The sequence below is a fragment of the Silene latifolia genome, chromosome Y (genome assembly GCF_048544455.1).
Source record: "Silene latifolia isolate original U9 population chromosome Y, ASM4854445v1, whole genome shotgun sequence".
Taxonomy (NCBI): Eukaryota; Viridiplantae; Streptophyta; class Magnoliopsida; order Caryophyllales; family Caryophyllaceae; genus Silene; species Silene latifolia.
In genome coordinates, this window is record NC_133538.1 from 112932067 (window position 1) to 113004155 (window position 72089).

Sequence of the window (72089 nt, forward strand, 5' to 3'; positions counted from 1 at the left end):
TGATTAAGAAACCTTTCGAAAGGATACATCCACCTAAATTGGACGGGTCCACCAACTTTAGCTTCATATGGCAAATGGATAGGTAGATGCTCCATCGAATTGAAAAAGAAGGCGGAAATATCATCTCAAGTTTACACAAAATTTCTGGTATTTGTTCTTCTAAACGACTCATGTCCTCAACCGATATCGTGGAGGAACATAAATCTCTAAAAAATTGACTTATTTACAGAATCGCATTCCAAATCGTAGTCGGGAGTAAATTTTTAAAAGCCACGGGTAATAAGCGCTCCATGAAAACATGACAATCATGACTTTTCAACCCTTTCAACTTCAGTTCCTTCAAATCAACACAACGGCTCAAATCGGATGCATATCCATCTGGAAACTTCAAGTTTCCTATCCAATCGCACAATACCTTTCTTTGAGCTTTGTCAAGAGTAAATATGGCTTTTGGTTTAGCCCCATCCTTACGAATATGAAGTTTAGGACGATCACAAAATTTCTTCAATTCTATTCTTGAATTAATATCATCACGTGTCTTTCCTTTTACATCCATAATCGTATGAATAAGTAACTCAAAGAAGTTCTTCTCTATGTGCATCACATCCAAATTGTGTCGATCAACATTGTTTTCCAAAGGGAAGCTCCCAAAAATACTTCTTTTAAACCAACCATTTTTTTCTTTTTCAACTCTTTAAACTCTTCTTCAGTCCCATCGACAGTTGTTGGCAAATCACGTACAACCTCCCATATCTCATCCCCTTGGAGTCGAACCGGAGCATTGTCACGCACCTCCTTACCTTTTAAGAAAGATTTCTTGTTCTCTCTATGAATATGTCCATCCGGTAAGAAACATCTATGACAATCAAACCAACTAATTTTTTTGGAATTAGGAAGATAAAATGCTTTTCTCCTATCCATGCAATAAGGACATGCCTTTCGCCCAGCGGTTGCCCATCCTGATAGCATACCATATGCGGGAAAATCATTTATAGTCCATAACAATGAAGCTCTTAGTTGGAAATTTTGCTTCTTCGACACATCAAATGTTTCTACACTAACTTCCCACAAATACTTCGGTTCCTCCACCAACGGTTGTAAATAAACATCCGGATGGTTTTTTGGGTTATCGGGGCCAGGAATAAGTAAAGAGAGGAAAATAAATTGTCTTTTCAGACAAAGCCAAGGAGGTAAGTTGTACGGCGTGGTCATTACGGGCCAACACGAGTAGTTTCTACCAAACTGACCAAAAGGGTCAAACCCATCCGTACACAAGCCAAGTCTCACATTGCGAGGTTCCTCGGCAAAATCGGGATATAACCTATCAAAACGCTTCCACTCCTCCCCGTCACTCGGATGACACATCTTTCCTGGTGTACGAGGATTTTCTTTGTGCCATCTCATTTGGTTGACAAGATTTTTCGTGGCATACATTCTTTGAAGTCTAGGAGCTAATGGAAAATAAATTAATGTGTTTTCTGATATTGGTTTCTTTCTCTTTCCACTCCTTTTATTACCCTTCTTCCCCTTCAAAACAATATTTCCTTCACTTGTCTCATATCTATCCCTTTGACATTTCTTACATTTGTCAAGCAAAGCATCATCTTTCCAAAAAAGCATACATCCTTTAGGACATGCATCAATCTTTTCATGTGGAAGTTGAAGACCTTTGACCACTTTCTTGGTATTATAGAAATTTCGGGTCATAACATTATTATCGGGTATAACATCCTCAACCAACGTAGCAATACTATCAACGACTTTAAATGGCATATTATACTCACATTTTAAAGAAACTATCCTGGATGCAACTTGTAACAATGTCATTCTACTCCCCTCATATAAGGTTTTTCGGAAGTACTTAGCATGTCCAAAAAGGCTTTTGCTCTTGGGTTTGGTTGTTCTTCATCAATCATTGGTACACGGTCGTCATTAATGAAATCATTAGACTGAAAGGCATCAAGTACCATTTCTCTATATGGGTTCTCATTTTGTTGGATTTGAGGCTCTTCGGGATAATATTTTTCTCCATGGGAGATCTAATTGTAGTAGTTTGGAAAAAAACCATTTGTAACAAGATGCTCTTCTACTTCAATGTCAAATAAATATTTTAAGTTTTTACATTTAGTACAAGGACACCTAAGTTTATGTTGTTCCAAATCATATGAATCTTAACATCTAGCAAATTCAATAAATTCACGAACTCCCTTTACAAATCTAGCGATAGGACGTTTCTTCTTATCTACTCTTTCTTCGTACATCCATTACGTTCGATCTCTTCATTTTAATCTATAAGCAATATATAGCAAACTAACCATTTTAAATAATAATATTTAATTTCAACAAAAAAAGCAATGGTTATCTCATCCTCCATTTTATGCTAATTTCAAGATTTCAATTGGGTCCTTATCACTCCAACCTAAACCCATCAATGTACGTTTCAAGTCACTAGCAAACACACATTTGTGAATTATTAATGAGAAAAAAATTCAAAGAATTCCCCTTAGTTCTCCAAATACACAATGTGGAAAAGATACATATTCCACATATGTATTCAGATAACATTGGAGAAATTTGCAACCAAATTCTTTTCTCATTAATAAAATCACAACTATGTGTTTACTACCTAAGTGACTTGAAACGCATTACAAGACAAATCCCAAAATGGGGACTATTCAAGAATTGCTTCTAATGAGTAATTCTTGAACGGGTACTAGGTCATTATATATTAAACAAGTTGTCAAAATTATAAGGCAAATTTATACAATCCCCTAATCAAATGACATTACTAATTTAACAAATTTATACATCATGCTCATTCTATCAAGAAAAATGCTAATTAATTAACAAAAATGCTAATTAAATCATTCTAACTTAATTAATTTGGTTAATTATACAAGTTGTCAAAAATGCTAATTTCTAACCCTAACTCAAATTAATTAACAAAAATGCTAATTAAATCATTCTAACTTAATTTGGTTAATTAAAAGGCAAATTTATACAATCCTAACATTATACTACCTTCATAAAACTATACTACCCTCAATAATACTACTTCAATATTACTAAAACTAAGCTACTACCTTCAATAATACTAATATTATCAAGATTACCTTCAATTACATCCCCTAATCAAATCACATTACTAATTTAACAAAAACCCCAATTTCTAACCCTAACTCAAATTAATTAACAAAAATGCTAATTAAATTACAACTACATACAATAATAAGCATCACTAATGTATAAATTACAACTAGATACTAAATAAGCATCACAACTTAAACAAAATATGAAGGATTGAAGTAATTAAATCGATTTGAGTCGAAAACAAACCTTTATTATAAACAAAGGGTCGGTAGGGATGTAGTGTGCGGATGGCGGCGGCGAGTGGTGGCGTCCGGTGGTCGTTGTAGTTGGTGGTGGCGTCGGGTCGTCGGATTTCTGGGCGCTTTTTTTTTTTTATGTTGATGATAGAGTGAATGAAGGAGACGGGGTGAAGAAATTGGTGAAAAAAAAATAAACAGAGGGTTGGCGACCGTTTGTGGTCGCCAAATTGGCGACGGGTTTTGGTCGCCAAATTTGGCGACTGATTTCGGTCGCCAATTTGGATAATATTGCGTCGCCCGTGGATTTCATACGGATTTTTGGATAAAAAGGTATAGTCGCCAAATTGGCGACGGCTAGTGGTCGCCCGTTTTTTTTTTCTGTCGCCAAATTGGCGACTGTAGCATGTCTGTCGCCTTTGTCGTGTTTTCTTGTAGTGACTGTAACACCCCCTCATACCAAGGTGCCTTACCAGGACCACCCTACCATGAAAGTGCGTTACCATCTCGGTTGCCCGAGGTTAGTACATACCAAAAGCGTCTGAATTGAGCACTATTATTAAAGTACTGTGAAATGTAAAGTTTACAATATCCAAAACCAAATCTTGTTTAACAAAATACAAATCAGTAAAGTCTTAACATTAAAGGAAACTCCACTAAGACTCAGACGGTGATGCTATGATTCGTGGTGACAAATCTCCCAAGACAATCCCCAAGCTCTCACTAGCAATACACTCAAGCTGCTCACCATCCCCGAATGGATCACCGCAGATTCCACAAATAACAACGGAGTCAGTATTACTCAACAAACAATACAAACAAATGCAATAATCGTCTGATCATCACCAATTCCCAAACATCCAAGCTCACATAGTAACCGACTACACACCAAAGTGTGTAGCCCCGCCGCCCATTACCCATCGCAACGGGTAATCCTCGCCGCCGATGGGTGACCGCAACCGATCCCACCTAGTCCGGCTCCTCCACGAGCGACATCGATCCCTGTCCCTTAATGTGCATATCCCCTCCCGTGGCGGGTTCCACGGAGGGCGAACTAGGGTGTGAAGCCACTCCCGCAAGTGACTCCACCACGATCACAATCACATGACATCACAGTCATCTCAATCCCCTCACACCAACACTGTCACAAAAACCTCCATTCTACGATGATCAACATACGACGATAATTACAACAACATGTCATGTAAAGCACGATGAAACGAGTAGGAAACCCTACCTTAGCAATCAACGACGGATGCAACACGAACAATCAAAAAGGCTCCTCTACGAAGTCTTCTCCTATACAACGATCATGCAACACGATTACACTTTGTACAATTCCCAAAATCTTCTTCTCATATAAATGTACAAAGAACTCACAAAAGTACAAATAATCACGAAGATAGAACTTACCAACGATTGCAACGAGAACTTATACGCAAGAACCACGACGATTATCCACACAATGACGCTACGAAATGCTTAAGAGGAGGATTAGGGAATGATTTGGGTGTGATTAGGTTAACGTAGAAATGATAAAGCTTTTGAAATGATATTAGAAACTGACACGGTTGTATAAAATACCCTAAACATTCCCTAATCAAACCGTCGAAATAACACTCCGCCAAACCGGACACTCGGTCGAGTAAGTGCATACTCGGCCGAGTGTCCAATACTCGGTCGAGTATTCACTATACTCGGCCGAGTATTCCTCGGCAGAACCAAAATAACACACAACCAGAGCACTACTCGGCCGAGTAGGCTCTACTCGGTCGAGTAGTCACCAAGGAAAATCCGTAGTGTTACAATCTTTCCCCCTAAAAAGAACTTCGTCCCGAAGTTCACACTCTACTACACAAGCAAGCACAACACTACGTCACAAGACTATAACAATTACATGAGACAACTCCAATGAAGTATACAAGCATCACAACAAGTTACCCCAAACTCATCTCCCGACTCGAACCAAACAAAGAAAAACAAAACAAAACACCATCGCGACCATCTCCTACCCCCCTAAAAAGACAACGGTTACGTCCCCGTAACCAAACATACCTGATCAAAAAGGTTAGGAAAACGTTCTCGCATAGCTTCCTCAGGTTCCCATGTGGCTTCCTCCACATTATGATTAGACCAAATGACCTTGAGTAAGACCGTCTCACCATTCCGGGTTTTACGAACCTTGCGATCAAGAATCTCCTTAGGAATCTCGGCATAGGACAAGGATTCATCAAGTTCGATGTTCTCCATCTCGAGGATATGCGACGGATCACTCACATACTTCCGGAGTTGAGATACATGAAAAACATTGTGCACTCTATCCAAAGCTGGTGGTAAAGCTAACCTGTAGGCTACCTCGCCAACACGGTCCAAAATTTCATAAGGACCTATAAACTTTTGGCTTAGCTTACCCTTTTTCCCAAACCTCATAACACCTCGCATAGGTGACACTTTCAAAAGAACCTTGTCACCTACGGCAAACTCAATGTCCCTGCGGTGTAAGTCGGCGTAGCTCTTCTGGCGATCTTGAGCTGCTCTCATCTTTTGGCGAATCAACTGAATTTGCTCAACCATATCTTGAACCAATTGTGGCCCTAAAACCACTGCCTCGGAACTATCATCCCAACAAACTGGACTTCGGCATTTTCGGACATACAAAGCTTCAAAAGGTGCCATCCCAATGCTTGTATGATAACTATTATTGTATGAAAACTCGATTAAATCAAGTCTGTCTTCCCAACTGCCCCCAAAGTCCATAACACATTCCCTTAACATGTCTTCTAAGGTCTTGATGGTCCGTTAAATCGACCATCCGTTCTTGGATGAAAAGTCAGTACTCATTTTCAACGTTGTACCCATCAACTCTTGCAGTTCTTGCCAAAACTTTGATATGAACCTCGCATCACGATCAGAAACGATATCTTTCGGGATACCATGTAACCGAACCACATGCTTTCTGTAACCCAATGCCAGCTGCATCTTAGACCAAGTATCCTTCATGGGAACGAAATGGGCTGACTTGGTTAACCGATCCACAATCACCCAAATCATGTTGTTACCTTGTTGTGACCTAGGTAGTCCCACAATGAAGTCCATGGAGATCGACTCCCACTTCCACTCGGGCACTGTCAAAGACTGAATCTTACCCTGGGGTCTCCTTTGTTCACCTTTGACCCTTTGGCAGGTCAAACATCTAGCCACAAACTCAGCTACATCCCTCTTTATGTTCGGCCACCAAAAAGTCTTCTTAAGGTCTCTGTAAAGCTTGTCACCACCCGGGTGAACTGAATAAGGAGTGCAATGAGCCTCGACAAGATCATTCTCCGTAACTCGCATCGTCGAGAACACACCATCTCCCATCAAAACGAACACTCCCATCCGGATGTATAGAGAACCTGGAAGCTGCTCCACTCTCTACCTTAGACTTCCACTCCTGAATCTTAGGATCAAGCTCTTGCTTACTTTTGATGTTTTCATACAACTCTAGCTCGATCGTCAAATCCCCGATGGTATCCCCCTCTCGAATCATAAAGATCCCCAATCTAGACATCTCATCTCTCAACTTCAGCAAGGACATAGCTGTACATAGCGAATGAACGCTCTTCCTACTCAATGCATCTGCAACAACATTAGCTTTACCCTCGTGATAGATGATCTCCATATCATAATCTCCAATCAGCTCCATCCACCGTCTCTGTCGCATGTTAAGCTCCTTCTGAGTGTAGATATACTTTAAACTCTTATGATCAGAGAACACCTTAAAAGTTGCGCCATAAAGGTAGTGCCTCCAAATCTTAAGAGCGAACACAACTGCACCCAGCTCCAGATCATGAGTAGGGTAGTTCTCCTCATATTGCTTTAGCTGCCTCGAAGCATAGGCTATCACTCTCCCTTCCTGCATCAAGACACAACCGAGACCGTTCTTCGAAGCGTCGGTATAGACCTCAAAGTTCTCACAACCCTCTGGCAAGGCTAGGATAGGAGCTGTGGTCAAGCGTTCCTTTAAGGTCTGAAACGCCGTTTCACAACTCTCATCCCAAACGAATCTAACTTCCTTCCTCATCAAGGATGTCATAGGCCGCGCTATGGTAGAGAAATCTTTCACAAATCTCCTGTAGTAGCCGGCAAGGCCTAAGAAACTCCGAATCTCAGCAACATTCTTCGGCGATTCCCACTTGGTAACGGCCTCAATCTTACTAGGATCCACAGATACCCCCTTCTTAGATATTACATGGCCCAGAAAAGCCACTTCCTCTAACCAGAACTCACACTTGGATAACTTGGCATAGAGCTGATTTTCTCTCAAAGTCTGCAGAACTATCCTCAAGTGCTCTTCATGCTCTTCCTTAGTCTTAGAATAAACTAAGATATCGTCGATGAAAACAACCACAAACCTATCCAAAAACGGTGTGAAGATCCGGTTCATCAAATCCATAAAAGCTGCTGGCGCATTGGTCAACCCAAAAAGCATCACCACGTACTCGTAGTGACCATAACGAGATCGGAATGCTTGTTTTAGGAATATCTTCATCTGCTATCCTCACCGATGATACCCCGACCTCGGATCAATCTTAGAGAACACACCGCTCCACTTAGCCGATCGAACAAATCATCAATCCTCGAAACGGATACTTATTCTTCACTTTGTGACCCGATTGAGCTCTCCGTAATCAATGCACAGTCTCATACTCCCATCTTTCTTCTTTACAAAAAGAACTGGAGCTCCCCACGGTGACACACTAGGCCCGATATAACCCTTGCCTAACAACTCATGTATCTCTTCTTCAACTCACCAACTCTTTAGGTGCCATACGATAAGGTGCTTTAGATATAGGACCGTCCCCGCTTAAGCTCCACGCTGAAATCGACATCCCTCTTGGGAGGCAACCTCGGTATTTCCTCAGGAAAGACATCTTCGAATTCTTTCACCACGGAAATCTCAGAAGCTGTCGGCGGCTCTACTCGGTGATCTCTCACATGACAAAGAATTAAGGGACACTTCTTCCTTAAACATGACTTTAAGGTCATAACTGCTATAAACCTACACTTAGGCTTTACCACAAACCCTCTATAGGACACCCTAACACCCTTGGGACCCTTTAAAGACACTCTCTTTTGTCTACAATCTATCATGGCATCATACTTACCTAGCCAATCCATCCCGACAATCACCTCAAACCCATCCTTAGGAAACTCTAACAGTCTCTTTGGTAAATCTACCCCTCCAATCACCATAGATATACCCTTATATAACTTGAGACACGACACGACTCCCAGAAGGTATGAACACATCATCTTTTACAACCTCAAACTTTCCCAAACCCATAGACACAGCATGACTTTTAGACACAAAAGAATGTGTAGCCTCGGAATCAAACAAAACAAAGGACGGTACATTATTAACAAGAAAGGTACCGGTAACTACATGAGCATCATCTTGTGCTTCCTGCATGTCCATCATGAAGAGTTTTCCACTGTTTTTCTGTCCTCCACCCTGAACTGACGCATTGGAGGTACTTGGCTTAGCTGCCGAATCCTGGGTGACGCTGTTATTCTGGCGCTGATAAGATCCACCACCACCGCGGTTGTAACCGCCCTGGTTACCCTGTCCACCTCTGTTGCCCCATGAACCTCCCGGTCGGTTGCTAGCAAAACTCTGAGTCGGCCCACCGAAAAATTTCTGATCGAGCTCTTGAACCATTGCGGGCTTGTAGCTCGTGCATTCCCGCCTTTTGTGGCCTATCCCACCACAGTTGAAACACGTAAGGTTGGTGTTGTCACTTACAGTCCGACCCCATTCTTTCCCCGCCCACGAGAACCTCCGGAGAAACCACTCCACTAGAAAAAGCCTTAGCATGGTTGAAATTCCCTTTCTTGTTGGTTGGGATTGTTGTTCCCACTATCGGCCTTCCTCTTTCTCAGTGCATCCTCTCCTCGATCTCCCTTGAGAGATCCACCATTCTCTCGGCTTGACCCGCTCTCGGATACACTTCTTTGAGGTCGTAGCAACCTCGGGCATACGACTCACGATCTTAGCAGACAAACCCCTCTCAAAACGGAGAGCCAAACCTCTTTGCCCGAGCTGCATATCTTCCACATAACGAGATAGCTCCAAAAACCGATGATAGTAATCAGTGACTGTCATCTCCTCAGACATGGTGAAAGAATCAAAGTCGGATCTCATCTTGTGTCGGATATGCTCCGGCACAAACTGCTCTCTCATAGCACTCTTCAACCTGGACACGGAATAGCCCCTTCCGCCTGGTAGTAAGCTCTAGCATCATCCTTGACATTCTGCCACCAAACTGCCGCTTCTCCTCTTAGGTAGTACACTACCTGCTCAACAATCATGTCCTCGGGGCACTTAACCATTTCCATGAGAGCTTCGATCTCACGGTGCCACTTCTCGAGCAGCTTTGGTTCACCTACCCCGTCATATGTGGGAGGGTGGAAACGAGCAATGTTGATGCTAAGCTGGGTTGCATCCATCGTCTTCTCGTTCCCTTTTCCCACATTTTTGAGAGCTTCAAGGAGAGCCTCTTGTTGCTCAATCATGCGAGCAACCTCATCAAGAGTCATCTCTGAAGCTTGGATCTGCGCGGGAGTTCTTTTGGGCGGCATTTTGAGCTGATAAGAATGAAAGAAACGTAAACACATGCTCAAAATTTAACACTCTTCCGCCATAAGAACACTCGGCCGAGTATACATCATACTCGGTCGAGTAAAGCTAACTCGGTCGAGTATCCTCCCAGATACTCGGTCGAGTATCGACTCCAGAGACAAACGTCAAAACACAAAAACAACACTCGGTCGAGTGTAACAACACTCGGCCGAGTGAACACTACTCGGTCGAGTATACATTCATACTCGGTCGAGTATACATTCATACTCGGTCGAGTTATCACAAACAGTAGCGACTGCTAATTTCCATCAAACAACACTCGGTCGAGTTCTTGGCTACTCGGCCGAGTACTCCATACTCGGTCGAGTACCTGCCCTGCTCGGCCGAGTTACGCTATAAACAGGTTTACAGATTACGATTCCCCTATCATGCTCACTATTCCCGCAGCAAATACGTAAGGACTTAAAAGCCATGTTATAATCACGTCAGCATGCAATGCATATATTAAAACTTTAATACCATATTGTAACCATATCAGCATCCAATTTGCACATATGCTAAATCCAACATTGAAATCACAACCCGTTTCATCTACCACTCCTCCCATCACAACAATTAAGAACTTCAACACACATATTTTCAACTATCGACTTTTACCAACATGCATCTTCACATACGTGCACATACAAAGCCTAGTTCTCATCACACTCCCCCATGTTACTGGCTCGAGTCAGTAAGGGCCAATGTGCGACTCCGGGACGTCTCCCGAGTCTCTGCGGTAGCTCCAAACAACTCTCCCCGGGTTCATTTTATTTAGACTCCCTAGGTTCATTACATTCATTTGTTTAGGTGCCGGAATCTTCGGCTCTGATACCACTTTGTAACACCCCCTCATACCAAGGTGCCTTACCAGGACCACCCTACCATGAAAGTGCGTTACCATATCGGTTGCCCGAGGTTAGTACATACCAAAAGCGTCTGAATTGAGCACTATTATTAAAGTACTGTGAAATGTAAAGTTTACAATATCCAAAACCAAATACTGTTTAACAAAATACAACTGTAAAGTCTTAACATTAAAGGAAACTCCACTAAGACTCAGACGGTGATGCTATGACTCGTGGTGACAAATCTCCCAAGACAATCCCCAAGCTCTCACTAGCAATACCTGTCAAGCCTGCTCACCATCCCCGAATGGATCACCGCAGATTCCACAAATAACAACGGGGTCGGTTACTCAATAAACAATACAAACAAATGCAATAATCGTCTGATCATCATCAATTCCCAAACATCCAAGCTCACATAGTAACCGACTACACACCAAATTGTGTAGCCCGCCAGATTACCCATCACAACGGGTAATCCTCGCCGCCGATGGGTGACCGCGGCCGATCCCACCTAGTCCAGCTCCTCCACGAGCGACATCGATCCTCGTCCTTTAATGTGCACATCCCCTCCCGTGGCGGGTTCCACGGAGGGCGAACTAGGGTGTGAAGCCACTCCCGCAAGTGACTCCACCACGATCACAATCACATGACATCACAGTCATCTCAATCCCCTCACACCAACACATCACAAAAACCTCCATTCTACGATGATCAAAAGACGACGATAATTACAACAACATGTCATGTAAAGCACGATGGCGAGTAGGAAACCCTACCTTAGCAATCAACAAAGAAGATGCAACACGAACAATAAAAAAGGCTCCTCTACGAAGTCTTCTCCTATACAACGATCATGCAACACGATTACACTTTGTACAATTCCCAAAATCTTCTTCTCATATAAATGTACAAAGAACTCACAAAAGTACAAATAATCACGAAGATAGAACTTACCAACGATTAACGAGAACTTATACGCAAGAACCACGACGATTATCCACACAATGACGCTACGAAATGCTTAAGAGGAGGATTAGGGAATGATTTGGGTGTGATTAGGTTAACGTAGAAATGATAAAGCTTTTGAAATGATATTAGAAATCGCGCGGTTGTAAAAATACCCTAAACATTCCCTAATCAAACCGTCGAAATAACACTCCGCTAAACCGGACACTCGGTCGAGTAAGTGCATACTCGGCCGAGTGTCCAATACTCGGTCGAGTATTCACTATACTCGGCCGAGTATTCCTCGGCAGAACCAAAATAACACACAACCAGAGCACTACTCGGCCGAGTAGGCTCTACTCGGTCGAGTAGTCACCAAGGAAAATCCGTAGTGTTACAAATACTCTAAATTGATTTCACCTTCTCTTTGCGAGTCTCGCACATAATGATACTTAATCGTGAAATGCTTGGTTCTCTTATGACACAGAGGATTCGTCGCAGTAGCAGTAACAATAGCAGACATGCTGTCACAAAGTAATCTTGTTGGAGTAAATTGTTCTTTACCCATATCTTTGAGAACTTTCCTCAACCAAATTGCTTCAAATTGCTTGATTCATAGCTGTACATGCGGCTATGTATTCTGCTTCAGCTGTTGATTGAGCAACATTATCTTGTTTTTCTGATTGCCATGAGAATATTCCACTTCCTAGAGTAAATGCATAACCTGATGTACTTTTCATATCATCAATTGATCCACCCCAATCACTATCAGAGTACCCAACTAATTCTGATGTTTTAGTTGGTTTGTACCAGATACCTAATTCTTTAGTGCCTTTTAGATATCTTAAAACTCTTTTTGCAGCGGAATGGTGAAGTTGACAGGGGCTTTGCATAAATCTTGATAAATGACTTGCAGAAAACATAAGATCGGGTCTTGAAGCTGTTAAATATAATAAGCATCCAACGATACCCCTATAAGTGCTAGGATCAACCTTTTCAGCTCCATCTTCTTTACAAAGTTTTTCATTTATAGCTAGTGGTGTGGACATAATTTTGCACTTATTCATCTTGAATCTCTTTAAGATAGCTTCTGCATACTTTACTTTCTTTGTGTTATATAGATGCCTTCACATGTTTGTTTTACTTCTAAACCAAGGAAGAAGTTCATCAAGCCTAGATCTGTCATTTTAAATTCTTGTCTCATATGCTTCTTGAAGTCGGCAATCATTGCTTCATTATTCCCAGTAATGATCAAATCGTCAACATATAGGGATAAAATCATCAAATCTGATTTTGTATGCTTTACATACAAAGTGGGTTCACTTGGACTCCTTTCAAATCCGAATGTCAGCAACTACTCATCAATTCTGTTGTACCAAGCTCGAGGAGCTTATTTTAATCCGTATAGTGCTTTCTTGAGTTTATAAACTTGATTTTCTTTTCCATCAATAACGAATCCATCTGGTTGTTCGACATATATCTCTTCTTGGAGATAGCCATTTAAGAATGCGGACTTTACATCCATCTGAAAAATATTCCATTTATGTTGAGCAGCTAAGGCAATTAAGATTCTTATTGTATCATGCCTTGCGATAGGAGCAAATGTCTCGGTGTAATCAGTACCATATTGTTGAGAGTATCCTTTTACAACGAGCCTTGCTTTGAACTTCTGAATAGAGCCATCTAGATTAAGTTTTGTTCTATAAACCCACTTGACTCCAACTACATCTTTATGTTTTGGTCTTTCTGTGAGATCCCAAGTATGATTTTTCTCCAGCATTTTTAGCTCCTCCTTCATCGCATTTTTCCACTCTTGATGTTTTGAAGCTTCAATATAGTTGTTAGGTTCATAAGCAGCATGATAACATGATTCAAATTGAACTTCGGTGACTTAAGCTGATTCATTATCTTTATATAAGTCAGCTACAAGTCGTTTACCTCTTGGTCCTGAATCCGAAGAAGATTCAACATCATTTGGTGTTCTAGGTGATTCATGTGGCGTTCTAGGAGAATCTGGTGGTGACATATCAGGCGGAATTTTATTATTGCTATTTTCCCCCTGTGTTTCATTGTGCTCGAAAGCATTCCAAGGCATTGCAGGTTGCCTTTCCACTCTTTCTTCATCCCAGTTCTAGTAGGAGTTTTCATCTACTTCCACATCTCTACTAATCGCCAGTTTTTGTGTCTTCAAATTTAAAAGACGGTAACCTTTGTATTGCAAGTTGTATCCTAGAAAGATGCCACGCTCTGCCTTCTCTTTTAATTTTTGTCTTTTTTCTGCAGGGACATGTATGTAACATAAAGAGCCAAATACCCTAAGGTATTTTACAATAGGTTTCTCGCCTGTCCAAGCTTCGCATGGTGTTTTATCCCTCACTGCCTTAGTTGGACATCTATTCAGAAGATACACGGCTGTCTTAACAGCCTCCGCCCAAAATCTTTTTGGCATTTTCTTCTCAAAAAGCATACATCGAGCCATTTCCATAACTGTTTTATTCTTACGTTCAGATACACCATTTTGTTGTGGTGTGTACCCAACCGTAAGCTGATGTGTAATTCCTTCATCGTCACAAAGTTTATCAAACACATTTGATGTATATTCCTTACCTCTATCGAATCGAATTCTTTTCATTCTACATCCACTTTGATTTTGAACCATGGCTTTGAATTTCATGAAAACAGTTGGTACTTCCGAACGTTCTTTGAGAAAATATACCCATTGCATCCTTGTAAAATAATCCATAAATAGGATGAAATATTTGTTATTCTCATCAATGGGTGTCCTCATGGGACCACATACATCGGTATGTACCAACTCAAGTTTCTCTTTTGCCCTTCATGCTTAATTATGGGAATGTCTCTCTATGCATCTTCCCCAACTAACACCCTTCACAAACCTCTTTTTCTAGGGTCATGGGTGGTAGATCTCTAAGCATATTCTTTTTATGGGGAAGTTGTAAAGCATGAAAGTTATATTGGCCTAACCTTTTATGCCATAACCAAGAGTCATCCTGCTCCATTCTATTTACCTATTCTTTTGGATTTTTCCATAAAAGAGGAAAACACTTATTTTTCATTTGAATTTTAGCAATCTCTTTTCCTTTTTGATCATATATATTGCATGAATTTCTTTCAAAACTTACCGAATATCTATTTTGCATCATTTGAGGAACACTTAATAAATTTGAACCAAGACTAGGAACAAATAGTACATTTTGAAAGCGTGTTCCCTTCTTTGTTTGGACGACTATAGTTCCTTTGCCTTTTGCCTCTATGGTGGAGCCATCACCCATTCTCACAGGAGAATTCATAGAAGTGTCAATGTCGATGAACATACTTCGATTGTTGGTCATATGATTTGTGCACCCACTGTCAATTAGCCAAACATCATTATTACTTCCCAAAGAAGCTTGACATGCAATAAAGAGGTGATCTTCAAAAGTTCCATTCTCACAAACAATTGCTTTGGCTTGTTGATCTTTGTGCCAACAATCCTCTGGCTTATGGCCGAACTTTTTGCAAATATCACATAATATTTTGCCTTTATTCCAACAATTTTTCTCCATATGATTAGTCTTCTTACATATTCCACAAGGTGGAAATCTGCCTTTCTTTTCCGTCCCATTGGACTTATCCTTAAACATTGACTTATTTTTGTTGTTTTTATAATTTTATGTTCTCTGTTTATGCTTTGCATGAAAAGCACCTTCCAATGAGTTTTTAGTTCTATCGGATACCTTTTGTTCATGGGCTTGTAAAGACCCGAATAATTCTTGAGGAGACAATTTCTCGAGGTCTTTGGACTCTTCTATAGCAGTGACAATGAAATTAAATTTGTTGTCTAAGATGCAAAGGACTTTCTTAACAATCCTTTTATCAGTGATATCGTCATCACCGTAAACCTTCATTTGGTTAACTAGGTCCATGATTCAAGATGTGTAATCTTTCATGGATTCTGATTGTTTCATCCTTAAGTTCTCAAAGCCTCTTCGTAAATTTTGTAGTTTTATAGCTCTTACCTTTTGCGAGCCTTGAAATTCCTCTTGTAGGGTATCCCAAATTTGTTTTGCGGAAGATGTATTGATGATTCGTGGAAAAATTGTATCACCAATAGCAGAATGAAGATAAGTAGTTGCTTTTGCATCCTTCATTATTAACCTTTGTTCATCAGCACTTAATATTAATATTTGTCCAGATGCTGGTTCGGTTTTAATATATCCTTGTTCAACTATTTCCCGTAAATCTAGTGCACACAACAATGCCTTCACCTTGATACACCAAAAATCGTAAATTTCTCCAACGAAAATTTGTACGGAAGGAACTGCTGAACTAGATGAAGTGTAGCACCCGCGAATTTTCTATTTTATCATTTATAATTTAATTAACCATCCTATTACTTTATTTATATTTTTAAATTGCTTAATTTAATTAATTATATTTTTAAGCCTAATATTCATAAAATTTTATTTTTAAGGTTTAATTTATATAAAAATAATTATATTTAGTCGGACAGTAATAATAGTGAAAATAATAATAATAATAATTTACGTCTAGTATAAGATCGTCACGTCTCACTTTTAAACCTAAGTAAATCGTGGACCAACCGAAAATCAACAACACATACACACTCACGTACTCTCTTACACCCTATCCTTAAACTAATTATTTATTTCCCTCTCTCTCTTCCCCCCCACACTCTTTCTCTCTCTCTCTCCACCCCTTCCCCTTTCTTTTTCGAAAGATTAGCAGCAAAACAACAACAACAATACAGTAGTAACTCACAACCATGAACACATCGACATCCTATCTTCAACCTCAGATTTCTCCCTCATTTCTCAACCATTTCCATTGATTTTTGGGCCATTAGCTTCCTCTTTCCGTCCTTCAACTTTCTAGGTAAGAAAGTCTCGTTTTTGTGGTGGTTTTGAAATAACCCACCTTATGAAAGTTTCGGTTTTAAGCCTTAATGTTCCGTTTTCTTGCTCCTTGATGAAGGATTTGAAGACCCGGAGGAAGACTCGTGCCTTGTGAACCGTTTATTTGAATATTAAAGAGCTTTCAAGGTAACGGTGAAAGGTTACTCGACAAAGTGTCGAAATTTCGTCCCTTAGCTCGGTTTTATACCTTTATTTGTCTTAAAGTTTGGTCCTTTATGTACCTCTCATATGTGTGGTTGAATATGTGATTTTATTAATCTTTTACAAGCTTGTTTGAGGTAGTTTTCATGGCTTGGTCTCTCCTATGAAGTTCGGGTAGGGGACATTTTAGCCGAGTACACTTCCGTCTCAAATGACGAGTGAAAATGTCCTGTTTTACATAGTCGATGCGAGTCTTGTTGGAGTAAATATAGTGGCTATTAATCATGTGTTTATCGTTCTTTGTTTCCGTCTTAAACTCGTATTCCATACCGTCTTATATTGACTCGATATTGACTGATTTGGACCCTGTTTTGGGTGGCCGAAATGGTGGTTGTGTGGGCGGTTGTTGGCGGTATATGGTGGCTGTCTTGGTGTGCGTAGGTGGCTGTCTTGAGTCGTAATGTCAGTGTGTATTTCCGACTTAAGTATGCTCATGAATCCGTCTTGGTATATATATGTAATGTGCACTTGGGTAAGTGTTGGTGGCTGTGTGTTGGCCCGGTTTTTGGGGATTTTTGGCCATGGCTGGTGGCTGGCTGTGGGCTGGTGGCTTGGCCTCGGCCTGGTTGCACTTGGAGTGGTCACGGGTTGGGGTTGTGTGTTACACCCCGTATTCCTTTCTTCCTTGTATTTTGTTGTATTGTATTTTGTTAGATTGGGCCACTTTGTGTTGCATTTGTTGTGTGGTATTTTGTTAAATTGGGCCACATTGGGTTGTATTTTGTAGTGTTGTGTCTTGTTAAATTGGGTTGTCTGTACTTTATGCTATTGGGCCATATTATGTTGTGTTTGGGACTGGTTTATACTTTAGGTTATTGGGCTAGTTTTATACGATGGTGTGGCCTTATGAATGACCCGTTTGCGGTTATTTATATTTTATCCCGTGTTTTACATAACGTAAATTATTCATTACCGCCTGTTATATTTTATTTGACTGGCATGTATATTTATGAAAGGAAATGCTTATCGACATAATACAAGTATGGAAGATTTATTATAAATAATTACTTGTGAGGAGTCGTATTCTTAATTATGATAATGCCTTTATGATATACCTTACTGCTTGACTTACTTTTACGCCCTACTTGTGCCGACCTGCCAAGTATGGGTTTAGCTCATATCTTCCGCCTCTTTCGGACTGTCCTGCCGATTGTGGTTTCTCGACTTCCGATCTGTCGTTCGAGTCTTGGATGCGGACTGTCCTGCCGCATGTCGAATCGGGAACTGTACTGTCCCGAGAGTGTAATATTACGGATTTTCTTTGGTGACTACTCGACCGAGTAGAGCCTACTCGACCGAGTAGTGCTGTTGTTATAGTTTGTGTTGGTTCTGCCGAGGAATACTCGGCCGAGTATTGTGAATACTCGACCGAGTATAGGATACTCGGCCGAGTATACACTTTACTCGACCGAGTATCCGGTCTGGCGAAGCGTATTTTGACGGTTTGATTAGGGAATGTTTAGGGTTATTTTATATCCCGCGTCAGTTTCTAAAACCTTATTTTCAAACTTCATCATTTTACGTTTACCCTAATCACTCCCGAATCACTTCCTAATCATTACATAGCATCGTGGTGTGTGTAATCTTCGTGGTTCTTGTGTATAATTCCTTATCCTACTGTTGGTGTTAGGCCCAAATTAGCCTGGTCTGATTGTAACCTAGCCTGGCCTTATTAGGCTGATTGGGGCAAGCAAAGTCCGGGCAAGTACAGTTATTATTTGACAGGAGAAGAACACTAGAGGATAAATAAGCTGCTAAGGTCCAGGAAGAAAAGCCTGATAATGATATTAAAGTAGCTTGATGGAACTCTCCAGCAAGACGGCTGATCAGCAAGCAAGCAAGACAGTTATACACATGCCCTATTATCACGGAAGACATAGTCCAACTCTAAGAATAGTATGTTTCCACGTACCAGATCATGCAAAGGAATATAAGCCGAAGTTTGTTGAAGAAGACTGGGTCAAGCGGATAAATAGAAAATGTGCCCTATTTTCTAGCTAACAACTGGAAACGGTCAAGAAGAACGTTGGGTGGCATCCAACGTTAATTTTTGAAGAGTATAAATAGCATTATTTAACATTTGTAAAGGATACACATTATTCTCATTATTCACTACTGAATACCCATACTTACATACAAGATTTGTAATTGGCTTATCAAAGAAATACAATAACACTACCTATATTCAATCTCCATCTATAATTCTTCTATAATATTATCCCTAATTTGCAGAACTAGATACCCTAATTACTTTATAATCAAGCCGGATCCTTTCAGGGAAAGTCCTGCTAAAACAATTGGCGCCCACCGTGGGGCATCTAGTTCATTAATAAAAAAATTCCTTTTACCATTCTTCATTTAATATTCACATACAAAAATGGTAGAACTCACCCCTGAACAACAATTGGCGGCTGCCTTGGCTAAAATCAAAGAGTTGGAGACAATTCAAGAAAAGGCAACCAAGCGGAAAGCCAATCGAGATCAAGGAATCGAGTCTAACTCAAGAAGAAATTGGAAAATTAGGCTTCAGGCTCCAAGACCAGATTCAAACCAGGAATCCCATTCTCATCCATTATCAAAAACATTGACTTTTCCAATTTTGGAACTCCAGAGAAGGATACCCCATCCGGCACTCAAATCATCTCCAATGACGAAACAAACAAAACTGAAGCAGCAATAATGATGGCTATGCTTCAGGAAATTCAAAAACTCTTCAACAAAATAGAAAATATACCTGGTGTGCCAAACCCTGTGGCTGAAGTAGAAGTTGACAGCTTCACTGATTCACCCTTTGAAGATGAGATTGCAAAAATTGATCTCCCCAAGAAATTTACCGTCCCATCCATGAGAACTTATGATGGAACGTCTGATTCACAAAATCACGTTGCCATATTCAAACAAAAGATGTTGGTTGCCTCAATACCCAGTGAACTCAGGCAGGTCTGCATGTGTAAAGGCTTTGGTACAACCCTGACCGGAGCAGCATTACAATGGTTCATCAATGTCCCAAATGGAAGTATCAAGAATTTTGCAGAATTGGTCAATGCCTTAAATCAACAATTCGCGAGTAGTAGAGACATGGCCAAGAGACCCAGTAACCTGTTCAGGGTAAAGCAACTTCCTGAAGAATCTCTCAAAGAATTCCTGGCAAGATTTGTCAAAGAGAAGGTAGCCATTCCCAGGTGTGACGAAGAAACAGCAGTAGAAGCCTTCAGGCAAGGAGTCCTGCTTGACAGCGACATCTATGCAGACTTAACCAAAAAAGCCTGCCCAACCTTTGCCACTATTCAGTCCATCGCCTTGGAACATGTCAGATTAGAGGAAGATCTCAACTTCAGAACAAATTCGTCCGGAGGAAAGCAAGGCTATGGATACACTAACAGGAAAAGCTCCTACCAGAAAGGAGGCAATCCCAGATCAGCACCCTATTCCAGGCCTGAACGATCTGAAGTCAACATGGCACAAGAACACAATGGTAACCTTTCTAGCCTACCAACTATTCCTGAATATAACTTCTCTATAAATACTGCAGGATTAATCAAACGCCTGGAGAGCTTGGGGGACACGGTCAGATGGCCCAAAAAATCCGACAACCCCAGGAAAGATCCAACGAGATGGTGTGACTTCCACCAGGACATAGGGCACACCACAGAAGAATGCATCCAACTCAGGAAACAAGTAGCATACCTCCTAAAGAAAGGTTATCTGAAGGACTTAATCCAAAGAAACAAAGAACAAAGATGAAGGACAAAACAAGAGAGATTCAGGGAACGGCAGAGATCCTCCTCCTCCTCCCCCCATCTATGAAGTCAAGTTCATAAATGGAGGATCGGAAAATACGTGGTCCACCAGCTCGGCTGCCAAAAGAATATCCAGGGAGTCTAGACTTCAGCCCCTTCTTAGATCTAAGTCATTGCCTGCTATTACTTTTGATGATTCAGACTTGTAGGGAATATCAGATCTGCACCATGACAGCTTGGTAATTACCATGCAAATTGGCACAGCTAAGGTGTCAAGAATTCTGATAGATGGGGGCAGTTCAATCAATTTGGTGATGCTTGACGTCCTCAAAGCTATAAAGATAGATGAAGAGAAGATCATCAAGAAATCCAACGTCCTGGTTGGGTTCAGTGGAGAAACAAAGAACACCCTGGGAGAAATTAGCCTGCCAACCTATGTGGAAGGCGTGGCTTCATATGAAAGATTCGGGGTAATGGATTGCCTATCCTCATACAATGTAATCCTGGGCAGACCATGGATCCACAACGTCAAAGCAATCCCATCAACATACCATCAATGTGTGAAAATACCAACCGAATGGGGGATAACCACCATCAGGGGAGAACAAAGGTCGGCTCAGGAATGCTACACCCAGGCTTTGAAACCCTCAAAGTCAGGTAAGTCCCTTGCATAGCAATTAAAGTCACCTGTCAGGAAAGAATATATTGCACAATCACAGATGGAAACAGGAGAGGTCATTCTAGACCTAGAATTCCCTGACTGGAAGGTACTTGTAGGGTCAGATGCACCAGACTCGGTAAGACCCAATCTGGTCAGCTTTCTCAAAACTAAAATGTCCTATTTTGCGTGGTCACATTTTGATATGACTGGTATAGATGCTGATATTATAACCCATAAGTTAAATATTGACAAATCCTTTAAGCCTGTACAACAAAAAAGAAGAAAATTTGCTGCAGAGAGGCATGAAATCATCAACCAAGAAGTTGACAGCTATTGGACATGGGAATGATCAGGGAAGTAATGTACCCTGACTGGCTTGCAAATGTAGTAGTTGTCCAAAAGAAAAACGGCAAATGGAGAGTCTGTGTAGACTACACCGACTTAAACAAGGCCTGCCCCAAAGATCCATTTCCCCTGCCACACATAAACGCAATGGTGGATGCCACTGCAGGCCACGAGATGTTAACATTCATGGATGCCTCCAGTGGATTCAACCAAATAAAGATGCACCCTGCAGATCAGGATAGTACAGCTTTCATCACTGAAAGAGGAATATACTATTATACTGCTATGCCCTTTGGATTAAAGAATGCAGGTGCAACCTATCAAAGGCTAGTCAACATGATGTTCAAAGATCAAATTGGAGATACCATGGAAGTCTACATAGACGACATGGTAGTCAAGTCAAAAAAGGCAGAAGACCACGTCAAAGACCTGGAAGTAGCCTTCCAAATACTGGAGAAATTCAATATGAAGCTCAATCCACAGAAGTGCCATTTTGGAGTCTCAGCAGGCAAGTTCCTGGGCTATATGGTGACAAAAAGAGGGATAGAAGCCAGGCCCGAGCAGATCAAAGCCATCCTGGAGCTGGAACCACCTAAGACAGTCAAAGACATACAAAAGCTGACAGGGAGGATAGCAGCCCTAAATAGATTCATTTCAAGATCATCAGAAAGGTGCAAATCATTCTATAATCTGCTAAGGAAAAACAAGGACTTTCAATGGACCCCTGATCATCAGGCTACCTTTGAAGATCTGAAAACATATCTATCCTCTCCTCCCTTTTTGGCAAAACCAGTCAAAGATGAACCCCTGACAGTATATCTGTCAGTCACAGAAACTGCTGTCAGTGCAGTCCTGGTCAAAGAAGCAGACGGACAACAACACCCTCTTTATTACGTAAGTAAAAGTCTACTGGATGCAGAAATCAGGTATGGCCTACTTGAAAAATACGTTTTAGCTTTAATTATGAGTTGCACAAAGTTAAGACCTTACTTTGAAAGCCACCCTATAATAGTCAGAACCAATCTTCCTATCAAGGTCAGTACTTAGGAAACCAGAATTGTCCGGACGAATGTGCAAATGGTCAGTCCAGCTAAGCACATACAACATAACATTTGAACCAAGGACAACAATTAAGTCACAAGCACTAGCAGACTTTGTGGTTGATTTTACTCCAGCCCTAGAACCCGACCTAATAAAAGAAGTAAATAGACTGACCAACGACCAAACAGACCTAGAATGGACCCTATTTGTCGATGGTGCAGCCAACATGAGGGGCACAGGCCTGGAGGTAGTACTAAAATCGCCACAGGGGGATAAGATAGTACAAGCTATAAGCTGTGCATTTGAAGCTACCAACAATGAGGCAGAATATGAAGCCCTAATAGCTGGATTAAAGGTATGTATTGACCTTGGTGTACAAAACCTAAAGGTACGTACTGATTCCCTTCTTATTTCAAACCAAGTAAATGGAATATATACTGCAAAAGACTTAAAAATGATGCTTTATTTGGAAGTTGTCCAAAATTTAAAATCAAAATTCCGCAATTTTAATATTGACCAAATTCCCAGGGACTTGAATACCCAGGTCGATGCCTTAGCCGGCCTAGGATCCAACTTCAGTCCCCTTGACTTTGACAAAATACCCATCGTACATTTATTAGAACCTGCAATAAATAAGCAAGATGAAAGTTTCCCAATATATGTTGCCAATTCTTGGACAAAACCTTACTACGATTGGCTACAACAGGGAATCCTTCCCCTAAATAAGCAAAATGCCAGGGCACTAAAAATAAAAGCTGTTTCATATAATATTATTAACAACGTACTTTTTAAGAAATCGCAGGCAGGACCATACCTCAGATGCCTGGAACCACAAGAAGCTGAACAGATACTATCAGAAATCCATGGAGGATACAGTGGAAATCATAAGGCGGAAGGAGCCTGGCAAGCAAGGTACTCAGAACAGGATATTATTGGCCCACTGATGCGACCATAATTAGCGCATATTTAGCCCCCGAATTAGCCTTGTTCCCATGCTTTTTAGTGCATACTTGGGTCATTTATTGTCTTTAGTTCTTTGTTTTGCATATTCTTTGAGATTTTGATCCCTTGGTTGGAAAGGAGTGTAAATCTTGCATTTTCATGGCAAAACGAGACTAAATTGATTGAATTCAATGACCAAGCATCAAGGAGAGACAAGATTAGAAGGCCTTTGTACATATGATAGTAGATGAGCAATGACGAGAAAGGATCCTTGCATCCCCAAGGAAATCCCCAAGGATTTTATGAAGAAAAGGGAAGAAAAGAAGAAGGAACAAAGCTGAGCAGCAATCCGAGCGGATTGCCTTGAATCCGCCCGTCCTCCACAGCACAATCCGTGCGTTTTCCTTCAAAGACGCCCGGGTAAGCAGCCACCAGAATCCGCCCGGATTCCCTTGAAGACGCCCGTCCTCCCCTGCTACAATCCGCCCGTCCCGACACCAATACGCCCGGATTCCAGCCCAGCACGAATCCGTTTCTTCAAGCTTTAAAGAAAGAAGCCCTTCCTTCGAAAAATACCGGCTTCTCCCTGCTCAATCTAAAAAGTGTAATTACTAGTTTAGCCCTTAGTTAACCCTAATGCATCCTCCACAACCTCACTAATACCTCTCAAATTCCTCCTAGCAAATCTCCTATTGTTTGTCAAGGTTCTTTCAATTTCACGATAAAAAATGGCGCCGTTGCCGGGGATGGTGTTAACTTGATTAAGATTTTCTTATATTGTTATTTGTTGTGTCTTTATTTGCCTTGGGGAAGTAAAACTCCTCAAGGTTTGTTCTAATTGTTTTCGAGTTGTTGATATTTTGCATGTCTAGAAGGTCACAAGGTGATTTGTTACCTTTTGATCGTGAAATTGAAAGAACCTTGACAAACAATAGGAGATTTGCTAGGAGGAATTTGAGAGGTATTAGTGAGGTTGTGGATATTTAACCAACTATTGAGTTCATCAACCCTTTTGCAAGAGAAGGTGAGGAGAACCCAACACAAAATACCCCACAAAATCAACCCACAATGCCTATGTTTTCATCACATTCCGTACCCACCGAGGAGAACCTACCCAATGGTACTCCCACACCACAACATTTGACCGGAAATTTTATTGCCAAATCCGCCTTTATCCAATTAGTCGAAAGGAGCCAATTTGGGGGGATGGCTTGTGAAGACCCTCATTCTCATATGGAAACCTTTTGTGACTATTGTGATGCGATTTCTCAAAGCGGTGTAACTCAAGACCAAATTCGATGGGTCTTATTTCCTTTTTCTCTAATCGACACTGCGAAACAATTGTTGAAGGGCCTTGATAAGGCCACTCTCGGAATAGATTCTTGGAAGAAGTTGGCTCTAGCTTTCTACAAAAAGTTCTACCCACCGGAAAAGACTAACATGCTAAGAGCTCAAATTACGGGTTTTAAGCAAATGGATGAAGAATCTTTGTATGAAGCTTGGGAGCGGTTCAAGGGAATTTGTCGCTCATGTCCTCACTATGGACTTAGCGAGTGGTTCTTGGTACAACAATTTTGGAACGGTCTATATGAAGATTCAAGGAACATTCTTAACATGGGATCAAATGGAATGTTCACCGAAGTTGATGACAATCAAACATGGAACAAGATTGAGGAAATGGCGGTCCATAACTCACAATATAGTAGACCTCGCAAGGCTACTAGAGGAGGAAGGCATGAAGTGGACTCCGTTACTCAATTGGGTGCTCAACTTAGTGCTCACATTGACACAATCAATTTGAAGTTTGAACAAGCTATGGCTAGACTTGAAGAAGCCTCAAAATCACCAAAGCATCATGTTAATGCCATGACGGCATCCTCATCAATCCCAAGTGGGATATGTGAGAATTGTGGAACTTTGGGACATGACCAAAGTGAATGTAGGGGAACAAATGAACAAGTGAATACTTTCCAAGCATACAAGAGTGGTACCCCTTATTCCAACTATTACAATGAAAACACCAAGTTTCATCCAAATCTCTCATACAAAAGCCAAAATGTTCAAAACCCTCAAACAACATACACTCCACCTCCCATGAGAAACCAAAATCAAAGACCCTTTTACAACCAAAACCAAGGTTACCAAAACCAAAATCCATACAATCACCAAAATGACCAAGGTTTTGATGTTCAAAAAGCGGTCCTCCAAATGCAAAAGAATCAACAAGAATTTTTCACTTAAATGCAAAAAGATAGCCAAGCAAAGGACACCACCATTAACAACATTCTAGCTCACACCAAGATGTTGGAAACCCAATTGACTCAACTAGCATCTTCAAGCTCACAAAGACAAAAGGGGCAATTACCACCTCAAAGTAATCCCCCAAGACATGAAACGGTTAGTGCCATTCACTTGAGAAGTGGTACAAGGTATGAAGCACCGAAGAAGCAAGTTTAGGATGAAGTTGTGGAAGCTAGTGATAAGGAAGAAATTGTGCAAAACTCCAAAGATGGAGAATCATCAAAAGAATAAATTTCAAAGAAAAATGAAGACAAGGTCAAGGAGAAGGAGCCCATTGTGATTAGACTTCCTTTTACAAGTCGTCAAGCCAAGCCCGAATTTGATGACCAACTTGGAAAGTTTATGGAAATTGTGAAGAATTTGGAAGTCTCAATTCCTTTCATGGAATTAATCAATCACGTGCCGGCCTATGCGAAATACATGAAAGGCATCCTCACAAAGAAGAAGTCGATCCGGAAACTTGAGACTATCGCCTTCACTAAGGTGAGTAGTGCAATACCTCAAGGGAGTTCACCTCCAAAACTAAAGGATCCGGGAAGCTTCTCAATACCGTGTACCATTGGCGACACCACAATCAACAAAGCCTTATGTGATCTAGGGGCTAGTGTGAGTGTTATGCCATACTCGGTGAGTAAAAGGTTGGGGATGGGAGAGCTTAAGTGCACCAATATCACACTCCAAATGGCCGATAGGTCGACGAAGACACCATTAGGGATATGGGAAGATGTCCCCGTACGAATTGGGAAGTTTTTCATCCCGGTGGACTTTGTCATTGTTGATATGGAGGAAGATTCCAACATTCCAATCATTCTAGGAAGACCCTTCTTACACACCGCGGGTGCGGTAATTGATGTGAAACATGGTGAGCTCACTCTAGAAGTGGGAGATGAGAGTATCACTTTTAATCTTGACAAGACTATGAGAGCTCCCCGTTTACATGAACCGTGTTTTATGATCGATCATTATAGTCGGAAGGATGAAGGAAGAAGTCGGAACTCCAATGAAAGAAGAAAATTGAAGATGCCCCATTCAAAGAGCAAGTGAATTGTGACAAAGAGAGCTTGCAAAGCTCACCAAAGACAAGCAATGAAGAAGATGGCCTTATGGGCCAAGAAAAGGAAATGGGAAAGTTGTCTCCATCAAATCAAGAGATTTTCAATGATCAACTTAATGAAGTATGTGGTCTTTGGGACGACGAATTTGAAGGGATTTTTAATCCCTACATTGGTAATGCCATCGATCAAGACCGACAACAAGGGCCAAGGTCTATTGAAGACCTCTATCATGATAATGAACAAGCGTTTGATTACTTTTTCAAGGTGTTGAGCAACATCAACAACACCTTGAACATGCCCCCTTGACATCTCATCAAGAATGAGAGTTTGGTGGAGTCCTCCCTAAACCACCATTTGTAAATATTTCTAACTCCCTAACTTGCATTTCAATTCTTATATTGCATTTTTGTTATTTTTGGATTTTTATACTTTGATCAAGATAATTATCATGTTTCAGAGAAGTGAGGGAGGGACTAATAATTTCAATTAATGTGTAGTGCTTTAGCTTAGTGTGGGGATGGCAATTGCCTAGGCTATCCATGCCTTAGTAGTGCCCCCACAATGTAGAACACGAGATATGAAGAAGAATGGAAAAATGTCAAGGGATATGCAAAGTACACGGATGGAACTGAATCCGGGTACAAAGGGGTCGAATCCGAGCGGATTCAGGAGAATCCGCCCGTCTTCAGGCAATCCGGGCATATTGAATAGAAGACGCCCATCCAACATGAGCTGAATTTTTGAAATATCTGACTGTCAGCGAATCCGGGCGTCCTGCATTCGAATCCGCCCGTCTTTAAAAATCCGCCCGTCCTGAAAGGAAGACGCCCGTCTTCTTGGCTGAAGAAAACAAGAAAAATCCCTGTGAAGGAATCCGCCCGTCTTCTGTAGAACACGCCCGTCCCGTGTTTGCAAATCCGAGCGTCTTCACTGAAAGACGCCCGTCTTTAGGCGAGTTTTTCCCAACCCAGAAAAGGCCAAATCCGGGTGTCCCGAGCAGAAACCGCCCGTCTTGCCCCTGCATTTCAAATTTTTCGGGTTTTATAAACCCCCTCCCACATTCATTTCTTCATTCCTTCATTCATAACACTACTCATAACCCTCAAAACCCTCATCCTCTCCATTACAAAAACAAGATTCCTCAACAACATTCACCAAAATCAAATCAAAACATCCTTTTAACAACAAATCAATCACTCCTCTTTCAACAAAAATCAAAACCAAGCACAAAATCTTCAACCTTTGAGTCAATTTTTGAATTCATAAAGGCAAAGCCTTTCATCTTTAAATCGATTTGGGTGCACTAGAAATTGAAGATTTTTCACTCTTTTCTTGGTTTATTCATCAATGGCAAGGACTAAGGGAGCAACAAGGGCAACAAAGGCAAAGGCACCAAAGGCAAAGGCACTCTCATCAAGACAAAAGAGTCTTCAAGAAAAGAAAGCATTGGCTATGGTGGTAGCTAACCCAAACTTGGAAGTGCAACAACAAAAACCTCCCATGGAAGCAACAACATCTTCTACTCCGGAAATTGCTCAACTTTCAAATTATCCGGAGGTAATTTTCATTTCCAAATCCCATAGGGACACTTTTGCTAAGTTTGCTAGGAAATCATTCCTATCCACCAAGTTTATTTGTGAAGATACCTTAGAAAAGTTGGGTGTCCTTGAGCAAACTAGAGCCTTCTTCAAAGCCATGGGGTTGGAGAAATTGTTTGAATCAAAAGAATTGACATACCCCTCCCTTACCTTAGAATTTTTGAGTTCTTTGAAAGTTAACAAGGTTGAGACCATGGAGACCATCGAGTTTCGTCTAGCTAATGTTAGTAGGCGCATATCCTTTGAGGAAATGGGTAAAGCTTTGGGTCTTAGTTATTCACCGAGTTATTTTAATAATGTTGGCAAATATGACCCTGACCCTCTTTGGGAGGCGATTTCCGGAAGGAAATTTGAAGACTTTCATGCTAGTCGCGCTCTATTAGTCCACCATCCGGGCATTAGAGTGTGGCACAACTTCGTAGGGAACACCATCATTGCAAGAAAAGACACCAACCATTTCACCAAACTCGATTTTGTTCTTCTTGAGTCGGCTTTGAACATTGGAAGGGAATTCACCAAGCCTTTTAACTCTCTAAGGCTTTTGGTGGATAGATGGTTAAATATTGATTGTGGGAAGAAAGGCACCACCGTTATTGTAAATGGAGGCCTAGTCACTATCCTAGCTAAATACTTTGATCCAAACTTCAACAAAGATAACAAGTATAAGGCGAAAGAGGGTGGTCATCTCATTGATATTAATACTATGATATACAAGTACAAGTGGGTTACCCATAACCCTCTTGACACCAAGTATGAATGGCTTACTAGTGAGGCTAGATCTTTCACTTTGCCTTCAAAGATTTGTCGATTGAGTGTCCACCGGACCAACTATCTACTTCCCCTATCAAAAGAGGCCGAGTATATTATCCGACAACAAAAGGGTGAAGTTCAAATGCCCTCCTCTTCCATTGTCACACCACCCTACCCTTTCGAGTACCAAGAGTTCAAGCCGGAAGGTGTTGAAGCAAGAAATGATTATTTGACTCTTCTCATGCAAGAGATGCACAAGCAAGCTTTCGAGGATCGGAAAAATGCTTACTTAGCCCAATATCCACACCTCTTACATTTAGCTAGGCAAGGACTACTTGACCCATCATGTCCTTTGCCTAGTTGGGCGGATAGGGAAGTCTTCTTTCCGAGTGCATCTAGGGTTGTTCCGGGTGATAATGAGGTTGTCGGTAATGAAGAGGTTGATGATAACATTGATGAAGAAGCTAGTGAAGAAGGAGAAGAGGATGATGAGCAAGGTGAAGAAGAAAGTGAAGAAGAAAGTGGTGATAAGACCACTTCTTGTGAGGAAGGTGATGGTAATGATGATATGATGGAAGATTAGCAAGCTTTAGAGGCTCCTACCCTCTTGAGGTTTGTCTATTTCTCTCTTTGTTTTATTTATTAATCTTGATCATTGTTGGAGTAGTCCTAGCACCATTGATGACTAACACCTCGGCCCCATTGAGGTGTTCTCATTTTATTGCTCCCACCTTTCAAAATCCAAAATGACAAAATTAGTTTCATGCATTGCATAGTGTGTGCATGAACTACACCCATCCTTAGGACATTAGCAATAATGTCTAGATCGGTTTGGGGAAGTTAATGCATACACAACGGGAGGTAATCTAAATTATCCTCTCCGTCATAAACAAAAACCATGCATCATGTAGTATAGATTAGTGTAGCTTGCATTTAGTGTAGAAATCATGCATTATGTTTGCATAATTTCCCATCATTTTGGCCATTGAGGACAATGCCCATATTAGTGTGGGGATGGAGAATTCTAACTTAACTTTTATTCAAAAATCCAAAAAAATTGAAAAATTTCGAAAAAACCATAAAAAATTGAAAATTGAAAAACCCAAAAACATGTTTATTTCTTTGGTAGTGTAGTTATGTATATATTGTTTTATATATTGTGTTTGTTCTATCCTTGTTCACATTCATTGACTACACCACATCCGAGACATGAGGATCATGAAGACCGCATGGTATGATCTTTCCAATCTCCTTTTTCCTCTCTATGTTAATGACTATGTGGCTTTATTTTGATTGATGCGGTATAACAATGTGAACTTAGGATTTGCATTTAGTTTATATGTCATATTAGTTGATAGAATCACTTGCATTAGGATGTATATAATAGTTGCATCATGGCATATAGTTGCATTTAGATGAAATATTTTGGAAAGTGCCTAATTGAGAACTTTGACAAGAGCAACTAATCCATTACAAATACTTTTTCAACTTAAGACTTTGCCTACTAGAATGGTTGTAAAACACCCTAGATTGTGTCATACTAGTGTCTTTTGACCCATGACCCAAAGCCTAGTCAAGGGTTTGCATGTGAGTCACCTATCCAACCCCGTGATGCGATGTGGACTTGGTTAACTTGTCTAGGTGACCTTGATTGACCTTGTGGTAAGGCAACCCAAAATTACTTTCTATCAATAAGTTTGAAGTGCTCATTTCGAAAATTTTGTTATGTGGAAGTAATTTATTGCCAAGGAAACCTGATGGAGGCGTACCACTTCGATGTGCTTTGGAGAGGGATCCATTGAATTGGGCCCCCACACGGTTGTGAATTCAACCGCCCAGAGACAGAGTGACTATCACCCCGAAAAGCTATTGTCTAGAGGTTAACCGGTTGCCTAATAAGCGATTGGCGAAAGCAAAGGACACTAGCCCGGAAGGGACAAACCCCATCTCAAATTTTTGAAATGTGAAAGTTAAATGAGGACAATTTTGAATACTAGTCATATCCACCCTTTGTTTATAAAGATTTGAGCATTTCATTCCCAAAAAGCCTTTTGTCAAGCCACTTTGTCGAGCTTGGGACGATCCATGACCTTTACTTTTGTAGAGAATTCGAGACTTGTCATGTCATATGCTACTAGCATCATAGGGATCATCATTCCACCACCATCCGATCACTCTTGACGAAAGCATTTGGAAATTGAGGACGAAAGTAGTCTAGTTTAACACCATTTGGAGGTTATTTAGTGCCATCCTCTTAGCCTTAGTAATTTGTTGAACTAGTATTTGTGAAGGATTATATGCTCTTAAATTTGTTCTCTCTTAGTTGCCTCCGCCACTTGATGAGGAAGTGGCTATTCCTTTTGTAGATGCATCCATTATTTGATTTTGTGTGCTTAATGTTTGGATGTGTCGCCATTTTGGCAAGACCCACCTTGCCTTGCAAGAAGGCATCCTACCTCATGGTTGTCTTGTTGTGAGTTGAAGGGGCGGAGTGAGACCCGCTAATTGTCTCATATCGGCTATGTTATTAGGTTAGTTTAAATAATGGTCCTAGTCTTTGTCACCTCTTTACTCGGGACGAGCAAAGGTTCGGTTTTGGGATATTTGATGTGACCATAATTAGCACATATTTAGCCCCCGAATTAGCTTTGTTCCCATGCTTTTTAGTGCATACTTGGGTCATTTATTGTCTTTAGTTCTTTGTTTTGCATATTCTTTGAGATTTTGATCCCTTGGTAGGAAAGGAGTGCAAATCTTGCATTTTCATGGCAAAACAAGACTAAATTGATTGAATTCAATGACCAAGCATCAAGGAGAGACAAGATTAGAAGGCCTTTGTACATATGATAGTAGATGAGCAATGACGAGAAAGGATCCTTGCATCCCCAAGGAAATCCCCAAGGATTTTATGAAGAAAAGGGAAGAAAAGAAGAAGGAACAAAGCTGAGCAGCAATCCGAGCGGATTGCCTTGAATCCGCCCGTCCTCCACAGCACAATCCGTGCGTCTTCCTTCAAAGACGCCCGGGTAAGCAGCCACCAGAATCCGCCCGGATTCCCTTGAAGACGCCCGTCTTCCCCTGCTACAATCCGCCCGTCCCGACACCAATACGCCCGGATTCCAGCCCAGCACGAATCCGTTTCTTCAAGCTTTAAAGAAAGAAGCCCTTCCTTCGAAAAATACCGGCTTCTCCCTGCTCAATCTAAAAAGTGTAATTACTAGTTTAGCCCTTAGTTAACCCTAATGCATCCACCTAATTTCCACTATAAATACCCCATTAGTCTAATTAGAAGAGGAGGTTCTTCTTATCAATTATTAGAGTAGTTAATATCAATCAAATCCCTCTTTAGTATTGTAATCAACAATTAATCAAGTTTTAATACAAGTTTTATTTCCTTAATCTCTCTTTTGTTCATCCTTTATTTTGGGTAATTGAAGATTATTTGGGTTATTATTGGGAGATTGACAACCTCTCAATCAAGCATCAAGTACTTCTTTTATTCTTTGCTTTATTATTGGAATCATTAGTAGGTATAATTCTCTTAATCCCTTTTAATTATTGTTAATTACTTTCATTTGTTCATCATGTTTCATTTTGTTGGTATGATTGACAACCTTGCTAGCATGATCAACATGATAATGAGTGAGTAGTGACCTAGCTAGGGTTAATGGGTAATTAGGGGAAACCAACATGGGGAATGATTCATGCTTAAATTAATATGCTTTCATGGTTTATTTGCTTGCTTGTTTTGATCTCAACTCATGCACATGTTATGTTTGATGAAATGTGAGCCTATGAATCCTTGCATTTTTTTACCCATCACCTCTCTTTTCAATGAGACTTGTAAGACATAAACCAACTCGAGTCTCATTAGACCATGCATGTTGTTGAGTAGGAAAGATTAAGTCGACTTGTAGGTATTGTCCAATCTAATCGATTCGGCTCCGGGACCCAAACTTTCCTAGGATTGTAAGATATAACCCAACTCAATCCATCACAACAATAATTGCTTGCTTATAATTTGAGAACATGTTTGTATGATCAATTCCCATGATTCCCCTATGACCCCATGATACCCTAGTGCTTTTTATCAATTGTTTACAACCCTTTTATTTCATCTTGCTTATTTACTTTCATTGCTATTTAGTTAGTGACCTTCTACATCAACCCAAATTGTGACACCCCAAAGACACCACTAGTTTCAATAGAAATCTCATCTCAATTCCCGTCCCTTGGGATCCGACCTTTACTTGCCTCTTTACTAATTGTAGAGTTGTTTGTGAAGCTATAAATTGTGTTTTGATTCGGACGTGACCCAGCGACAACATCTATTCAATTGTGAACACGAAACGGACCGATCACCCACTTTGAGGGCCGATTACCTGGAATTCAGCTCTAAATGGATGGCTTGCCAGATTCACGGACCATATATCCACCAGCCATCTGAGGAACTACATTCTATATCCGCACCCTGGCCATTTATGAAGTGGGGCATGGATATAGTAGGGAAACTACCTCAAGCACCCGGGCAAAAAGTTTATATGCTAGCAATGACTGACTACTTCTCCAAGTGGATAGAAGCTGATTCATACAGGCAAGTCAAAGAAAAGGATGTCATAGCTTTCATCAGACACAACATCATATGTAGATATGGCATCCCCTCTGAAATAGTATGCGACAATGGCACGCAATTCGTGGGAAAAAGAACAGCAACCTTCTGTGCTCAATGGAACATCAACCTGGTAACCTCCACACCAGGATATCCAAAAGCTAACGACCAGGTAGAATCTAGTAACAAAGTAATAATCAGTTGCATAAAGAAGAAGCTAGAAAGAAGGAAAGGTAGATGGGCTGAAGAGCTCCCCTTGGTCCTCTGGGCTGACAGAACCACGCCTAAAACATCCACAGGCCAAACCCCCTATTCCTTGGTCTATGGATGTGAAGCAGTAATCCCAGCTGAGGTCGACATTCCATCAGCCAGATGCAGCCTGAATATGATAACAAGCAATATACCTCTAATGGAGGATAACCTGGACTTGACGGAAGAGCTAAGAGATGCGGCCCGAAGATTAGATTGGCGAAGATATCAAAGAAAGAGTTGCAAAAAGCTACAACAAGACCGTCAAAGCTAGAGTATTCAGGGTAGGAGACCTTGTCCTCAGAAAAGTCTTTCAAAACACAAAAGAGAAGAATGCTGGCAAATTGGGCCCCTGTTGGAATATGTGTCCTCCGACAATAATGCGATCACGACTGTTGATCATAATGATCACATGTTTAAATCTCATTATAAAGAATACAATTGGGAAGTAATATTGTTACTGTCAACTGGTCAACATATATCGGTAATGATTGGCTGACTAGAGTTTGACATTACTGTCGTGCGACGGTGGTGATCAGTGGACCCCCTAGGTCATACCTATAGGGCAACACTCTTAATTGATTATTTAATTAATCGTATAATGTTACGAGTTAATTAAATTACTTGAAAATTGACGGACAATTTTGGAAGTAAAATTTACGTATCAAATTGAAATGTGATTAAATGAGATACTGATCCGAGTAATCAAATTGTATAATTACTCGGATGAAATAATTGTTTAATGTAACAATTAAATTTGAATGAATTGTTATAAATACAATCTGTTGTGATTTATAAATTGGTAAAATTTTTGGTACAAGTAATTATGATATTACTAAGTCGATTTTTGTATGTGACGTATTTTTGATAATACGTTGATTTTTAATATGTTAAAAATACATAACAAATTTATGTGACATGTGACATGTGACATATTGACAATTGACAAAAATAATATGGATTCCATATTATCAAATGGACCGAAATAATAAGAGGAGGATTAAGCTAATTAATTGTTTAATTAGTAGGTAAACATAATGATTATTTGCTTTAGTAGCCATGCAACCCTACTACTCATTGTAAAGACAAATGTGTGCATGCATTGGCTCCCCTCCCACTCCCCTTGTCCGGTTTTTAAGAGAGAAAAACAATTGGTTTTTCTCTTAATTTTTACCTAATAACACTAAAATGTTTTAGTGTATTCATTTACAAAACACTCATCCAAAATACAATTTCTAGAGAGAATAAAAATCCTCCTCTTCTTCTCTCTATAAACCGAAATATTTAAGTGTTTATAAATATTTTTGGTTCAATTTTCTACTAATTAATATTATACTAGTTCTTGTAATATTAATTATATTAAGGGTAAGCTTTGGGTATTAATCCTAAGGAGAGATCCTATACTTGGATCTTGGTTCTTCCATTTAAGGATAGCACAAGAACAAAAGAAAAGGAGATTTCTTTTGTGCCCAATAAAATCGAAATCACCAATGTAAGAACATGATTTCTCCTCTATTTTATCATATTGTTTGCATGCATAAAATCCGTATTTAATTTTATGACAAATTAATTTCAACATATATGAGTATGTTAGTGTATATAGATCTACATTTCCTTCAATCGGTATCAAGAGCCACGGTTGGTTGCATGCAAATCGGTTAAAAGTTTTTCCGAGTTATAAGAATAACAAATAAAACTTGTAAAATTTGTGTTATTATGAGATATCACAAAATTAATCCATGCATGTTAATATTTCTGGTCCTAAAATGTTTTAGGATATTTTGGTTAATTTTACGGATTTTTATTGTTCATATTATACAATAATGGCATTTAAATATGATTTTATGAGTAAAAATGTCATTTTTGGTCTAAAATTAGCTATACTTCGAATTTTTCATTGATTTTTGTATATGTTGTCACATATACTATTTTGAGATAACCTGTAAATTTTCATAATTTTTGGACTTGTTATGCTCGAAAAATGGATTTTTCATTATTAAATTCGGATTTAGGTGAAAAATAGGTTAATATGAGTTAAATTTCGAATCTGGTCATAGAAAATTAATATGTTGTCACATGCAATTTTACAAGATCTGTGTAAAATAATTGGCTATAAAGAAGTCTTTTTGCATGATTTATGGATTTTTGTAGAAAAATAGCATAAATAGTGACATTATTAGTGAAAAATTAATAAAACATAATCTATGACTTAGAAAAAACGTCTAATGTTGCATTTTATTATCTTTTTCAGATCTAAAATTGAAAAGTTAATGAAAATAAATTTTCCATGTTTTTATGATTATTTTATTAAAAATCGATAAACCGCAACATTGTTTTTCCGGAAAAATTTCGAAATTTTTAACCTAAGATTTTGAACATTATGAGTGTCATGGTATTTTTCCAGAATGTTCATGAATTTAAATTTCAAATTTCAAATTTATTTGAAATTTTGGGATTTATTTGAAGTTTATGGCTTATTTTTGTAATTTTTGGTCCATTTATGAACAATTTTATAAAATATGGGTTAATTATGGTCAAATTTTTAGTGAAGACTAAATTTTGAGTCCTAAGAGGTTAGGGTAATTAACTTATGCATAAATATGAGTTTATGTATTTTTGTGATTATAAAATGTTGAAATCACGCAAATCCGTAAAAACCGAGTAATATACGATATTGGCTAATTAAAGGCGATTTAGCATAAAATTAAGCATGTTAATACATATTATAATGCTGCATTTTTCCTTTATGATTGTCATAATTTTAATTTATGTAATTTTGAATTATGTAATTTTACTTAGTATGGCCTTAGATTTTAATTGGTATTTCCCGAAATGTATGGGAATATCGATTCGGTTGTAATTTTATTGTGATCTCGTATCACCGTTTTGTAATTTAATAGATTTATTTTTATTTTAGTTACAAATGTATAATAGGAAATTATGTAATTTATTATGTAATTTTATTCATTCCGGAGTTCCCAAAGACGGATTTCTTCAAGAATGGCGATACATAAAGACGGTGTTACCTCGAGATGCGTGCCACAACCGAAGATCAAGGGACCAATGGAGTTGGTTTCCGAATATGTAATAGTTAAATAGTTTTTCTATTTTAGGAAAGGCCATACTAGGATTTATTTATCTTTATGCTTGCATTTTATTTTATGTCACATGCATCGCTAAATCGCCATAACTAAAACATGCATCCTTATTTTATCGAGTTTATCGACCGTGTCAATTAAAATTATCGTAGTTCACCGCTTTAGTTCACTTAAAACGTGATAGATAATAAATTGACATGACCTCTCGCTAAAACAATTAATTGAGACATAGCCTTACCAAATAGTAGAAACCATGAAAACCTATTTCGCGAGGGAGTGCGCTCGGCCCCACCGGGGTACAAACCTTGTTACGTAGGGGAAGTGGGTGATGAATGTTAATCCACCGAATTCATGTTGATAAGGGATGTATCGGCCACACCGTGCCCAAGTTAATGTGGGTTTGGATCATGGACACATTTATTCGAAATTTGGATTGAACTCAACAAAAGTTTTTGATAAGGGATGTATCGGCCCCACCGTGCCCTTGTCGGATGTGTTTTGGGCTAAAGATAATTGTTAATGTAATATTATCGACCAAGAGTTCTAAAAGTAGAATCGATTAAACGTTAATCCACCAAGTTGTATTGATAAAGGATGAATCGGCCCTACCGTGCCTAAGTCGATATGAATTTGGGTCTTGGAATCATTTATCTAGTTGGGTAGAGGTCACTAGAAAAATGCATAAAACTTGTTTAAATCATACATTTTTACGAGTATTATTAAAACGACAATTGTTTTACTCCTTATATTTTGTTTTGTAGACCACTTCTTTTTCATAACAAATGGCAACACCAACACCAACTCCTAATGCCACACCTCTCGCTAGTTCGTCATGGCTCCGATCCTTTATGGATCGATGTAAACTTGAAAAGAATGGGTCAAATTTCTCCGAATGGGATGCCCAACTCAAATTAGCCGCCGAAGGTGACGACAAGCTTCGTTACCTTACCGAGGCCTCTCCACCCGAACCATCCACTAGGTCCACCGCGGCCACTAGGGAAGCATATGAGGCTTACCAAAAGGAGTCCGCCGCAATGAAAAATGTCTTAATATTTGCGATGGAGGCGGACCTCCAAAGGAGAGCCTTTAAAATGGGCAATGCTAATGAGATTTACTCCAAACTTGTGACCATGTTTTCACAAACTCCGCGGATCGTCCAATATGAGGCGGCGCGGCATTCTTTGATCTCGACTTCAAAGAGGGCCAAAAGGTTAGCCCTCATGTGCTCAAACTCATGGAGCTTGTCGAGACCTTGAAAATTCAAAAGGTTGAAATCCCCAAAGAACTCATCGTAGATAGGATTCTACACTCCTTGTCCAAAGTCAAGGCATATGTGCAATTCCGGGTGAATTTCAACATGCAAGACAAGGATGTGTCTCTTGAGGAGTTAAACAAGTTACTTGTGCAAGCCGAGAGGGACATGGGGTTAAATGTGAACCCTCCCAAGGATGTGCTTAACATAAGCACTAAAAGTAAGGGGAAGTTCAAGAAGAATGGGAGAAAGGGCAAGAAGCTAGCTCCCACATTCACCAAAGCTAAGCCTAATGAAGCTAGCACCTCAAAAGTCATGAAGGGTCCTCTTGATAAATGCCATTATTGTAATGGCATGGGACATTGGAAAAGAAATTGTTCCAAATACCTTGGTGATATCAAAGCTGGAAAGATCACTCCAGTAGGTAAATGACTAACCTTCTTTTATGTTTCTAATTCAACTATGGTATTATGATGCAAAGTTGTGATAATGTATCTCCCTTTTTATTGTAAATAGGGCCTCCACCAAGCAAAGACAAGGGAAAGGAAAAGCAAGCATAAGAAACCATGGAGAAGCTAAGGATAGCTTTTATGGAGCTTTGCTTTTCATTGTCTTTAAGATTATGTTTTGGATTTTTAGAACTTTAAGTTTCCATGTTTGACATGGAAAGGTATTTTGGATAATGGTTTGTATTTTGGATGATGGTGACTTGGTTTGCAACCCAAGTCACCCGTTTTATCATTTATCCTTTTATGTTCTAAAATTCATCTTTAAATGCTTGCACTTTGAAACATAAGATTAGTCACTTAAAGTGATCTAATAGACAAATATAATGACGGGTTTCATTATATGTCCACATGCTTAAGGCTTGTGTATGATCATTTATGAAGCGATTTTGAGTCTATGAACTCTCTTAAAGGAATGTCAACCACCAAGTACACATATGAAATCAATAACTATTAGTCTATCTATGAGATAGTTCTCCTTATACTTCAACATCATTAATTTGTGTCTCATATGCTATCTTTCAATGTTTAGTGTATTTATTCTAAAGATAGAGTGGGAGAAAAATGAGGACACAACACACAAGGCAAGATAAAATTGTGTACTTGTGTATATGAAGATCTACGCAAGAGAGAATGATTTGAATGAAGGTATATTTATTCTTATAACTTATGCCGAATAGATGAGATCTATGGTCTCAAGTTAGTTCTATATGACTAAAGAGACCAAGTGTAGTAATCATAAGAGAATATTCTCAAGATAACTACACGAGGAGACCAAAAGAAAGTTTTGGAAGAAAAATGACTAATGTAAAGTCTTAACAAGTTTTTGACTAAGTTTATGAAACATTTGACCAATAGTTTCAACCTTGAGATTTACTTAAGAGCCTAAATGAATCATAGTAATATACTAGTTATGATCGAGTTGCAAATATTGATATACCGATATCTTCAATGGCCAAAGTTTTAACCACGCAAATGTCGTTGCTTAACCTCACTATGAAATGGTTAAACCTCCTTCCAAAAGGACGTATTCTAGATATTGTTTATATTTGAATAATGACATTACTACACATCATTATGACATGAGTGTGTTGGAGATTTAAAATCTCTTTCCGTAAGGTTAAGATGAGACCACTTCAAAATAGGTATTTTGAAAGGATATGACGGGAACATATATGGTTTTATCCTAATAACTTGGGAATGCAATTTATATTTCAATTCTTGAATAAATTTCGATTGAGAAGTCAATTTCGATATGTGTAGAATTGAGTGGGAGTTAGGAAATTCTCATGTGAAGACATGGAATTTAGTGGGAGCTATCATCCTTTGAATATTTACGACTCATCACTCATTAAATAATGACGAGCTAATACCTTCTTTCATAAAGAAGCATTTGAGTTTTCAATTCTGGATGAAAATGGACAATGATAAATCCAATTACATCAAGGGATGTTGGATTAGTATTAAGAGATACACCTCGTATCAACATTCACATAGGTTATTCATATAGATGAAAATGAAATTGCCATTAGCAGTCATGGTCGTTCATTGAATCTATGAACGGTTGATCTCATGATTATTAGTAACTAATGTTTCCGCCATTAGAATGATCATGTACATGTCCAATTATAAATCATATGCATAAGAGCATGATGATTGATTGGTAAGCCATAATAGAAACGTCATGAATTCTCAAGTAGAATCCGATGAGCGATTTCGGTGTTTGACGGAATACTCCATTATGTGATAAGAGGTTGCACATATTATAGAAAGTCCGAGCACATGTAAGGATTTATGAGAATCCCAAATCTTACAAGCCTAGAAAGAGAAATAAGAAGTTTTGGAAAGATGCTTGGTCGAATAAGAAGTTATTCAAAAATAATCTTTCCTAGTTAAGCTAGGACTTGTGAGAAGTGCTAAGCTAATAATCTTGACAAATTGTTACAAGATTCTACAAAATATATACCTAGTGCATTGTGTGTGGATGGAATACTTGATCAGTACAAGTTATTTCATTCATCACAAATTCGTTCGTTATGTGATAGTCGATAAGAAAGTTCTTTCAAGTTAAAGAACCAAAACCAAGGTCGGGAACCTTGATGTGTACTTGGTAAGATTCATGCTATGAGAGAGAACATGAATGTGAAGGAAATTGCAAGTGTAAGAAGTTTGAACACATGGACACATGGCATGTTAAACTTCTATTACAATCAATAAGTGTTTACACTTACGATATACATCACAAGGTTGTAATATGATATTGACTACCCGAGTGTGATGTCGACATTTGTCGTTTGAGTTATTATTAACTCACCTTGTACATTGTTATATCCAAACGGGTTGTAGAGACAATTGAACCCCGTTAAAGTGAACATGGATTAACATTGTTTTTGCCCATAGTTACTTATATGAGGTGACGTCTCGAAGTGACTAGAGTGTGATGCGATTGATGGCAAGTTCAAGTGCCATAGAGTCATGTGAGATGACTAGTCGATCACATAGGCAGACTGTTAGGAACATTTTGTCGGGCCTAATGACCGCTTATAGAGTTCTGGCAAATTTATATAGCCTGGTCGTGGCAAGAGCTACTATAGTATTCAAATGAGTCGATTCTTTTGACTAAAGACTATTCACCTAAGATGGCACAATTTCAGATTAACTTTGATTTGTGTTACTACGACCTTCGTAAATGGGGTCAAATGGGCATATTTTGGGTTATGATGGCTGTGGCTAGTCGAAGGGAATGAGTGCGATAGGAATTGTCCACCCCTAGTCAGGGTTATAACAATATCTCAGGGCCACTCGAGGAGTAATGAACTGGAAATGCGTGGCCACGCTCGGAAAGTATCTATGATAGATAAGTCCGGTCAATCAGTTATTCTCCAGATCGAGGAAACCACTCTCGATATGATCACTTGCAAGTACGACCTGAAAGACACCTTGCATTGAGTGGGAGATAGTAATAGGACAAGAGAATTGGTGACGCACACTTGTCGAGGACAAGTGGGAGATTGTTGGAATATGTGTCCTCCGACAATAATGCGATCACGACTGTTGATCATAATGATCACATGTTTAAATCTCATTATAAAGAATACAATTGGGAAGTAATATTGTTATCACAATCGGTCAACATATATCGGTAATGATTGGTGACTAGAGTTTGACATTACTCGTGCGACGGTGGTGATCGATTGACCCCTAGGTCATACCTATAGGGCAACACTCTTAATTGATTATTTAATTAATCGTATAATGTTACGAGTTAATTAAATTACTTGAAAATTGACGGACGATTTTGGAAGTAAAATTTACGTATCAAATTGAAATGTGATTAAATGAGATACGGTCTGAGTAATCAAATTGTATAATTACTCGGATGAAATAATTGTTTAATGTAACAATTAAATTTGAATGAATTGTTATTAATACAATCTGTTGTGATTTATAAATTGGTAAAATTTTTGGTACAAGTAATTATGATATTACTAAGTCGATTTTTGTATGTGACGTATTTTTGATAATACGTTGATTTTTAATATGTTAAAAATACATAACAAAACAATTGACAAAAATAATATGGATTCCATATTATCAAATGGACCGAAATAATAAGAGGAGGATTAAGCTAATTAATTGTTTAATTAGTAGGTAAACATAATGATTGTTTGCTTTAGTAGCCATGCAACCCTACTACTCATTGTGAAGACAAATGTGTGCATGCATTGGCTCCCCTCCCACTCCCCTTGTCCGGTTTTTAAGAGAGAAAAACAATTGGTTTTTCTCTTAATTTTTACCTAATAACACTAAAATGTTTTAGTGTATTCATTTACAAAACACTCATCCAAAATACAATTTCTAGAGAGAATAAAAATCCTCCTCTTCTTCTCTCTATAAACCGAAATATTTAAGTGTTTATAAATATTTTTGGTTCAATTTTCTACTAATTAATATTATACTAGTTCTTGTAATATTAATTATATTAAGGGTAAGCTTTGGGTATTAATCCTAAGGAGAGATCCTATACTTGGATCTTGGTTCTTCCATTTAAGGATAGCACAAGAACAAAAGAAAAGGAGATTTCTTTTGTGCCCAATAAAACCGAAATCACCAATGTAAGAACATGATTTCTCCTCTATTTTACATATTGTTTGCATGCATAAAATCCGTATTTAATTTTATGACAACTTAATTTCAACATATATGAGTATCTTAGTGTATATAGATCTACATTTCCTTCAGCCCAAACCTGGGAAGGTCCCTACCTGATTGACTCAATAGTCGGCCAGGGAGATTATAGATCAAACCCTGGATGGCGAAATGATCCCAAGAGCTTGGAATATTTCACACTTAAAACTATTTCACATATAAAATATATCTCCCTGTCCAGGTATAATTTTTATCTTAACATTTCTTGCCTGGCCTGATATGAAACTGACTTGAAGAACGAGATGGGGAAAGACTAAATGCGACTTATGATTCCACTTTTTTTTATTCTTAGACAATGACTCGAGACGCCACACTTTAAACCTCATTTCCGTACGGGACAAACATAATTACATATATAAGAATGCGCTGCAGGCTAATAGGTTTCAGAATCTCTTTTCCCTGTTTTACAGCGGTTTAGGTCTACAACTGGATGAGTCCCAGGAGAAGTTTATACAAGCACAAGACCGGATATCGCCTTTGCCGTTGGCAAGTTGAGTAGATACACAAGTAATCCTAGCCTTGAGCATTGGGTTGCGGTGAAACTTGTATTGAGGTACTTGAAGCAAACCATGGATTATGGTTTGAACTATGTCGGATTTCCTTCGGTTTTAGAAGGGTATTCCGATGCTAGTTGGATCACCAACATGAAGGATCATTCATCTACTAGTGGATGGGTGTTCTTGCTTGGTGGAGGAGCTATCTCATGGGCTTCTAAGAAGCAAACTTGTATAACAAGTTCGACTATGGAGTCGGAGTTCATTGCTTTAGCTGCGGCCGGTAAAGAGGCGGAATGGTTAAGGAATTTGGTTTATGAAATTCCCGTTTGGCCAAGACCTATTCCTCCTATTTCTATCCATTGTGATAGTTCGGCGCCTAAGCTAAGCCCATAGACAGGGGACGGGAATTTTAACATCAGGCTAGCATTCGGAACAAAGATCCCTGCTGATGCGTCAAGAGCTATTCCCGCCGCCCCACCCTAAAGAAAGAGAGTTGTTTTTGACTAACCTCCATCCTGTTCGAACCTTTGCTTTGCCCGAGTTTACATAGTCGATCATGAGAAGAAAGGTTCCATCATCCAATAAAAAAAGAAAGGAGTCCCTAGCCTTATTGTATTATACTATACTGCGTATATGATCTTTAAAAGAAGGGAGATTCGCATAGGGCGGGGGATTCTAATACCATGGGGAGGACGCTTTGACCCCTTATTGTATTGATTATTGAGCGCAACGGGAATGCATTATTCACACACACTTTACGATGACTTCTCGGGAAAGAGGCCTGCCCTTCCGGAACCTTATAATACTTGCCATTATATGAATAAATGCCTTGTATAATTTCTTTCCATTATGTGCCCAAGTACTTGTCAATATTGTCATATTTCCTTTTACCGAGTAGAATCTTCAATATTTGTTTTACATACTGCACTTTACTTAAAACAAATCTTAAATATTGGGGGCCACCCCACTGATATCCAACTGATACCCAACTTTCAGTTGCAAAAACAGGCCTTAAAATATTAAGCTCAATTTAATATACAAATCTGGAAAATCTTTTCCTGGCTTGTATAACATATATGGGTTATAAGCCCTCCAGACAGGCAGGGGACATAAGCCCTCCAAACAGGCAACAACCCCACCCATAATACAATGAACTGGCCAGATCCAAAGACAAAATCGCCCGATCCAAATAAATAATCGGCCGAGATACAGTACACATCCAACACTATAAATGTACCTTATCAAAACGCAAAAAGAAACCAACAAAGACCAAATATTTATTCAAAACCGAAACAAAATATTCATCCAAAAAAGCTAGCCTTACCACATACCTAATAATTATCCATACCAGGAACATCCCCCCTGGATGGGCCAAAATATACCTAATAAATATTCATTCCAGGAACATCCCCCCTGGATGGGCCAAAACGAAAAGGAAAAACACAAATCTAAGCAGGCTTCGAACCTGTAACCGACTCACAACCATCCACCATTTCCTGATCACCAGATTCCTCCTTGGAAGGAGGAGAATCCACTTCTTCTTCTTGACCCATATTGGCCAAATCAGGATACTGATTGTCCAGAGCTGTCTCATCCCGATCCGGATCCCAATTAGCCCGGTCAGATTCCGGATCCCTCATAGCATCAACCCGACCTTTTCCAAAGAAATACTGAGCAGCATCAGCAAGCCGCGCCTCCACTATCTCCTTTTCAGCACCGAGCTTTTCATTTTTCCTCAGCTGATCCTGCATTGCCTGCTTCTCGGCAGTCAGCTCTTCCTTGACAGTCTTCAGCTCTTCCCTTACAGCCTCCAACTCTTGCCTGACAACCTTGTCGGATTTTTGCAGCCACCTCACAAACCAAAGCAGCCCTGGATGCCTCTCTAGCCGACCCCAGCTGAGATTGAAGTACAACCTCATTACCCCTGGATGTGTGCAGTCACGATTAACTTTATCTAATTTCTCCTCCAAGCTAGAAACCCTAGCATGGGCATCCCTGAGCTGACAAGCAGTAGCCAACCCGGCATCCAATCCCTACAAGAAACAAAAGAAAGTCAATCAGCCAAATATAAAGCAACACAAAGAACACATAACAGTTAAAATATCCCTTTACAACTAACCTCCTTAGCTTGAGAAGCAAGCTCAACAGACTTTGTCACAAGAGAAGACAAGATAGAAACCACTTTAGTAGAAGAATCAAGGGTATTAGCAGATAAAAGCTGGCCGCTCATACTAGCAGAAAATTCATTTATATGTGCCCGGGCAGCATCCATATCGTCCATCCTAGCAGACACTTGCTTGACACTCCTGATTGGTTGAGCTTGAATATGCTTTTTCTCTCTCCCTTCCTTTTCAGGAATAACATCTTCCCTCCTCCTTTTGGAAGCCTGAACAACCTCCGGTGATACTAGCCTGGGTGGATCCTGGGGAGGCTAGACATCAGAAACTAAAATGTCAAGTGTCTTATCACTCCCACTAGCCTCCTGGCTCTTGGACTGTTCAGCAATCCTAGCCACTCCAGCCTTTAAATCTTTTGCAGTTAAGCTGGCCAACCTAGCAGAAGACCCGAATACTGAATATATAAAGAATATACATAAATATCAGAAGAGAAGCGATAAGAAGACAACAATTGACATAAAGACATATAGAAGACATACAGGAAAGAGCAGTGGAGCTAGGCTTGCCTTTGGGTACTTTGACCACACTCAGCTTGGTCTTCATATACCGGGGCAATAAATCCCTGCCTAGACTGGCAGGCCAAGCCCTCTCTTCCTCAGGAACAGAAAGAAAATCCTCTATCCTTGAAACACCATCCTCGTCAAGAGGGTCGAAGTTCCAATCAGGAGCTACAAATATTACCATAAAATGCACAGGTAAAAATTAAATATACTAATTTCATTTAATATATATTGCAAATTAAGAGTACAGGAAACCTACCACTCTCCAAAGGAGGATATCTCAAATAATTAAAGCATGACCTCAGGCTCTCAGTCCGGATAAACAGGAAAGTCTTCGCCCAGCTTTTATCATCTCCAGAGTCCAGGTTAGTAATTAATGGAGACATTTTTGACTTAATTCTCAAATTAAAACGACCAGTAGAAGGATTTTTCATATGATATACTGCCTTGATATCATTAATAGTAATTATAAGACTATGCTTAGCACATAAATTTTCAATAGAATGGACAAGTTTCCAAACCATTAGCATGATTTGGAAAGGTGATACTTCCATAGCACGAATAGTATCAATCATTAAAAGAGTAAAAGGTAACTTACAACCTGCTTTGAACGCCCATTCATAAATACAAAACCAACCAGGTGATACCCAATTGGCTCTGACTGGACAAGACTCAGGAATCCAAACCTCAGCCGAATCAGGAATTAATTTTTTCTCCCTAAAAACCCTATCATAGTTCGTTTTCAATAAGTTTTCTTCAGGGTAATAAGGATCCAGAGATTGAAGAGCAGAAAAAATAGAGTCTTGATATTTAAAGGCTATAGCACGAGCAGGAGGATCAATTTCAAGCACCTCTTCCTCATGGATATCTTTGGGCTCAGGCTCAGCAACAGCTTTCTGGGAAGCAGGACGCTTTTTGGCTCCCATATCCTTCGATGTTTTGTTTATAATGATGAATTTTATGAGAAATTATAAGTTAGCAAACTGGAATTCCTGGGAAATAGGGGAGAATTCTAGAGAAAACTTAGCAAGAAAAGTGGAAGAAATTTGATGAAAAATAAATTCATCACAAATACCGTATTTATAGAGGAGGAGCAACAGTGCAAAAACCCTAGAAAATGCAAAACTGTCAGGATGACATCATACAGTTAGCCGTTGCAGTGTTTAACGATCACTAGAAGTCTAAGAGTCCTTGAATAAATCTGATTCTTTTCATTTGTTTAGCCCGGTAAATTGACATCTCACCCCTGGCCTGATCCGGCACGGGTAAAATGTCAAGGGGCAATTGTTAGGCCCAAATTAGCCTGGTCTGATTGTAACCTAGCCTGGCCTTATTAGGCTGATTGGGGCAACCAAAGTCCGGGCAAGTACAGTTATTATTTGACAGGAGAAGAACACTAGAGGATAAATAAGTCAAGTTAAGGTCCGGAAGAAAAGCCCGATAATGATATTAAAGTAGCTTGATGGAACTCTCCAAGAAGACGGCGATCAAGCAAGCAAGCAAGACAGTTATACACATGCCCTATTATCACGGAAGACCTAGTCCAACTCTAAGAATAGTATGTTTCCACGTACCAGATCATGCAAAGGAATATAAGCCGAAGTTTGTTGAAGAAGACTGGGTCAAGCGGATAAATAGGAAATGTGCCCTATTTTCTAGCTAACAACTGAAAACGGTCAAGAAGAACGTTGGGTGGCATCCAACGTTAATTTTTGAAGAGTATAAATAGCATTATTTAACATTTGTAAAGGATACACATTATTCTCATTATTCACTACTGAATACTCATACTTACATACAAGATTCGTAATCGGCTTATCAAAGAAATACAATAACAGTACCTATATTCAATCTCCATCTATAATTCTTCTATAATCTTATCCCTAATTGGCAGAACTAGATACCCTAATTACTTTATAATCAAGCCGGATCATTTCAGGGAAAGTCCTGCTAAAACAGTTGGTAAGTTCTATTTCTATGTTGTTTGTGTACTTCGGGGTTACTGTATACATATATGGAATTGGGAATATGGGGGATTGTGCAATGTGTAATTGTGTTATGTGATCATTGTATAGGAGAAGACTTCGTAGAGGAGTCTTTCTGATTGTCCGAGTTTCGTGCTACTTTTGATTGCTAAGGTAGGGTTTCCCTACTCAGTTTACTGTTCATTGTTAAGACATGTTTGTTTTGTAAATATTGTTATCTACTGATCATCAGAGTATGAATGTTGTGGTGATGGTGTTGGTGTGGATATGTTGTGACGGCTGTGATGTTGTGTGATTCTGATTGTGGTGGAGTCACTTGCGGGAGTGGCTTCACACCCTAGTTCGCCATCCGTGGAACCCGCCACGGGAGGGGATGTGCACATTAAGGGACAGGGATTGTTAGTTGCTCATTGATGAGCTGGACTAGGTGGGAGCGGCTGCGGTCACCCACTGGCGGCGAGGATTACTTGTTGCGATGGGTAATTTGGCAGGGCTACACACTTTGGTGTGTAGTCGGTTACTGTGTGAGATCGGGAGACTGGGGTTGGAGGATGATCAGATGGTTATCTCGTCTGTTTGTCTTATATTGTTTGAGTAATACTGACCCCGTTGTTGTTTGTGGAATCTGCGGTGATCCATTCGGGGATGGTGAGCAGACTTGTCAGGTATGGCTAGTGGTGAGCTTGGGGCAGTCATGGGAGCGTTGTCATCACCAGTCATAGCATCACCGTCCGAGTCTTAGTTTTGATTTCATTAGTTTTCAGACATTGGAGTTGTATTGTTTTTTCAGTTTTTGGATTTTGGTTTGATGTAAACTTTAACCCTTTATGGTATTTAATAAATGTGCTCAGTTCAGACGCTTTCGATATGTAATAACCTCGGGTAACCGAGATGGTAACACACTTTCATGGTAGGGTGGTCCTGGTGAGGCACCTTGGTATGAGGGGGTGTTACAAAGTGGTATCAGAGCCGAAGATTCCGGCACCTAAACAAATGAATCTAATGAACTTAGGGAGTCTAAATAAAATGAACCTGGGGAGAGTTGTTTGGAGCTACCGCAAAGACTCGGGAGACGTCCCGGAGTCGCAATTTGGCCCTCATTAACTCGAGCCGGTCACATGGGGAAGTGTGATGAGAGTTGTGTCTTGTATGTGCATGTTTGTGAAGGTTCCTGTTGATGATAATTGATGGTCGAAAAATGTATATGTGGAATTTGTAGTTTGGTGATTTGAGAAATAGTTGAGGGGACGGGTTTGTGAACTTTTGGTGTATCGGATTTAGCTTGTGCATGATTTGTATGATTATATGTTTATAACGTGGCGTTAAGTTCCTGTTGATACATGTTTGTTGGGGGAAATGGAAAGCATGATAGGGGACTTTTACTGTTTAAACCCGTCTACAGTATGGCTCGGCCGAGCAGGGCAGGTACTCGACCGAGTAGGGAGTACTCGGCCGAGTAACCAAGCACTCGACCGAGTGTTGTTTGGCAGTGAGTAGCAATAGCTACTGTATGTGCTAACTCGACCGAGTAAATAGGTATACTCGACCGAGTAGTGACTACTCGGCCGAGTATTGTTTTTACTCGACCGAGTGTTGTTTCTGGGTTTTTGACGTTAGCTACTGGAGTCGAATACTCGACCGAGTATTTAGGATACTCGACCGAGTAGTCGTTACTTGACCGAGTATTGTAGTATACTCGGCCGAGTGTTCCTTTGGCGGAAGATTGATACATTTTGAGCCGTAGGCTTTTGTGCTTACGTTTCTTTATCTCTTATCAGCTCAAAATGCCGCCCAAAAGAACCCCGCACGATCCCGGCTTTCCGAGATGACTCTTGATGAGGTTGCTCGCATGATTGAGCAACAAGAGGCTCTCCTTGAAGCTCTCAAAAATGTGGGAAAGGGCAATGAGAAGTCGATGGATGCTACTCAGCTCAGCATCATCATTGCTCGCTTCAACCCTCCCACATATGAAGGGTTAGGTGAACCAAAGCTACTCGAGAAGTGGCACCGTGAGATTGAAGCTCTCATGGAAATGGTTAAGTGCCCCGAAGACATAATCGTTGAGCAGGTAGTGTACTACCTGAGAGGTGAAGCTGCAGTTTGGTGGCAAAATGTCAAGGAGGATGCTAGAGGTTATTACCAGGCTGAGGGTCTGGGAGCTATTCCTTGGTCCGGGTTGAAGAGCACTATAAGAGAGCAGTTTGTGACGGAGCATATCCGACACAAGATGCGATCCGAGTTTGATTCCTTCACCATGACTGAGGAGATGACAGTCACTGACTACTATCATCAGTTTATGGAGCTATCTCGTTATGATGACGACATGCAGCTAGGACCGAGGGGTTTAGCTCTCCGTTTTGAGAGGGGTTTATCTGCCAAGATCGTGAGTCGTATGCCAGCTGGGGTTGCTACTGACCTCAAGAAAGTGTACCTAAGAGCGGGCCAAGCTGAGAGAATGGTGGATCTCTCAAGAGAGATTGATGAGAGGACTGCTGCTGAAAAGAGGAAAGCTGACAGTGGAAGCAACAGTCAGTCGGCCAACAAGAAAGGGAACTTCAATCATGCAAAGGCTTCTTCTGGTGGAGCTGGTTCCTCGGAGGAATCTCGTGGCTGGGGAAAGAATGGAGGTCGGAGTGTGAGTGAAAACTCTAACCTTACATGCTTCAACTGTGGTGGTGTAGGCCACAGGAGATGGGAATGCACGAGTTACAGGCTCGGCACTGGTTCAGGAGCTCGGCAAGGGAATTTCTCTCAGGGGCCAAATCAGAGTTTTGCTAGTAACCGACCGGGAGGATCATGGGGTAACAGAAGTGGACAGGGCTACTAGGGCAGTTATAACCGTAGTGGTGGTGGGTCATATCAACGTCAGAACAACAACACCACCCAGGATTCAGCAGCCAAGCCAAGTACCTCCAATGCTTCAGTTCAGGGTGGAGGACAGAAAAACAGTGGGAAGCTTTTCATGATGGACAAACAGGAAGCACATGATGATGCTCATGTAGTTACCGGTACCTTTCTTGTTCATAATGTACCATCCTTTGTTTTGTTTGATTCAGGGGCTACACACTCTTTTGTGTCTAAGGGCCATGCCATGTCTATGGGTTTGGGTAAGTTTGAGGTTGTAAAAGATGATGTGTTCATACCTTCAGGGGAGTCGGTGTCGTGTCTCAAGTTGTATAAGGGTGTGTCCATGGTGATTGGAGGGGTAGATTTACCGATAGATCTGTTAGAGTTTCCTATGGATGGGTTTGAGGTGATTGTCGGGATGGATTGGCTGGGCAAGTATGATGCCAGGATAGATTGTCGGCAGAAGAGAGTGTCTTTAAAGGGTCCTAAGGGTGTTAGGGTGTCTTATAGAGGGTTTGTGGTAAAACCTAAGTGTAAGTTCATAGCTGTGATGACTTTAAAGTCATGTTTGAGGAAGAAGTGCCCCTTGATTCTCTGTCACGTGAGGGATCACCAAGTAGAGCCGCCGACAGCTTCTGAGATATCTGTGGTGAGAGAGTTCGAAGATGTCTTTCCTGAGGAGATACCGAGTTTGTCTCCCAAGAGGGATGTTGATTTCAGCGTGGAGCTTAAACCGGGAACAGGTCCGATATCCAAAGCACCTTACTGTATGGCACCTAAAGAGTTAGCAGAGTTGAAAAAGCAGATACATGACACTACAAAAAAAACGTTTCGATGCGACGGACACACTGCGACGGAATATTAATCCGTAGCAAATTTAAACCTGCGACGGACCTCATGCTGTGCGACGAACTTGCGACGGACTTTCCGTTGCAGCCTATTTTCCCAGACCGCCAAATTTTCTGACATGGCGGGAAGGTCTGCGACGGAAATTCCATCGCGATAATAAAATAATAATAAATTCTGCGACGGAAATTCCGTCGCTATATTAAAATAATATTTTTTGTGTGACGGAATTTCCGTCGCAGAAATTTTAAAGTGTCCAGCTGTACACCTCTTAACACGCTGGAAAAATAATATTATTTTAAGTCTGCGACGGAAATTCCGTCGCAGGATTTATTATTATTTTATTTTTGCGACGGAAAGTCCGTCGCACGATTTCTTTATACGGGCTGCAGCGTCTTCCTCCTCCTTCATTATCACTCTTCAATTATTTACCCCAAATCACCCAAAAATCCGTCTCCCTCAATCTCACCACCACCACTCCCACCACCACCCTACTCCCCAAATCACTCCTATTTCTCCTTTCCCTTTTCCCCTTTCTTCTCCTTTTCCCTTTCCATTTTTTCCTTTCCCCTTTCCCTTTTTTTTTTCTAGCCGCCTTGCTCCCTCGCCGCCGCTCTTCTCCCTTGTCTCCATCTCTTAATTAATTTAAGGTTTGTTTAATTTATTTTACGATTTTGATTAATTAGGGTTTATGGTTATTATTTAAATTAATTATGATTAGTTTAAGATGTTTAGTATTATTAGGATTGTTTAGTTTAGTTGAAAGCCAATTTAGGATGTTTAGTATTATTAGGATTGTTTAGTTTAGTTGAAAGCCAATTTAGGATGTTTAGTATTATTAGGATAGTGAAATTTAGTTAAAAGCCAATTTAGGATGTTTAAATCAATTTTATAATACTTAGTTTAATTAAGTTTAGGATTGGTAAAATAAATTAGTTTAATTAATATCTAATTTAGAATGTTTAGGATTATTAGGGTAGTTTAATTTAGTTAAAAGCCAATTTAGGATGTTCAAATCAATTTTATAATGCTTAATTTAATTAAGTTTAGGATTATTAAAATGATTTAGTTTAATTAAAAGACAATTTATGATGTTTAAACCAATTTAAGGATGCTTACTCTACTTTTGCTTAGTTTTATAAGATTTATTAGTAATTATTAAGTTTGTTTTGATAAGTTGTGTACATTTGTGTCATGTGTATTTTTTTTTACAAATATTAATTCATCTTATGCTTGTGTTGTGATTGTTAATATATTTTTGACCTAGTACCCGTTCAGGGATTACACATTAGGTGTAATTCTTGAATAGTCCCCGTTTTGGGACTGTCTTTGAATCTTTTATGCCATTTAGGTGGTAAATACTCAATTTTTTTCTTGATTGTTATGAGACAAAATTTGGTTGACATTTCCTTTAATATTCTACGAATACATATGTAGAGTGAGAATTCATTCTAAATAATGTATTTGGAGAACTGTAAGGAAGTGCTGCCGAATTTTTGTCTCATTACAATCAAGAAAAAAATTGGGTATTTACTAATGGTATGAAAGATTCAAAGATGGGTTTAGGTTGGAGAGATAAGGACCCCAATACTGAAAGTATTTTTTTGCAGGTTGTGGTTGTGGTGGTGGTTGTTGTTGTTGTATGAAAAATTCAAAGATAAGTTTATGAATGCTCTTACCATTTTTATTAATAATTTTTATTTACTAATATATATGTAGATTTGCAATGAAGAGATTAGAACGAAACTGGATAAATGAAAGGTTGGATTCTAATAAAAAATTAAGGAAGGAATTCGTAATAGGGGTTAATAAATTCATTGATCATGTTAAGCAACAAGACGAATTCATTAGAAATAAAGAAATTAGGTGTCCATGTAGTAAGTGCAAAAATAAAAAGTTTTTAGTTGAACAAGAAGTACGAAAACACCTTGGTCTATTATGATTGGGTGTGTCACGGAGAGAAATTCCCCGTTGAGGAAGAGGAAATGGCAATGCCCTCTGACAATCCTTATAGGGATATGGTAGAGGAAGCGTTGCGCGATAGCATTGATCAAATTAGGGAAGAAGCTCTTAATGCCGAGGTGGTTGATGAATCTCCAAATCCCAATGTATTAGCCTTTTTTCAAATGTTAAAACGTGCCGAGCAACTTGTCTACGAGGGATGTCGACTCTCATTGCTACAGTCGGCTGCAAGGCTTGTCGCTCTGAAATGTGAACACAACTTAGCCCATAAATGTGTAGATGGTTTCACGTCACTCATGGGAGACCTTCTTCCTCAAGATCATATTTTGATGCGTAACTTCTATGAAACCAAAAATGTTCTCAAAGCTCTTCAACTTCCTCATGAAAAGATAGATGCATGTTTTAATGGATGTATGCTTTTTTGGATGGACGACGCTCTTCTCGACAAGTGTAGAAAATGTGGTAGAGCTAGGTATAAAAGTGCAAAGAATGCAAATGGCAAAAGGGTCCCCGAAAATTTCTTAAATTATTTCCCAATAGGGCTACGTTTGCAACGAATTTATGCCACAAAAAACCTCGCGGAACAAATGCGTTGGCATTAGGAAAACCCCCGAGTTAGTGGGACAATGTCTCATCCAAGTGACAGTGAGGCGTGGAAACATTTTGATCATCTTCATCCTTCTTTTGCATCTGAGCCTCGGAATGTTAGACTTGGACTTTGCACCGATGGTTTCTCGGCTTTTGGGCCATTCGGGAACACATATTCATGCTGGCCGGTGATGCTTACACCTTACAATTTACCACCCTGGCTATGCATGAAAAGACAATTTATGTTCTTAACATTAATTATTCCTGGACCAAAGAGTCCCAAACAAAACCTTGATGTCTATTTACAGCCTCTAATTCACGAGTTGAAGCAATTGTGGGACACAGGATTGTTTACATATGACGTGTCTAGGAAACAAAACTTCGACTTAAGAGCCGCACTCCTATGGACGATCAACGACTTTCCTGCTTATGGCATGTTATCTGGTTGGTCAACTGCTGGTGAGAATGCATGTCCATGTTGTACGAAAAAAAAGACTAAATCGACTTGGCTTCAGCATAGCAGAAAATGGAGTTGGTTTGATTGTCATAGACAATATTTAGACACTCATCATACTTTTCGCAAGGATAAAGTCCACTTTCAAAAAGGAAGAATAGAGAACGATGTTGCTGGAACGAGGTTATCGGGCGAACAAGTGTGGGAATGTGTGAAAGATTTACCAAAAATCGTGGATGCATCTGACCATGAATTGAAGACGGTTAAAGCGAAACGAATTGGGTGGTGGAAACAAAGTATATTTTGGGAGCTTCCATATTGGAGCACACTAGTAATTCGACATAACCTTGATGTCATGCATATTGAGAAAATTTTTTTCGAACAACTAATTCACACGGTGATGGATAGAAAAGACAAGACAACCTTGAACCCAAATGCACAAAAAGACATCTTACAACTTTGTTCAAGGTCGCGAAAGGTGGATTCAGTCGTTTTGAAAAAGAGCGAAAGAAAGTGTTGTGTGATTGGATATGTAATTTAAAGTTTCCAGACGGTTATGCTTCAGATTTGAGAAGATGTGTCGATATGAATGAGTTGAAGCTACATGGCTTGAAAAGCCATGACTCATGTGTTTATGGAGCGTTCTTCGCTGTTGCTTTAAGGCACCTTCTCCCAAAAAATGAGTGGAATGCCATAACTGAGATTAGTCAATTTTTCAGAGACTTGTGCACTTCATCAGTACAAATTGAAAAAATAACAAGTCTCGAGAAAAATATTGTCGAGATAATCTGCAAATTGGAAAAAATACTTCCACCTTCATTTTTTAACTCAATGGAACATCTGCCAATTCATTTGCCATATGAAGTGAAAGTGGGTGGTCCTGTGCAATATAGGTGGATGTATCCTTTTGAGAGGTAATATCAATATATTTTACGAAGCCTTTTAAGGTTATTACTTAATTTCATTCATTCTTAACCACTTTTTTTGTAGGTTCTTGAATCATTTGAAAAAAAAAATTGGAAATAAAGCTCGTGTTCAAGGGTCATTATGCAACGCATATTTGCTTGAAGAAATAGCAAATTTTTGTTCTTTTTACTTTGAAGATCATATAGACACAAAAGCAAAAGACCTTGACATAGGTCAGAAAAAGGCGAAGTATTCTACCTTGCCCGAGCTATTTCAAGATCATGAGGGCACTACTTCTGGAAAATGTCGTGAAAGATTTTTGGAGATAACGAATATGAACGTGCACACCTCTATGTTTTATCTAATTGTGATTCTGATGAGTTGAAACGTATGGAAAGGTAGGTGAACCAAATTTTAATTTTAAACGTTGTTTCAAGTAAAACATGCAAAAATTAATTCAAAACTTAATTCGGCATTTTTGAATAGGTTGTTTGAGGATTACATCAAAAGAGAATATCCTGAGGTTTATATGGCCGAAGATATTTGGAACAAATTTGAAACAAAATTCCCTAACTGGCTTAGAGGTCAAGTAAGTAAATAATATATATTCTATAATGCTTATTTAAATTACATTATTATTTGGTAAATAATTGGTTCATTATCATTAATTCTAGGTAAATAATTTAAAAGATCCAGTTGTAGTTGCCTTAGCAAATGGACCTTCAAAAAAAGTAAGAACATGGAAGCGTTATTCCATCAATGGATACAAATTTCGAGCTTTCATAGATGGGAAAGATTTGGAAAAGTCTACAATTAACAATGGAGTGTGTGTGAGTTCGATCAAGGAGCCGACTACTATGGAACCCTAAATGAAGTTGTTGAGTTGTCTTATACTGGCGAGAAAAACCCTTACAACGTTATTTTATTCAAATGTAATTGGATAGATAACTCAGAAAGACGAATGCAAGTACATAAGGAATATAAACTTGTGGATGTTAATCGGAGCAAAAAATTTCCAAAATATGACCCATTTGTATTAGCATATCAAGTGGAACAAGTTTGCTATGCTCCTTATCCAAACATCAAAAGAGATAAAGATCAGTGGTCAGCAGTATTTAAAATAAAGGCAAGATCACAAGTGGATGCTCCTACTGATGAATCTATCTTTCAAGAAGATGTTAATAATGGTGATACAACATTTACAATAATTGAAATAGAGGATGAGAATGAAAATGTGGAGGAGGAACAAGAAGAAACGCAAGGAGATAAAATGCAAGTACAGAATGATGATATGCAAGAGGAGGAAGATGAGGAAGAGTTAGGAGAGGAGGCTTTGAAGAAGTATTTAGAAGAAGAAGATGATGAGGATTTTTTAGAATCGCTTTTTGAAAGCAACGAAAACACTAATTTAAGTGATGGTGATGATGATGATGATGATGATGATGATGATGATGTCTAGGATTTATATTATTTGTAGATGTTTTGTACCCTTTCTTTCTATCTTATTACTTTGTTGGTACTATTAGTTGTAGATGCCGTATGGCTTAATTTAATGAAATCTAGTTTGTTTTCATTCAATCTTACTTTGCCAATTTCTTATTTGGTAGCTATTATTTAATTATTTGATTTCTTACTTTGCCAATTTCTTATTTTGTTGCTATTATTTGAAGCTTTGATTTCTTACTTTGCCAATTTCTTTTTTTGTTGCTATTATTTGATTATTTGATTTCTTACTTTGCCAATTTCTTACTTTGCTAATTTATTATTTGGTTGCTATTATTTGATTTCTAACAATGTTGAAGAATTTAGTTGGTTTCTATGGCGTCGAGGAGACGAAGACATGGTAGTAATAGTAATGCAGGAAACCAAGGACAGGGAAACGAGAATGAAGAAATACCAGCAGTTGACAAAATTCCTCTCGATTCTCTTGAGCAAGAAGGCGTTTGGTAAGTATGTTATTTTTTCGTAATTAATTATTTTTATAACGATATATATATATATATATATATATAAATATTTATTATCTTCTCATTCTTTTTTTTCAGGTTCAGTGATGAAAAAGTTGTGAACTTGATATCGGATACTATTGGATGCAACTACAAAGAACATGCTCCTAATTGGAAATCGGCGTCATCTACTCTAAAGAAGGATTGGTGGAATTGGTTTGAGGTATTAGTAATTGTCATTTAATTTAATACTAGGTATTTTATTCATTTATTTTATATTTATTTACAATAAAGTTTATTTTCTAACTTTATTGTTTATTGAACAGTGGCGTGTTAGTTACGATCCCCGTGACAAGGCAAGGGTTAAGAAGGCTTGGGAAGATGCCATGAAGACCCGTTTACGACAAATTATTTATCGAGCTTATCATAAGAAAGAGCATGAAAAGCCGGATTGGATTAGTGTTGAGTTGCACCGTCAATTGAAGAATAGACCACTTGAAGATCCTAGTTTCACGGAAGATCGGAGCAGAATTCGGCCAACCGTAGGTCGGGAAGTGACGAGAAAGGGAAGGCGTTGGCTACTCACGTAATGGGTCGAAAAAGCACTTTCCAATATATGGACTCAATGGTAATTTCTTCACTTTTTTTTTTAACTTAGTACCTTTTTTTTCTTAAACTTTATTTAAAGTTACTAATTATATTTAACAAGTATCAAAATTGCAGATTGATAAAGATGGAAAAGGAGATATTCCGTCCGCTTTGCAAGTGTTGGAGAAGACAAGGAAGCATGGCACAAAAGGATGGTTATCCAAAAAAGCTGGTCAACTCTTCGTAAGTTACTAAAATTATTTAATTTTTAACTCATTTTTTCAATCATGATTATTTAGTAGATGGTATCTAATCTTTCGTTTTTTATTGATATAGGGTAAAATCATCTCAAAGAAAACTCAGCTTCAGAGTCAAGGGGTCGAGAACATCGATGATAATGAGATTTATATTGAAGAACATGGAGGATTTGATAAGAAAGGTAGAGTACTTGGCGCGGGAAATGCAGCACCACAAATTTGGGAGCACCACCGCCGCTCGACTGGTAACCTCTTTTCTACTCCTCATACTCCGAGTTTTGTTGGTAGGGTCGTAAAAGAGAATGCCCGACTTAAGTAAGTCGAGGCCGAACAATCTCAAAGGCTTGCGGCAATAGAGGAGTTCTTAAGCCAACAAGGTTTTACCACTCAAACTTGTAACCCCGGAGGTCCATCTCAAGCTAGAAATGACTTTGATGATGATGGTGGCGACAATGCTAGGCCTACTCCTACTCTCACTCCCGTGTATTGATGTAGTTGTTTGTTGATTAGTAGTTATCATTCCTACCCATAGTTTATGGACTTATTTGGCTTTCTTTGTTGAACAATTATTGTACTAAACGGTTCTAAACCTTTTATTTTAAGTTAATGCGAAGACGTTGGTTGGAAATCTCGTCTTGAACGAGTTGTGAATTTGTCAATTTATGGATTTTCTGTATGTTTGTAGGAAACCGGGAGTATATGTAATTGCTTTCAAAGCAATTTGGGCGCTGGAAAAGGGCTGTAAACCCACTGGTTATTTCTTCTCTGCGACGGAAAATCCGTCGCAAATCTTGACTTTCATGTTGACTTTGGGGACACGTGTCCCATATGAACAGTGATCTGCGACGGATTTTCCGTCGCAGATATTGACTTTCTGGTTGACTTAAGTGCCTACGTGGCCTGTATGAACAGTGATCTGCGACGGATTTTCCGTCGCATATGTTGACTTTCTGTTTGACCAACTTGCCTACGTGGCCTCCAATGAACAGTGCCCTGCGACGGAAATTCCGTCGCAAGTCCCTCTTTTGCGACGGGTTTATGCGACGCTTTGATCCGTCGCAGATATTTAGCTGCAACGGAATTCCCGTCGTAAAACCAAATTTTGCGACGAAATAGAGCGACGGGTTAAATCCGTCGCCAGATCGATTTTTGCGACGGGATTGACATATTTGCGACGGAGTTTTCCGTCGCTATGGAACCTTTTCTTTGTAGTGTGATTTGCTAAGCAAGGGTTATATCAGGCCTAGTGTGTCACCGTGAGGAGCCCCAGTTCTTTTTGTAAAGAAGAAAGATGGGAGTATGAGACTGTGCATTGATTACCGAGAGTTGAATCGTGTCACAGTGAAGAACAAGTATCCTTTGCCTAGGATTGATGACTTGTTTGATCAGCTAAGTGGAGCAGGTGTGTTTTTCAAGATTGATCTGAGGTCGGGCTATCACCAGCTGAGGATAGCAGATGAGGATATTCCTAAGACAGCGTTCCGATCTCGATATGGTCACTATGAGTACGTGGTGATGCCTTTTGGGTTGACCAATACACCAGCAACTTTCATGGATTTGATGAACCAGATCTTTACACCGTTCTTAGACAGGTTTGTGGTTGTTTTCATCGACGACATCTTAGTCTATTCTAAGACTAAGGAAGAGCATGAAGAGCACTTGAGGATAGTCTTGCAGACTCTGAGAGAGAATCAACTTTATGCCAAGCTATCTAAGTGTGAGTTCTGGCAGGAGGAGGTGGCTTTTCTGGGTCATGTGATATCTAAGAAGGGGGTATCTGTGGATCCTAGTACGATTGAGGCTGTAACCAAGTGGGAGTCACCGAAGAATGTTGCTGAGATTCAGAGTTTCTTAGGACTTGCTGGTTACTATAGGAGATTTGTGAAAGATTTCTCCACTATAGCACAGCTTATGACATCTTTGATGAGGAAAGATACCAGATTTGTTTGGGATGAGAGTTGTGAGACGGAGTTTCAGACCTTAAAGGAACGCTTGACCATAGCTCCTATCTTAGCTTTACCAGAGGGATGTGAGAACTTTGAGGTTTATACCGATGCTTCAAAGAATGGTCTTGGTTGTATTTTGATGCAGGAAGGGAAAGTCATCGCTTATGCTTCGAGGCAGCTGAAGCTATATGAGGAGAACTACCCTACTCATGATCTGGAGCTGGGTGCAGTTGTTTTCGCTCTTAAGATTTGGAGGCACTACCTTTATGAAGCGACTTTTAAGGTGTTTTCTGATCATAAGAGCTTAAAATATATCTACACTCAAAAGGAGCTTAATATGTGACAGAGACGATGGATGGAGCTTATCGGAGATTATGACATGGAGATCGTCTATCACGAGGGTAAGGCTAATGTTGTTGCAGATGCTCTGAGTAGGAAGAGCGTTCATTCGCTATGTACAGCCATGTCCTTGCTAAAGCTGAGGGATGAGATATCTAGGATGGGGATCTTTATGATAAGGAAGGGAGATACCATCGGGGATTTGACGATCGAGCCAGAGTTGTATGAGAACATCAAGAGTAAGCAGGAGCTTGATCCTAAGATTCAGGAGTGGAAGTCAAGAGTAGAGAGTGGGACGGTTGCCAGGTTTTCTATCCATACAGATAGGAGTGTTCGTTTTGATGGGAGATGGTGTGTCCCTGAGGATACAGAGTTGAGGAGAGTGATCTTGACGGAGGCTCATTAAACTCCTTATTCAGTTCACCCGGGTGGTGACAAGCTTTACAAAGATCTTAAGAAGACTTTCTGGTGGCCAAACATGAAGAAAGATGTAGCTGAGTTTGTGGCCAGATGTTTGACATGTCAAAGGGTCAAGGGTGAAAAAAGGAGACCAAAAGGTAAGATACAATCTTTGGAAGTACCTGAGGGGAAGTGGGAGTCAATCTCTATGGACTTCATTGTGGGGTTGCCTAGGTCACAGCAGGGTAACAACATGATCTGGGTGATTGTTGATCGGTTAACCAAGTCAGCTCACTTTGTTCCAATGAAAGATACTTGGTCTAAGCAGCTGGCACTGGGTTACAAGAGGCATGTAGTTCAGTTACATGGTATACCTAAAGGTATCGTTTCTGATCGTGATGCGAGGTTCATATCCAAGTTTTGGCAAGAACTGCAGTAGTTGATGGGTACAACCATGAAGATGAGTACAGCGTTTCATCCAGCAACTGATGGTCAGACGGAACGAACCATCAAGACCTTAGAGGACATGTTGAGGACATGTGTTATGGAGTTTGGGGGCAGCTGGGAGGACAGGCTTGATCTGTTCGAGTTTTCATACAACAACAGTTATCATACGAGCATCGGGATGGCACCTTTTGAGGCTTTGAATGGCCGGAAGTGCCGAAGTCCAGTTTGTTGGGATGATAGTTCCAAGATAGTGGTTTTAGGGCTAAAGCTGGTACAGGATATGGTTGAGCAAGTCCAGTTAATTCGGCAAAAGATGAGAGCAGCTCAAGATCGTCAGAAGAGCTATGCCGTTTTACACCGTAGGGACATTGAGTTCGCAGTAGATGACAAGCTCCTTTTGAAAGTGGCCTATGCGAGGTGTGATGAGATTTGGGAAGTGGGGTAAGCTAAGTCAAAAGTTTATAGGTCCTTATGAGATTTTGGACCGTATAGGCGAGGTAGCCTATAGATTAGCCTTGCCACCAGCTTTGGATAGAGTCCACAATGTTTTTCGTGTTTCTTAGCTTCGAAAGTATGTGAGTGATCCATTACATATTCTTGAGATGGAGAATATCGAGCTTGATGAATCCTTGTCCTACGCCGAGATTCCTAAAGAGGTTCTTGATCGCAAGGTTCGTAAGACAAGAAATGGTGAGACGGTCTTACTCAAGGTCCTTTGGTCTAATCATAATGTGGAAGAGGCCACATGGGAACCCGAGGATGCCATGCGAGAACGTTTTCCTAGTCTTTCTGATCAGGTATGTTTGGTTACGGGGACGTAACCGTGTTGGGGTTGGTGTCCTTAACAGTTAGTGCAAGGACTTATAAATCTCTAAAAGGATCAAAGGGTATACTTTGTATCATAATCAGTTGATCCACGTTTATCAATAACGGTTGGCTTGCTAGATAAGTTTGACGTTATTGTCATACAGATGGCGGTGATCAACTGGTCCCTAAAAGTCACACCTATAGGATACGTTTGAGTGATGTGACGGTATGAAAATACAGTCATGTAGATGCCAATTTTGACTAACCAGTTAGTCTGAGTTATTTGACTAATAATTAGTTAAAATGTGATGTTGAGATATTTTATTTAATACAGATTAAATAAAAATGGCTAAGGCGAATTAAGCAATTAATTTGTAAAATTGAATATAAGCGTTTTATATTTAATTAAATGTATATTGAATATAATTATACAATACTGTTTTGTCGGACATGTATTAATAATTCAACTAACCCGTATTATTAGTTGATGCCTTAATTTCCGATAACCGATAACAGTTTATAATGAAACCGCGTCATATACACTTAGCGAGTTATGGACCGGACCACGAGTTTAAGTGAAGAGAAAATGAAAAGCCCATTTGGGCTCCTCTCACTCGGTTTGGCCGAGGCTCCCATAGACAAAAGGGGAGTCTTCTCCTCTTGTCTAACCTAATTCATTTTGCTAAAAATAATTAGGGTTTTGGGAATTGTGCCTCCTGAATCCCGGATCTCTCATCCAACACAAACTCACAAAACAATCCCCTCGATATTGCAACGCAATTAGGGGATTCTCTCTAGCACAAGGGCATTACTCGGACATCTTGGGTGCAACGATTAGGAGGAGATCTAACTTGATCTCTCATTGCCTTTTGCACTAGGACCGAAGGTTATTTCTATATCTTTGTCGTTTCCTTGTTATTTTCGTTTCATGACTATAAACTACATATAATTTTTGCGTTATAATCCTATAATTAAAGGGTATTATACGGATATTACCCTACAAGTGGTATCAGAGCGAGGCCACGTAAATTTTTATATGTGTTTTTCATCAAACGATTGTTGAAACGATGAATTTTGTTCAAAAATTGGCCACGGCTGCCTCCTTTTTGTCTCGGCATTTTTTTTAAAAAAAAAAAAAAAATTGCTGCGTTTTTCTTGGGAACCGTGTCCATGTACACGGTTGTTGGTTGATTTTGTCTTGTTTTCTGTTTTGATTTAATCTTTGCATATTATTTGTAATCGATATTCATTATAGTATGTAAAGATCTATCAATTGCAAAACGAAAAAAAAAAAAAAAACGTGTGGCTGTTTTATCTCGGCTGTTTTTTTTTTCACGGACTGTTTTTTTTTGCATTGGAAACCGTGTCAAGTTTACACGGTTGCATTGTCGTTTTTTTTTTGGTTTTGTTTTCGATTTGTTCTTTGCAATTGTTGTTTTAAACGATAATTACAACAATATGTGAAGATCATGTCAAATTGTAGTTTGAATTCTATACGGTTTAGATTAAATTGCAATTGAGTTTTATCAAATCGTTTTGTTGTTTGATCACATGTTTGATCTCGTTTTAGCCGATTAATATTTTTTTTGGCCTTTAAAGGCACTCGGCATTTCAGCCGAATTTAAAAAAAAAAATTTTTTTTTTTGGCCACTGGTACTGTTCACGTTCAGCAGTACAAAAAAAAAAAAAAAAAAAATTTTCCTGTTTTTTTTTTTTTCGGCCCCTTTTATTGCATAAAACGTTTTTATGCTCTCGCTTGTTAGTGAAACGGTTCACCCACGTAAATTAAAGTTACTTTAAAACGATTTATTGTAACGGATTATCTCGGATTAAAATTAACTTGACTAAAGCGGTTTTGTCATGTAATTTTAATTATCTTTGGTGGTTTGGATAAAAATTTTAACATAATTACGGAATTATGTCACGAATAAATTTAATTTTTTAGTTGATGCATTTTAATTTATCGTTCTTGTTTATATTTTGAATGTTTTGAATGCCTTTTAATTACGTATTTAATTATTTTGCAAACGATTGTAACTTAGTGTGGCCTTAGTAGAACATGTTACCGTAATGATGGAACACGGTCTTGGTTGTATTTTGAGATCTCGTATCTCCATTTTATTTCTTTTAATTACAGTTTTTATTTAGAATGTAAATAGGTTTATATTTGTAAATTTTAAATTGTAATTTTTGAGAAGACTAAAGATGGAGACCGGATGCTCACTCCCGCTACATGGACAAAGATGGAACACCAAGACAAGCTTTTCGGGTCCAACGGTGGATTCCAAAGTTGTATTTTGTTCTTTTTACTAGGATAGGCCACACTAGGAAATTTTATTTACGTATTGCATTCATTTATTTATTCTTGTAACGATAGTATGCATCATATTCCGCCTAAAAACCAAACCACCTAATAATTGCATGAAAACTGACACATATAGAGGTCACGAGTTAGTTTTCTTTGACATTCGCATGTCACACGATTTTAAGCCATCACCCAAATTAATTCATTCACGCAGACGCTAGTTATTCGTTCACTTAAAATGAATTATAACTAAGTTGATGGGATCTTCCTCGTATAAACAAAAATTGAGAACGGTCTTTATAGGTCAAACTCCAATGAGTCCCTTCTTCGTCGGTAGGCATAATATGACCCCTTCTACGTCGGGTAAGTTGGAACCGATTGACCTATTTTATCTCAACACTATGGTCACTCGTACGATCCTGTGACTATGGTGGACTATAGATAGGATATACGAAAATCTATCGACCAAGAGTTCTTCCAGAAGAATTAGCTAAACAGTTGGCTTATCAATTTACAGAAATTGAGTCTTGGGATCACTTGTATCATTCTTGAGGGAGATCAATTATGCAAGTGCATTGAGTCTACACGTTAAAATGAATTTTAAAATAGACTTAAATCACCTCGATGAGTTGCTTATTTCGTTTTGTTTTTCTTTCTTTTCAGTGTAGATCACGTTCTTTAACTGCAAATAACAAATGGCTGGTCACTTGAACGACCCAATGCCTAGTGCCACATTGGACCGTGAGTCCTGGCTTCGGATCTTCATGAATCGGATGAATCGTCAACTCGATCAAGAATGATGGATCAAACTGCGGACTGGGAGGCAAACATTACGGAATCTTTGCCGCTGGCCGACGGAAGCTCAGATTTCTGCTTGAGCCCATGCCGTCACACCCAGGCCCCACGGCTGGAGTTAACGAGATCGACAAGTATAAAGATTTCGCCTTGGAAGCGGGTGCGATTAAAAACGTACTCATTTTTGCAATGGAACCCAATTTGCAGAAACGCTTCATAGCCCAAGGTGCAAACAAGATTTTCACCACGCTCACCAAGGAATTCTCGAAAGCACCGAGAATCGTGACCTATGAGCATACCACTCGCTTCTTTGATGCGAGACTCCGAAAGGGCCAACTTTGTTAGCCCACACATTCTCAGCATGATTGAGAATGTCGAGAAGCTGGAGACCTTTGATTGTAAGATCAGCGAGAACATTGTGATCGACCGCATACTTCACTCACTCCACGATGGTTATTCGCAATTTAGAGCGAATTACTATATGAATGATTTGAAGAAAACTCCCCATGAACTGCACTCCCTCCTCGTACAGACCGAGAAGGACATGAAGTTCAGTGGGAGCATGAAACAGGATGTTCTCGTTGTGACAAACAAGGGAAAGGGTAAGGGCAAAGCTCAGGCAAACCTAGCAGTAGGTAAGGCGAAGTTCAAGAAGTCGGGTTCAGGTAAGAGTGGGCCTGGTGAGTCGAGCAACTCATCAGGCGCGACAAAGAGCAAAACCGAAAACATGGAATGCCATCACTGCCACAAGACTGGGCATTGGAGGCGGACATGTCCTGTTTATCATGAGGACATAAAAGCGGGTCGCGTTAAACTCGTGGTATGTCTTCTTCTTCTACTTTTATTCATATGATTGAGATTAACCATGCAAGTTACGGAACTTGGGTACTAGATACTGGTTGTGGTTCTCATCTGTGTAATCATGTGCAGGGCCTCCGAAATCTCGAGCCTCTCGTAAAGGGTGAGGTTGACCTGCGTGTTGGGAATGGAGCAAGAGTGGCTGCCATCTCAAAGGGGACATATGTGATCCAGCTTCCTAGCGGATTTGAGTTGTCATTATATGACTCTATTATGTTCCTAGTCTTTCCAAAAACATTATTTCGGTTTCGCACTTGACAAACTTGGGTTTTCATTTGTAATAGAAAATAATGCTTGCATTTTCTCTTTACACGATATGATTTATGGCAAGGCAGTCTCCATGAACGGAATTTATGTTTTAGATCGAACGACCGAAATATTACACGTAATGAATAAAAAGTTAAAGGTTGGTGACAAAGATCAAACGTATCTATGGCAATGCCGTATGGGACACATTAATGAGAAACGCGTAAAACAGCTCATTAAAAATGGAGCTATCTCGGCCTTTGATTTTCAATCATTTGGCACGTGTGAATCATGTCTCATCGGTAAGATGACTCGTATTTCCTTCAAAGGTGTTGGAATGCGCGCTGCTGACCTATTAGGGCTCATACACACGGATGTATGTGGTCCTATGTCAATCACCGCACGAGAAGGCTATAGGTATTTCATCACTTTCACGGATGATTTAAGTAGATATGGCTATGTCTACTTAATGAAGCACAAAAGTGAATCCTTTGAGAAATTCAAAGAATACCAAAATAGGGTACAGAACCTACTTGGTAGAAAGATAAAAACACTACGTTCAGATCGTGGTGGCGAGTATCTTTCTCACGAGTTTGATCAACACCTTAAAGACGTGGGATCGCCCTACAGCTTAACTCCACCGGAACACCTCACTGAATGGTGTGTCCGAACGGAGAAATCGAACACTACTTGATATGGTTCGATCCATGATGAGTCACACGGTTTTACCCGATTCATTATGGGGTTATGCTCTTTTGTCACCGCTCTAATACTTAACCGAAGTCCGTCTAAAGTCATTGACAAGACTCCATATGAACTATGGAAAGGAACGGTCCCTAACTTGTCCTTTATACGGGTTTGGGGCTGCGAGGCTTATGTCAAGTGGAGAACTGAAGATAAGCTCGGCCCGCGATCGGTCAAGACATACTTTATAGGTTATCCTAAAGGAACGCGTGGTCATTACTTCTATTCGCCAACCGAACAACGTGTTTTTGTTGCGGCTAGTGCGACATTCTTAGAGAAGGAATTTCTCGAGAATGCAAAGAGTGATAGAACCTTCGACCCGTCGGAGATTCCGTAACCAAAACCGAGCAACCATTGGAGGAACCAATTCCTTCAATCCCGGCTGCGGTGAATATTCCCGAGGAACCTAGGAGGTCGGGAAGAGTCTCTATTCCTCCAGACAGATACATTGGTATGGTCGAGGAACATGATATAGACGACGTTCTACTCTTAACGAGTAGTGAACCCACAACCTATAAAGGTGCTATGACTAGTTCTGACTCAAAGCTATGGCTTGAGGCCATGCAATCCGAGATGGACTCTATGTATGAGAACAACGTATGGGATCTTGTTGACTTACTCGCTAAGGTTCGTCCCCTTCAATGCAAATGGCTTTACAAGATAAAGCATTCTGTGGAAGGTCAACAAGATATCTATAAAGCACGACTTGTTGCTAAAGGTTTCACCCAAGTGCCAGGTTTGCACTACGATGAGATTTTTGCACCCGTAGTCATGCTGCGTTCCATTCGGATTATCTTAGCGATTGCCGCTTTTCATGACTATGAAATTTGGCAAATGGACGTGAAAACCGCCTTCTTAAACGGTTTTTTGGAGGAAGAGTTGTACATGGTACAACCCGAAGGTTTCATCGATCCGAACATCCTAAGAAAGTGTGCAAGCTTAAGCGTTCCATTTATGGACTTAAGCAAGCATCAAGGAGTTGGAATCATCGCTTCGACCAAGTGATAAAAGAGAATGGATTTACTCGATCGGTCGAGGAACCATGTCTATATATCAAGTCGAGTGGGAGCAAGATTGTCTTCCTAATATTGTATGTTGACGACATACTCCTGATTGGGAATGACATACCTCTCTTAACTTCGGTGAAAGTATGGTTGAAAAACCATTTCCAGATGAAAGATCTGGGAGAGGCACAAAGAATTCTAGGCATCCGTATCTATCGAGATAGATCACGACGGATGCTATCTCTCGATCCAGAGTCTTACATAGACAAAGTCCTAGAGAGATTCAAAGATGACTAACTCCAAGAAGGGGTTCCTTCCTATGTCTCCAGGGGTGCATTTGAGCAAGTCTCAGGCACCAGAGACACCGGAAGAAAAAGAGCGCATGGCACGGATACCTTATGCCTCGGCAATAGGATCAATCATGTATGCCATGATATGCACACGTCCGGACGTGGCATATGCATTGAGTATGACAAGTCGATTCCAACAAAGATCCAGGTGAATCACATTGGTTGGTCATCAAGAACATTCTTAAGTACCTACGGAGGACTAAAGATTGGGCATTGACTTATGGAGGCGAACAAAAGCTATGCGCAACCGGTTACGCAGATGCTAGCTTCCAAACGGATCGAGATGACTCGAAATCTCAGTCTGGATTCGTTTTTACTCTTAATGGCGCTGCAGATCACCGAAGAGTTCAAACAAACTGTTACAAAGAGATTCTACAACCGAGTCCGAGTACTATGCCGCGTCTGAAGCTACAAAAGGAAGCGATATGGATGCGTCAATTCTTACATGGGCTATCTCGTAGTGCCCGTTCGAATGACCCGATCACCATCTATTGCGACAATAGTGGTGCCATCTTCCAAGCTAAGGAGCCAAAGTCTAGCAACAAGTCTAGACATGTACAACGGAAAGCTCATCTAATCCGGGATTACGTGGAGCAAAAGGAAGTAGTGATAGAAAAGATTGCTACAGATGATAACATAGCAGATCCTCTCACTAAAGCATTACGACAAGATAAGCATGAAGGGCACGTAAATTCCATGGGAATTAAACGTGTTCCTAAGTTGTAGTACTCTTTTATGGATTAGATTCATTCGTTTTTGTACCCTATACAACATCATCGTTTTGATATTTTATATATATTTTGTTTTTCATGTGGATTTGTACGACAAATTTTGAACACCACAAAGTGAACTGAACGAACATTATATTTTTTTCAGTCCTTAATTGCCCACATGAGCTGATAACTCGGCAATTATTTTGTGACGTTGGTTGATGGTGGGTTCAACGAGCCATAAGTCAACAAAGTTGACTCGACCAATCACGAGGCGATTTATACGGATATTTCGTAGGACACAATTGTGACAACGACGTGGAGTCCTAAATGTTTTATAACATTCGGTGCCCGGTCGTGGATAGGACCTCCATGGTGATCCTAAGAGTCGATTCTTTTGACTATCGATTGTCTCTAGAGACTAAGGCAGATTTTGGGTGACTTTGGTTTCTTTCTCACGGTCATCCGTAACAGGGGGCCAAGTAGATTGTTTCTGGGTCATTTCATGCTGTGCTTAGATCGGAAGGAGTTCGAGTTGAAGGAAATATTCAGCCTTTATCAGGTACTCGATATTTCTCGGGGCCACTCGAGGAGTCAGAATCGAAATGCATGGCCATGCTCGGATACGGATTCGTTTTATCAGTTAAGTTACTCTCTAGTCGGGGAAACCACTCTAGATACAGATCGATTGTAAAATACGACCTTTGTGGATCCAGATCTGCAAATTGTTTTACATTGAGTGGGAGAAATTTTAAATGAATATGAGAATCGGTTATCGCACATACACTTGTACGGACAAGTGGGAGTTTGTTGAGCCGTGTCCTCCAGCTTAGTGCGGATAACGTCATTGCACATACACTTGTACGGACAAGTGGGAGCTTGTTGGGGTTGGTGTCCTTAACAGTTAGTGCAAGGACTTATAAATCTCTAAAAGGATCAAAGGGTATACTTTGTATCATAATCAGTTGATCCACGTTTATCAATAACGGTTGGCTTGCTAGATAAGTTTGACGTTATTGTCATAATGATGGCGGTGATCAACTGGTCCCTAAAAGTCACACCTATAGGATACGTTTGAGTGATGTGACGGTATGAAAATACAGTCATGTAGATGCCAATTTTGACTAACCAGTTAGTCTGAGTTATTTGACTAATAATTAGTTAAAATGTGATGTTGAGATATTTTATTTAATACGGATTAAATAAAAATGGCTAAGGCGAATTAAGCAATTAATTTGTAAAATTGAATATAAGCGTTTTATATTTAATTAAATGTATATTGAATATAATTATACAATACTGTTTTGTCGGACATGTATTAATAATTCAACTAACCCGTATTATTAGTTGATGCCTTAATTTCCGATAACCGATAACAGTTTATAACGAAACCGCGTCATATACACTTAGCGAGTTATGGACCGGACCACGAGTTTAAGTGAAGAGAAAATGAAAAGCCCATTTGGGCTCCTCTCACTCGGTTTGGCCGAGGCTCCCATAGACAAAAGGGGAGTCTTCTCCTCTTGTCTAACCTAATTCATTTTGCTAAAAATAATTAGGGTTTTGGGAATTGTGCCTCCTGAATCCCGGATCTCTCATCCAACACAAACTCACAAAACAATCCCCTCGATATTGCAAGGCAATTAGGGGATTCTCTCTAGCACAAGGGCATTACTCGGACATCTTGGGTGCAACGATTAGGAGGAGATCTAACTTGATCTCTCATTGCCTTTTGCACTAGGACCGAAGGTTATTTCTATAACTTTGTGGTTTCCTTGTTATTTTCGTTTCATGACTATAAACTACATATAATTTTTGCGTTATAATCCTATAATTAAAGGGTATTATACGGATATTACCCTACAAACCGTTGTCTTTTTAGGGGGGTAGGAGATGGTCGCGGTTGTGTTTTGTCTTTTTTTTGAGTCGGGTTGATGAGTTTTGTGGTGTTTTGTGTGGTTCTTTGGCGTTGATAGATGTTATTAGTGTTGTCCTTTTGTGTTGTGTAGTGTCTTGTTTAAGGGCGGAGTGTGAACTTCGGGACGAAGTTCTTTTTAAGGGGGGAAGACTGTAATACTACGGATTTTCTTTGGTGACTACTCGACCGAGTAGAGCCTACTCGGCCGAGTAGTGATGTTGTTATAGTCTGTGTTGGTTCTGCTGAGGAATACTCGGTCGAGTATAGTGAATACTCGACCGAGTAGAGGATACTCGGCCGAGTATACACTTTACTCGACCGAGTATCCGGTCTGGCGAAGCGTATTTTGACGGTTTGATTAGGGAATGTTTAGGGTTATTTTATATCCCGA

At 39.6% G+C, this 72089-nt stretch overlaps 2 protein-coding genes and 1 non-coding gene across 3 annotated transcripts; all 3 read right to left on the minus strand.

Annotated features, from left to right (window-relative positions):
* Window positions 1–12382: 12382 nt before the first annotated feature.
* LOC141628751 (secreted RxLR effector protein 161-like) lies at window positions 12383–12850 on the minus strand. The gene has a single exon (XM_074441848.1). It carries the CDS (start codon window positions 12848–12850, stop codon window positions 12383–12385), a length of 468 nt encoding a protein of 155 aa, XP_074297949.1.
* Window positions 12851–13173: 323 nt separating this feature from the next.
* On the minus strand, window positions 13174–47377 carry LOC141628752 (uncharacterized). Its single transcript, XM_074441849.1, has 11 exons — window positions 47278–47377; window positions 46499–46619; window positions 45894–46149; window positions 45697–45774; window positions 45475–45603; window positions 15803–16051; window positions 15521–15685; window positions 14927–15418; window positions 14098–14328; window positions 13722–13842; window positions 13174–13610 (listed from the first exon to the last, which is right to left on the minus strand). Exons 1-11 carry the CDS (start codon window positions 47375–47377, stop codon window positions 13174–13176), a joined length of 2379 nt encoding a protein of 792 aa, XP_074297950.1.
* On the minus strand, window positions 25091–25197 carry LOC141634677 (small nucleolar RNA R71). Its single transcript, XR_012539402.1, has one exon. It is a non-coding gene; the product is annotated as a small nucleolar RNA R71 (small nucleolar RNA).
* Window positions 47378–72089: the final 24712 nt, after the last annotated feature.

Coding starts and splice junctions, on each gene's coding strand:
- LOC141628751 (XM_074441848.1), bottom strand. CDS start 12,850: ATGAATAAGTGCAAAATTATGTCCACACCACTAGCTATAAATGAAAAA.
- LOC141628752 (XM_074441849.1), bottom strand. CDS start 47,377: ATGGGAGCCAAAAAGCGTCCTGCTTCCCAGAAAGCTGTTGCTGAGCCT. Junction 45,604..45,696: donor GTGACTGCACACATCCAGGG/GTAATGAGGTTG, acceptor AAATCCGACAAG/GTTGTCAGGCAAGAGTTGGA. Junction 13,611..13,721: donor TTCGGATTCAGGACCAAGAG/GTAAACGACTTG, acceptor ACTATATTGAAG/CTTCAAAACATCAAGAGTGG.